The 54,158-nt window shown below is 51.0% G+C and overlaps 2 protein-coding genes across 4 annotated transcripts; one reads left to right on the top strand and one right to left on the bottom strand.

Moving 5' to 3' along the window:
* The first annotated feature begins 22,488 nt into the window (after positions 1-22,488).
* On the top strand, positions 22,489-37,414 carry EDA2R (ectodysplasin A2 receptor). Of its 2 annotated transcripts, none has more exons than XM_059859082.1 (9): positions 22,489-22,600; positions 29,123-29,231; positions 29,844-30,022; positions 30,756-30,841; positions 31,006-31,170; positions 31,649-31,795; positions 31,940-32,409; positions 32,644-32,692; positions 33,081-37,414. In XM_059859082.1, the coding sequence occupies exons 2-9, from the start codon at positions 29,145-29,147 to the stop codon at positions 33,374-33,376; spliced, it is 1,479 nt and encodes a 492-aa protein (XP_059715065.1). In that variant the 5' UTR covers positions 22,489-22,600; positions 29,123-29,144; the 3' UTR covers positions 33,377-37,414. The 2 variants fall into 2 exon arrangements, with proteins under 2 accessions (XP_059715065.1, XP_059715063.1); XM_059859080.1 differs by lacking the exon at positions 22,489-22,600 and adding an exon at positions 24,087-24,266.
* Positions 37,415-42,102: 4,688 nt separating this feature from the next.
* Positions 42,103-53,394, bottom strand: LOC132333936 (G-protein coupled receptor 83-like). Of its 2 annotated transcripts, XR_009488302.1 has the most exons (5): positions 52,588-53,394; positions 51,657-51,782; positions 50,844-50,977; positions 46,650-47,704; positions 42,103-45,954 (listed from the first exon to the last, which is right to left on the bottom strand). XR_009488302.1 is itself a non-coding variant. In XM_059859513.1 (4 exons), exons 1-4 carry the CDS (start codon positions 52,969-52,971, stop codon positions 47,110-47,112), a joined length of 1,239 nt encoding a protein of 412 aa, XP_059715496.1. In that variant the 5' UTR covers positions 52,972-53,394; the 3' UTR covers positions 46,030-47,109. The 2 variants fall into 2 exon arrangements, 1 of the variants encoding a protein (XP_059715496.1); XM_059859513.1 differs by lacking the exon at positions 42,103-45,954 and having other exon boundaries at positions 46,030-47,704.
* Positions 53,395-54,158: the final 764 nt, after the last annotated feature.

Here is a 54,158-nt window from a genome sequence, read left to right as displayed (position 1 = left end):
GAATTGCTGCTCATGTGTGTCCTTCTTGTCCCCCATGACTGGACATGAAGAGAAGGTGTGAGTTTATAGCTGATGTACATTTACACCTAAGTAAAAGCTTTTTACTCTAAGGATGATCAAACAGTGGAACAACTTGACATAAGAGGCTGTGGAGGCTCCATCCTTGGAGATAATATGGCCTTTATAATATAAAGAGAATCAGCAAGACTGAATATTCTCTCTGCTGCAAAGCAAGAGACAGCGCTGGCATCAAAACCATCTCAGTGCTGGAGAGAAAGAGGAGCTGATGTCTCAGCAGCAACAGGAGATAACAACAGCCATCTATCTCCAAGATTTTTGCCAGCTTGGAAAACTGGAGGCTGGAAACATGGCCAGAATCATCTAGGATAATCTCAGGCAAAGTACAGAACAAATTAATTAATAACCTGTTTCTGGAAGCTCTGGAATGATGATCTGTGGCTGATTAATTGTGGTGGTGTGTTCCTCAGGACTGGTCATGTCAGCTGTACTGCTTTCCATGGAGGGAGTTCAATCACTGACTTGGGAAAGTGTTGGTAGAGAAGTTCTATGATGAAAGGAAATCTGACCTTTTAAAGATATTTGGATCATTAAGAGTTGTTATGTGTAGCATTGATTCATCAACTTGTGCTTTTAAGTTAATGAGCTCTGTTTGGCAATTGCAATCTCTCCTTTTTCTGGACTGCAAGCAGTAATCAATCAAAACCCAGCCCTGAATTGACTGGAGAGGTACCAACAGCAAACTGTGCCCTTGGCAAGGGTCTGGATATTCACTGGAACCTGCAAAGAGCTCTGGCTATCTAAAGAAACTTCCCATCTTACACACTGCTGAATCACCAGCCTGGGGTCATTCTGGAATAGGCAAGAAGAGTGGAGAGAACATTACCTGTCAGAGAGCTGTCAAGAACTGAAGAGAAAGGAATTCCTTTGCTGGGACTTTTCTGGCAAAAAGCTCAAGGTGCTAACCAGTTATTGGACAAGTCTTCACATGAATTGCAAACCCAAAAGCCAGAGAACTGCAAGGTCCCAGTGTATACTCTGATTATTTTCCAAGCACTCACCAGAGTTAAAACTTTTCCAGTTTCTCCACAGTCTCCTTGGTCAAGCTGTAAATCAGGGATAAAATTTACTCAATGACTCTTAGACAAATGAATGGAAGCATCACAGCTATTCCTCATGATTGCAGTTCTCCAGGTCCTGAAGCTGAGTTCCTGTGGTCTGTTCCTACCTGGCAGAATATTTCCATGAGCACTCAAAGCTGCACTCAGACATAATTTATGTATCAAGTCAGAAAATATTTTAACTTTTGAAAGAAAAATACCAGAACTAGCCCCACCCCAAGGTCTCATAGGAGAACTTGCTGGAATTCCTTATGGATGGAAAGAAGCCTCAATAACTAACATTTGTTGATTTCTGCTTGAGGCTGGGAAAAGAGAACATTAAATGGAGGAAAATGTTAGTTTGACTGAAAACAAAAGCAAAACTTGTTCTAAAGCCAGGACTGAGCAGGAATTTCTTTCTAGTGTTTGCAAAGGATAATAAAATAAAGCACCAGGAAAATATCACATCTCACAATGATGAATGTTATTACATCAGACTTTCTAAATACAGCTTGATGAATCTGTGCAATAAATACAGAAATAAACACAGGGAAAAAAAAATCAGAAGTTATTTGACTTTAAAAACCATTTGTGCTGTGCATCAACTCTTCTGCAGGGTTTTTCCACCCAGAATTACAAAGTACTTCACAAACTTGGATCAGCTCCTCATGCTTTGAATGATTTGGGGAAATATTTCCTTTTGAATGTGGGAGATAATTGAGCCATGGAAATGAGCAGAGGTGAAGGAGTGATCCAGTGGCACAGGTAGGGAAAGCCTCCTCTCCTTCCCTCCCAGTACAAAGGTGCTTTGGCACCAGACAGCAGCACAGCAGCTGTGAGCCAGTGCTTGGATCTGCTGCAGGCACCAGCAGCCCCTGGCCAACCTGATAAATCAATTTTTCCTTAGTAAAAAGGCAAAGCTTTAGTAATATGCTAATAAAATAGCATAAGTAAAATGCTTTTTTCAGGTCAGCACCATTGCTCAGGAAAGATACACAGCACAGGTGTGAGAACCTGTGAATGTGAATCTCAGATGGTTCACTGGCATGTTTTAGGGTGCTGTGAACACTCTGCCTCCACTGGAAGGGATGCTGGGTTTTTCCCCCCAAAGCAGTAAGGGCCGAAATCCTCAGTTCAGAAAGGAATTCCTGGGAGCATCCCCAGTTTGACTCCCCTGGACTCCTGCAAACATTCCTCATTCTCAGGGAAGGACACAGAAATCATGTACCCATTTAGAGCTCGTGCTGAATTCACTCTGTCTTAACCCCTGTCATGGCTGGGGAAGTGCTTTCTAACACATTTTCCAGAGGATAATGTTGTTAGCATTATTTCACTTGATTTTACTCTGCTAATAAGCCACAGAACAACATCAGAGACCCTCCTGACACTACTCATAGCTGACCTTCTTTCTGTGGGATGTGCAAATATCCATCCACATCACCACAAAACAGCATGGCCTGCTGCTCTTGACTGCAATACCTGTCCCAGCCTACCTGGCTTCTGCTGCTTTTGGCTCTGTCTTCCTCTCCCTGTGGATCCCTGCAGCTGCTCTGGAGCAATTTTAGTTATCAAGAGACAGCTCAAGTTCCAAGAACACAAAGTAAATAAACCATTAATGGTGCCTGTACCAAATTAAAACCTCTCTAATCTTTGTACTTCTATCTTTATTTATTCTACTAATTTCATGGCTGGAACAAGTCTAAATATAAACAAAACGTTCTCCACTATCCATCCACACAGCCCAGAGTCTTGGCTCCAAGGAAATGTGCTGACACAGTTAAAGGAAACCCACAGTAGCAAAATCCAGCAGTTTTCAACCTTTCCTAAATGACCACTCAAATGCTGTGAACTGGGATGAACTCAGGAATCATCAGCCCATTAAATGACATAGAAAATGGAGCATATTCATCACTCTCTGATGAGTCTTCTCACCTCTGAGGACTCTCTGAGGGCTTCTCCAGAGCTTCTCTCAGGGCAAGAGCACAGGCAATCAGATCTGGTTCCTGGCCACTGTGCACTGAAATTACCCAGTGGATGGAAGATGAATTTCTTCTCTTCTAGACAAGACTGTCAAGATGGAATATCTAGAAACTCATCATTGTTTTTTTAAGACAGTGGAGCTATCTCTTATTGAAAGTGGTTGGAAAATCCATCCAGCAACCTTTCAGAAGTGAACATTACAATGTTATGTGTGCACAGGCAGATGGAGGAATGGATGATTTCACGGGTTCCTTTTATTTCCAAATGCTGTAACTCTGCTGCTTTCCCTTCCCCTGTCCAACATCAGCCAGCCCACACTCTGAACACAACCACAGAGGAAATGCATCAAGGCAGGAGTTCTTAATAGTCACTAAAAAATGAGTTCTAAAAATGGATAAATGTTAGCAGTGATCTAGACAGTAAAACACTGCAAAATACTTTTTTTCTGCTGGTACCAAACAGTTTTTGAGAATGACTAATACACTATTTCCACTGGCTTCAAAACATAGGTACAAATTATTGCTTGAGAGAAGGGAAACATCTGTTCTTCCCCAGCCTATTGCCTTAAGACTGTGAGGTTTGAAATCCTCCATTTCTAAATGTTAATGACCCATGTGTGGGGTTGGTTGACCAACCATGCATGGCCACAGAGAGGAGAGTTTCTGCTGAGGAGTTTCTGTTGAGAAGTTTCTTTCTTCTAACACAGCATGAAGAAATTTAAGTCACCTGGGTCATCATGGTCCTCTGAGGCTCCTCTGAGAGTCATCAAATCCAGTCTCCTTAGCAAACAGTAAAACACAAGGTAAATGTCATTAAAATGATGGGGCTTGTGCAAAAAGCATTGTGGGAAGGAATATTTCAATATCCTGCCATTATCATTTTCTGTGTCTATGACACTGTAAGCTGCTTCCACACTGCCTAATTAACACAGTCATTAATATCCTGGTGCAGGAACCAGAATGTGTTGGGAGTGTTCCATGGGGTTTTGTTGACTGGCTTTATTTATTCACACAGCTATGGTGAATTCATTATCACATTCCCTGAATATGCCCCATCATGGTGGTGAAAATCTGTCTGTGGTAAGAGGATGGTCCCTGACTAAACAAGCAGCTTTTTGTATCTTGCCTCTCTCACACCCCTCCTGTATCCTTCAAGGCTAAGGGAGGCCACTGCCAGGTTCTAGTTTGATCCCTGAAACACAGTCCATGGCAATTTTGCCCAGGAACACCTGCACTGAATGATATTAGCATGCAGTCTGCCTTGCTGTGCAAATAAACTCTCTTCAAGTCTGACAACTGCTCATGGAAGTAGAAACCTTTCATAAAATCTTCCAGACCTAATTAACTTATCTGAAGTGCTGTAAAATTTACAGCCTTTCTCTGGAGAGCCCATTGCACTGGCTGCCCACCCCACCTTTAAAATCCTGTGTTTTGTTCCTTGACTGCAGTTTTGGGACTCGAGGCTTCAGCCCTGGCATTTCATTATGCCTCCACTGGGCTTCAGGGGTGGAACAGGCTGTTCTCCCAGGATTCTCTCCATCAATGAAGCTCTGAGAGAGGAGTTTTGGTTGCTTCAAGCCAAGCTGCAGCTTGGTATCAGTCCCCCTTTGACTGATATGGCCACCTGGCCAGAAGAATTCAGTAGTCCCTCATTGTCACCTCCTTGTGCCATTGCAAAAATTTTTATCTTGTACAGCTGCAAAAACTAGGAGGAGTTGTGTGGGGGAAGGGAATATCTGGGTGAATGTGGCAGGAAAATGATGGTTCTTGCTCTCAGACAGCCTTGTGACCCTCTGAGCATGTCAGGAGACAGAGCCCTCTGACATTCTGGCTTTAGTCTCTGAGTGTAATGCAAGAGATATCACAAGTCATTAGGAACAGTTCTTTGCAATTTCCATACACCATCTCATACAAGCCCAGAAAACCATCCCAGAAAAGGACTGGGTTGTTTTCTCCCCTCCTTTCTATTCCTGCTGGAAGAGGCACAGGGCACATTTCTGAACAAAAGGGTTTCTTTCTTTCAGCCCTCCAGCCACTGAGTTTAAAGCTAACTCAGGCCCATGTGGCACCCTGTACTTTGGGTATAGCTCTGTTGTCTGACCTCCCTGACATCCCAAGATTCTTTCTCAACACCTGTTCCAGTTTGAATTTTAATTCCTAAATCTACTTTGAAGATAAAAATGTTGAATCCATGGCCTGAGACAGAGCTCTGTTACCATTTAATGCCATTTCTAACCTTGCTTCTTATACAAGTCAGTATTCCTTAACACCCACTAAGAAGTTTTCATATGGGACATACAAAAGTCAAACTTCCCAATTACAAGAAAGAGCCACTGTGGGGAAAATCCCCCAAAGCAGAACCCAGATAAGCCATCTACCTTTTCCTCCTTGGCTTCTAGAGCTGCAAAGTTATCAGTTCCCATCAGACCTCACCAAACAAACCCATCCAGTCTGAGGCTGTAACATTGCTTTCTGCTGAGACCACAGGGGCAAGCAAAACCTTTGATCAACTAACCACTGCAAACTTTTATTTATTTTTAATTTCCTTTTTACGTAGCAGACATGGTTTGCAACAAAAGGTCATTTGAAAAAGCGATTTGGCCAGTGCACAGAGCAGCAATGTTTTCCACAGCACACTCAGCTCAGCTGTGCCAGGGCTAGGAGGGCCTGTCCTAGGGCTGCCAGGGGGTTATGGTCATTACTGTCATCCAGGTTTCTGGCTACTCTGATTTTTTATTCAGCTTTTGGAATGGGATGGGTTGACACAGAATAAACCTCTGCCTGGGCAGTCTGGTAGATGCCTCTGAGATGTTTTCTTGGTGCCTCTTTCACTGGCCACAGAACTACAGAGTTAATTCTGTCCCATTTCTTACATAACTGGTAAATTTTCAATTTCAAATCCATGAGTAACCAAGTGATACAAATTCCTAGGGACAGTGGAAGGCAACAGACCCAGTGGTGCACCTGTGATTGGAGGCAGGTCTGGCACAGGTTTCTATCCAAGCCAGTACCATAGCACCTGGATTAACCCCATGGCCTGACAGAAGAACAGAGTTTCTTTTCCTCATCTCTTTTTTTTCTGTTCTTCCACCTTTCAACAGGGCTCTGTTATGCACCTCCATTATTGTGTTACTGATCTGCCTCACTGGCTTCTTTGAAGGGAAATAAGGACATGACTTTCCTCTGTCCTGGTCAGCAAACCCAAGGGATCAGAGATTAAGGTGAGCTGTCCCTGGGTGTGCACATCACTCAGTGCTGCAACCAAGTGACTGAGGCAAAACCAGCTGCTTATTTCCCCAAAAGCAGCTCTCATCTGTTGAGAATGAATATTGTATCATCATCATCATCAGGAAGAAACCTGTACAGGTCCAGCCAGTCTGCACTGACTGCATCACACAAGAGCCCCTGACAAAGTTTATTAGGGTGATCCTAAGAAATGATTAACAACCAGGAAGATCACAGGAAATGCTCTGCCAGCACTGCTGCACAGAGGGAGTGGGATTTAGGATGCATCAGGATTTCAAAGGAGATGAAAACCCTGGCAAGACCATTCAAGAAAATGAATAATGACATTTGCCAGCAATTGCAGATAAAGGACCCCCCCCCCCCCCGCTACGATTTTGGAGTTTCATAGAAATATTGATGGAATCCTATTTCTGTTGGGTCTGGAACATCTTACACATGAGATCCTTGATGACTTCATTGGAAATTCCTCAGGCTCCATTCTCATGGAGTTTGTAAACAATGAAAACTCACCCTTGGCAGCATTTGCTACACCACAGTGGTTTGAAGAGTGAGTTCACACTCTTTGCTGAGCCTCCTGCAGCTCACCAAGAGCACAGGGCACAGGACTGCAGTCCTGGAAGGTAAACAACAGCTTCACAGAAACCAGAGGGACCTCAGAGAACTGGTAATCCATCTTTTTACCACGAACCATGTCTAATCAAAACCAAGCACTCCTGACCTGCTCTTAAAGACCTTCAGGAACAGACCTCCCCACGTCCCCAGACAATCTATTCCAAGGCTTTCATTGTCCTTTGCCAATACTCCTTTTTGTTTTATGTCTCCCTTTAATCATTCTCACTGCAGTTTACACCCATTATTTCTTGTCTTACCCAGTATGAGCTCACAGAATAGATTATTCCCTTCTGTGCAACAGCATGGCCTGGATTTGTCACAGTTCTCTGTCTTTGTAGGTTATGGAGGCAAGTTAAAGGATCTCTGATGATTCCTGTTACTCTGCCTGCAGGCTCTCCAGCCAGTTTGTGTTTCCCTTGAAGAGCTGCTCCTCTAAGCAATGGGATTTGAGGCTTTACCCAAACTTAGTTGAGCTGTAAGGACATCACTCTGACAAGACTCTCCATCCTGGGTTACAGAGGCAAACAAATTACATTGATGTATGCAAGATGAAAATGATCAGCAAATGGCTCAAGCCACTCAGTGACTCATTGGTAGACTGAAATGTGATGGAGCTCTCATTGATCTCATCCAGGCATGTGCTAGGACCAAACTGTTCAGATCTTTTGAATGTGAAATGGAATCCACAGCCTAATTCCTTTTGGCAAGAAAAAAAGACCTGAAACTCTCTAGGAATCAGCAAATGAACTCCTGAATTTAATTGCATGACTGCTCCATGCCATCTTTCCCATGATGAAACAAATGTATCACGACTGCATTGTCCTAAACCAAGATAATGTTCTTTTTCTCTAATGTCTTTTTTTTTTTAATCTGAATTGATACTTGGCTTGGGATGAAATGTTACTCATATTGAACAGACAAAATTGTCAGAAAGTTCAAAGACTTATTTGGAATTCCTGTTACTGAACTATCCAAAGTGTGTTGGGAAAACTTTTCCCATAGGGTGTTATTGGGATCTCAGTTTCCAAGAAGACTTCCAGACTTATTTAGTTTCAGCCAAGCTAATAATCTCCCTCTGTGGCATTTTGTTCTTTCCCTTCTATTCCTTATCAGGAATTTTAAGATACATGTGAGAATGGAGAAAGCAGAAAGTGACTAAATATAGTCAGCAGCGGGCTGGACATCTCCAAAATCTTCAGCAAAGAGCTAATTTTGACTGGAGGATAATGTTCTGGTTGGGGACTTGTCTTTGGTCACTGACTGACTCAGGAAATCTGCAGGAAAAAAAAAACCCCAAAAGATCTGTTCTTTCATTTGGGATTTAACTCAAAGATTGGATGAACCTGCCATGTCCAAACTGGTCAGGGAGGATCAGTGCCACTGAATCTGATGCTGCTGTGGCTGAGCTGTCACTGTGCCTCTCACTGAGCTGTGCTCTCCACCTAGCTTACAAATCCTGTACATTAAAAGTTCTTGAATCACTGACTCTGCCTGGGAAACGGGGGCATGCTCCTTCTAGCCCAACAAACTGGTGAATTTTCTTTGGGGAAGGTTAAAAGCAAAATAATAAGGAATAGGAAAAAAAAAAAAAAAAAACAAAGTCACAGAATGCAGCCAGTTCCACCCCAGAGCACTGCCCTCTCACTTACTGAACTTCAAGGGACACCTTTGAGCATCTGCTTAAAAAAGAGATGGAAAAATAAATTTCAAAAAACCACAACAATTTCCACTGTTAGGGATGCTTTTAGCAACTCTCCAGTGGTCCTAACTTTAGACCATTTTTCAGTTAAACTTAGCAATTTCTAAAGTTTAATTACAGAGTTATTTCGTTCAGACTAACAGCAAGTTATTTCTTTGAGATTTCATTTTGGGTGTACACTAGAGAATCTTTCTTGAAATGCTGCCCTTGATTTGAACATCCTTCCAAGGGAGATGTGCACAAAAAAAAACAATCCACATCCAGCAGTCACATAAGTAGTGTGTGCCTAATTAGTATGGCTAAAGCTAAAGATCAGAAATGTTACAGATGAACATTATGGCTACACACTGTCTCATTTTTTCCTTTTGGGAGCAATGAAGGAAGCATTTAGCTAAAGAACTTGCATAGGTAATGTTGCTATCTTGCTTTCCTTCTGAGCTGGCAACTGTCTGCAATTTATGCATGAAATATGGAGCATAAATACTGCTCCACCGAGGGGAAATATGGTGATGTAGAATTCAAAAAAGAAGTGGGGACTAAAGGGCCATTAAGTTTTTTATTAGCACTACCTCACAAATATTCCAGCATGCTGATGGACTTCTCTCACCACAAACTCTCAGTGAAGACTCAAGGGCTGCCCAAGGGGGATAGAGCAGGATGCCAATATTTGGAAAGACTAGAGAAGATTAGACAGAAATGAAATAAAAAAGAGTTAAACCTTAGGACTGTTTGTTCCACTCTCAAAAACTGAGGTATCTCAGAGGAGGGCACAGACCTAACTTCAAACTGTCATGAAGGATTTGAGAATTAGTGAAGATCTGGCATATGAGAAGTTCTGGTCACTTTGCTCACTGCTTCCTCTTGTTTCCAGGACTATTCCACACAGATCACACAGGATTACCACAAAGCATTGGGTGATCACCTTAACTTGGCTCATCTTCCATCCTCCCAGTCTCTCACCCTGCTATTCCCACAGCTCTCACATCCCCACACCTGTGTGCAGGACAGCAAACTCTTCCAGTGATTAAAGGAGTTCCAGTGGGCCTGAGCTGGGCTGAAGGGGGAGGCTGGGATGAACCTGTGGATCTGAGAACAGTTCAGCACTTCTCATCTCAAAATACCTTGCAAAAGTGCTTAAAATGTCTTCAACTCTCCTTGAATTAAATCCTTCTTCACTTTTTTCTTTTATTGTTGTTTTTCCTACCTTTGCCATTTCTGCAACAAAGCAAAGAGTAGCAGAACCCTCCAGATTTCTTTGCTTCTGCTTTTTGAGAACCTTCTCACAAAGCCACATCACTGATCCCATTTCCTGCATTCCCTCCCCTGTGGAAGTGCTGTGCTTTCATTATTGAGCCATCATATTCCCTGCTTTAAATCCTCTGCAACTCTGTGAAATTTGAAGTGACAATCAAAGCTGGACACTACTTGAGGAAATGATGTGGTGCTATCAGAAGGTCATGGCTTTGGGGACTCAAAGTTCCACAGGATTTCATAACCCACACAGCATCTTTGTCACCAGTGTCTCCCTGCCCAGCCTGTGCTGGAACAATTCCTTACCTTCTGTTCAATTCACACACCCTCATCCTTTTACATTTCCCATCATTTTTCACTGCACAGATGCCTTTCTAGAACAAAAAGATGCCTTTTCCCAAAGAGGCCAGGATGCCTTTTCCATGGCACGAGCATCTGTCTGTCACTTTGCACATTCACCCCCCCACTCTTCCCAGCTCTCCTCAGGGGTGATCAGGAATTCACACCACCCTCTGGGTTTGCTTTAGTTTCCTCTCTCTGGTGTCCTTCCCAAAGGCTGAGGGTTCCTTCAGGCTCCATCCTGCCCCTGTGATGATGCCTGAGCACAGAGGGTGCTGCAGGCTCCCCTGGTGCCTCCCTGACATGCCTGGCCCTGCACATGTCCTGAGCAGAGCAGCCCAGGGTTGGTTTGGCTCACCTGAGCACCCCTCTGGGGAGCCTCAGCAGGAATCTGCCTGTGCTCCAAAACCTCCTCTCTTGCCTTGGGCAGGATTTAATTGACCACTTGGAGGGTTCAGCACAGAAGGCAGGAATTAGGGAGGATTGGCACAGAGCTGCTCACCTCTGCTCCCTGCAGAACTCCCTCTGCCAGGTGGAGCTGAGCCACGTCCAGAGGAGTCAGGGGGTCGGTGCAGCACATCCAGCAACCCCTGCCCCACAGCAGCTCCAGGAGCTTCAGGCTTTTCCCATCCCTGCTGCAAAGCTCTGAAGGGAAGCAGCCAGCCCCAGGCAGAAATCCACAGTGATTTATGTGCCACTGGCAGGCTGTTGGTTTAATCTGTACAGGTTCAGGTGTATGACATCCATATGAAGTTTTAGCTACAAAAAAATGCAGTTTTATGTTCCATGTCCCTGATTGCCTTGGCATGTGCTGGACTTTGCTTAGAACTTTGAGAAGAAATCAGTAGCAAGTCCTGCTGCTTCTTGTTTTTATCTTTCCCCACATCCATAACACAACCCTCTGCTACCCTCTGTTACCTTCTGCTCTTCTGCCACTGACAGATGCCTGTCCTCTTTGGGTTTTAATCTCCACTGGGTTTACAGCTAAGCATTATTTTGTCCTGAATTCTGCTCTAAAGTCAGGATATCTATTATTTATGTTTTGTTCATGTGCATGTTCCAACAAGTAATTCAGCTACAGGGCAAGGTGAAGATCTTTTTTTGGGAAATAAAGTCTTTTCTCGCTGCATGTTTCTCCAGGTGTGTAACTGTGATGAGTGTCTCTCTCTGAACAATGAACCTCTTTCATGCAGCTCCTTAGGAATGGTGGAAATCACAATATAAGTCTGGAAAAGGAGGCATGTGACCAAACAATAGTAATGAAGGTTAATGAACACCCATGAGGTGCTGGGAACCAAAGATCCTGCTCAGGCTAACGGGAGGTGCTGCCTGACCAACCAAAGGCACCTCTGAGCTCTCCTGTGACAACAGTAGGAACAGAAGAGACTGTTGCCCGAGGTGAAAAGTTGCTTTACAAGAACTAAACAAGAAATAACTGTGCCAAACCCAGACATTTTCCTAAGAAACTGGCTGCCAGCATTCGTGAGGCATTGAGGTTTTATCTGAGTTCATGGAAGAAAGCAGCTGGAAAACCTCGAAACTCACTGGAAGAGAGAACAAAAAGGGCTTCAGGGCACAGAACTGGCTAGGAAAGTGTCTTTGAAAGCTGCCAGCATGGAAACTGCTAGCTATTGCTGACCTTTCCCATGTTTACAGAAGCAAAACTTTCAACACCTGTAACTGGGAGGGAATGAACCGAAGAAAGATCTGACTCACATCGTCATTTTCACCTCCTAAGAGAAACAATTCTGTAAGGCTTCAAGCACTCACCATGCAAGCCACAAGGCAGTGTCTCTGGAGAACAAGCTGTCTCTGAGCTCTGCCACCCAGTTTCATTACTGGTGTTCATTCCACATCCTTCTCCAGCATCCTGACACCACACTCTGTCTGTTCACTGCTGCTGCTCCATGCCCTTGGCTCCCTCCCGTGCTCCTGCCTGCCAGCCTGGCAGCAGCCAGGACAGATCCTGCCTGACCTCACCCTGCAGCTTCTTGTCAAACTTTCATCCTTCCCAGCAGGGATGTTCTTGCAGGGAGAATAAAGAGTGAAGCTGTTGCCCAGCCTGTCAGAGTCCTCAGGGAGACACTGAAATGCTGGGAGACAGGGCTTGAGTATTGCTCATTATTGGGATTTCTGAAAAAATCTCAGTGGAGAAAAAGCAATTCACTGGTATTGAGCTTTTGGATCATTTTTTGGTTACCCTGTGCAACCTGAGGAGATTGAAATTTCTGCTTTCCCAAAAACTAACCAATGAGACTGAGGCTGGGATGTGGTCATCTGGCACCCATGGCTGACACTCAAATCTGCACATTGCATAATTAGTGATGAAATTCCATGTGTTGGCAGTGACAGTGACAATCCAGCTGCAGCACAAGGCTCATGCACTTGTCTCCACGTGCTTCTCCCGTTTCTTGAAGGAACTCAGTAGTTCATCTTCCTGCAAAACATTTTACCAATTCCTTTCTCTGTACAAGGCAATTTGTGACACAGGAACAAGGAGAAAGTTCATTGGAAATAACCTTGGGGGATTTTTATTAATATCTCACTGCTACCAGAATGTGGGTTTGGGTTCTTTCCCCATCTTTAAAGTTTGTTTTATACCAAGTTTATAACTGCAACTGCATTATTTGTCTTGCCTATAAAACACCAAGAAAATTGAACTAAAATCTGTGGAATGGCAACCATGTACTTTTTGTTTTCAATCTGCGGTAGATTTATTTATCTCTATTAATGCTAGACAGGCATATTTTAGAGATTCATGGCTGGATCCATGTAAACCAGGCACAACAGGGAAAAATATAGGCATGGTATTTTTTTGTTAGTGCAGTTTTAATGAGCAAATGAAAAAGAGCAATTCTTTTCATGCTCTACTCCTGCAAGAGCAATTCCATGATTATTGATTGTTACTAGAAATAACTGTCTAATATTGAAATAGCTGTTTGAGGTACAGGATGCACAATGTTCATGCTGCTTGAGCTTTTTATTTCAAAATGTTATCAGTACTCATAAATCAGAGTTACATCTGATTTCCTTCCATAAGATGAGATTTAATTACAAGATTCAATTATTTCTGTACTCAAGACTGATTTCTGGAGAAAGAAGTGATAGAGAAGAGGGACACAGAAGGGTGATGCATGAACCAATCACAGTTACACATGTACCCCAGACCTACAAGCCAAGACATTTCCATTTCATCATTCACAGAAATAAATTATCTCAGCAGTGTGAACATTGGTGATTTTTTTCCTGGGTGCTTAAATAATGTTAACAAATTTTAGCTCATTATCCAGTTCTGTGGTGTTCTCATATAGGGCTTAAATCTGACTTGCCCCAGCTGTTGGGGTCATTGTCCCAGTTCCCCAAAATACAGATGGGGAGGGAATGGGACAGACCTGAGAACTGCAGCAGTGCCAAAGCTGCAAGAGCAATGTCTCATTTTCCCTCACAGCTTCACAGCATGCCCAGACAGGCTCTTTTGAATTAAATGCACATAGATAGGTGTGGGAAATCTCTCCACAGTTATTTTTAAGGGTTTTTTTAATTCATCATGCAGTGCCTAGGTTAACCCTTATGGTACATAGCAACTGCCCTTAAGAAAAATGATTTTCTCAGCAAGGCTTTCTAGACAAGACCTTCTCTGCCCCAGTGCTGTCTTGTGGGACAGCACTGTGTTCTGAGGCTGAGGGAGCCCTGCTGAAGGTGGAGGAGAGGCAGAGGCAGGGACACGCAGCCCTGCAGATGTGCCAGTGCCATGGATGATGCCAGTTTCCCTCTCCTTGGGAACATGGCCTCTCCCTCTCACTGTCTGCTCAGCACGACTTCCAGCCCGAGTTAGTTGTGCCTCTATGACCCCTGGAAGCTCTGAGTGCTCAGTGCCTTGGGCTGGGCAGGGCTGGGATCCCAGCTCCAGGGGAGTCATGGGGGCAGAGGTACAACCTCAGTCCCTTTGATCAGTCTGGCTGGCAGGAGCCCTGGCACAGGCTGTGCAATGGCATCCTGTGCTCAGTCTGCTGTCAGCTCTGAGTGTGACATTCCCTGAACACCTACGAGTTACCCTCCAGCTTTGATCATCTCAGTTTATTGGGAAACAGAGATTATGTGATACCACTGTGCTGAGCTACTTGGAATCACAGGTATCCAGCAGTTAAATCTGCAAGCAAAGTTAATGCACAAGGTTTGGCCAACTGAATGTATTTTTTGTAGGATAATAATCACCAAATTCTTTCACTGCTCTCAGGAAAACACACACTTGGTTTGGTGTGCACCTTGAACAAAACAAGGAGAACCTTCTCACACTGCCCCTTTGCCCTCCTCTGCTCTGGGAGACACTCACTGCTGTGCCTGCAGCTCTGGGGAAGCTGGAGTGTGCAGTGCTGCCCTTTAAGAACGTTCCCTATTCCACTGGGACAGAGGAGCACCACAAAAAGCACAGAAATTATTTTGTAATGGACCTAAATTACTGCACCTGTGTTTCCCTGGGTCAGCTGCCAGGATTCAGGTCTAGTGCACGAGTTTTGGCAGCGTTTGGTAACAAAGGATGGCAGTGCCATGCCCAGCCTGCTCCAGGAATGCCAGTGATCCTGGAAGCACGGTCACAGTAATTAACACATTTGCACCTGCTGCTGACTGTGACAGGCTCAGAGCTGAGGGGACCTTCTGTTCACCACAGGCAGCTCTGCAGCATCTCCACATCCTCAGTGAATCATTCCTTCAGTGAAACAGTTATTTGCATGTTGTCTGACTCTTAGCACAGGGAAAAAAATGCCACAGAAGTATAGAAGGGTTTGGGTTGGAAGGAGCCTGAAGGATCCCTCCTTCCACCCCTCTGGCACAGGCAGGGGCAGCTTCCACCAGACCTGGCTGCTCCAAGCCCCATCCAGCCTGGCCCTGGACACGTGGAGCCCAATCCTCTCAGAGCACTGGCACAGTTCTCTCCCAAACACTCATCCTGACTCTAGGCTGGTGAGAGCACATGTCCCAGGGGGTGTGGGCTGGGAGGGTCTGTGATTTGCTTTACTCTATCTGTGCACACACACAAACACAGATGAAGTTTCAGGGGGAGCCACTTCTGGGGTTTTACTGGCACCAGGTGTCTCCTCTGTTGAGGTGTTTGCTTTGCAGATTTGTACCATCCCCATGGCACTGCCTTGGTCAGCGACTGCCACAGGAACTGCCAGTGCAGGTGTGAATTCATCCTGTGATGGGATGAGTGAAAATCCCTGCTACTTGTGCCTGCCCTGGGCGTGTCCCTTCACAGGCCCTGTCGGGCTGTTTGGATGCACCCCTTTCTAAAGGAACCTCCAGGAGCCCCTTCCCAGAGGAGGGGAGGGGGGGACTCTGTGAGCACAATCTGCTCCCAGCTGGCTCACAGATACATGCAGCCAGGATTCCTTGCAATGGTTTGGAACTTGTATTTCTCATTGGGCCAGAAATACTAAGAAAAAAAAATGTATTACAATTTGTTGAAGTTCCAGTTAAGCTTGAAGTTAGGCAAAAAGGAAAACAGAGCTAGGGAATACAATCATTTATCATCAGTGACTGGAGATAAAAGATTCAGTGAGAGGCACCCTCTGAAGTGCTAAACTGATTATGAGTTCTGAAGACATATATCTCTGTTCTGACAGGACCTAATACTACGTAAAAGATATTTTTCAAGAAGCAGTGCTTTAAATATTTACTGGTCAGAGAAGGGACTCTTAATGAGTACATTTATGCAAGATATAAACCACCATATTAACCTTTATTGAGAGCAGATAAACATGCTGTGCATTGCTTGGAAGGCAAAGAAATGCCATTTCAAGCAACCTGATTTTATTCTGCCTCTTCTTTTTTATCATACAGTGGGAACAGTGTGCAAGATCATTGCAGGTTGTGCAAGACTGCAGCTTGCACATGCTGCCTGTGGTACAGAGGCACTCAGCTCCCATGGCTTGGCAAGGAGAGCCACAGCTCTGAACAAGCTCAGGACACTCCAGAATTCTGCTGCTCTCATTATCCACGCAGCACATGCAGCAATGAGGGCAGCAGGGTGCTGTTCCCAAGCTGCTGGAGCCTGGGCAGTGGGCTCACACTTCTCCTTGTGCTATGGCTCAGGAGCAGCCCCACTCCATCCTGCAGCATTCTCCTGCAGCCACCTGCCTGCACCAGCCTGCCCTCCTGCTCCAAGCTAGGCTGGCATCTGTACCAGGGGAGAACAGGAATTGGCAACTCAGTGCTGTTCTGAGGAAGCTGAAGGCATTTTCTGGAAGCCAAGGGGTTTATCAATTGCTTTAGTTACTGAGTAGGACACACCCAGTCCAGTGAGCACCCAAGTTCCACATCCTCTCCTAGAAAGGGCCAGCAGCATGCCTCAGTGCCCTGGCCCACAGGAATCAGCCTTTGCTTTTCCCAGACAATGAGAGCCTTTGTTCCACGGGAAGAAGGCACCTGTCTGAAGCAGGTGACACCCATTTGATTCTGAGACTTGGGGAGGTTAAACCTCCCTGACACTTTGTGATCCAGTGCCTGCAGAGGAATGGTCCCCCCCAAGACACCGTGCTCCGGCTGGCTGGGCTGTTTGCTGATGTTGTTACCACTCTGCTATCAGTGGTGCTATCAACCCCTCTCCATGCTTGGTGAGTTTCCCTTTGTTGTCATCCAGGCCACAAGGTGATCCCTCAGCTGTGGTCCCCATGATGAGCTCCACTGAAGCCCAACTTTGTTTGCTTCCCTGGGATTTCACAGGTGCAGCCAGTCATGGAGTTCAGGCACGTGTTCCTCTGAAGGGATAAAAACAAAATTCCTGATGAACCCAGAAATGTTGCTGTGAAACATTTTCTGTGAAAAACCAGCCAAGTCAGTGAGGGAACAGGGAGGAAGAGCACAGGTCTGCTGGGGAGTGGCTGAGGGGGCTGGGGGTGCTCAGCCTGGAGAAAAGGAGGCTCAGGAGCTCCCTGGCAGGAGGCTGTGGCCAGGTGGGGGTCAGTCTCTTTTCCCAGGTAACAGGACAAGGGAAAACAGCCTCAAATTGCACCAGGGGAAGTTTAGGTTGGATATTGGGAACATTTCTTTCCAGAAAGGACTGTCCAGCTCTGGCACAGCTGCTCAGGGCAGTGGTGGAGCCCCCATCCCTGGAGGGATTTAACAGGCTCGTGGATGTGGCACCTGGGGACATGGGACAGCGGTGGCCTTGGCAGTGCTGGGGGAGCAGCTGGCCTCTGTGATCTCAGAGTGCTGTTCCAGCCTCAATGCTGTTGTGATTCTGGGTCTAAGGAGGAAGTGGAGAAGAAGAAAAAGGGATAGAAACTCGTGTGGAAGTTTGCTGGCTCAGTCCACCAGGAGTGCATTCTGTGCCAGTCATTCACATGAACATGCTGAGATATGATTAGCTTTGACTTCTCTGATACTTATCTGCATAATTTGTTCTATGTTTTCACTTATCTCTTCTTCAATAAGGAAACATGCCAATAACAGAATGCGTGGATCAAGTTCTATTTATCAATTTAATTTGTTTGGGCTACAAGGTGGAGATTAGAACATGCAAGTGAGAGGGAAATAGGCTGAATATGAAAGCAGGTGATCTGAATGCACAGCCAGAAACCTGGGCTTAGACCATCCCCTGCAAACCCCCTACTTGGGTCAGTAACACTTCCTGTGAAAGGGAACTGATGTAGTCAGGTTCAAACTTGCCTCTGGTGAGCCAAAAGAATCTGCTCATTAAATATCAAGCACAAGAGTCTCAGACCTCCCATTCTGGATTATCCTAAACAAGACTGATTTTTTTTTTTAATTGGTTAGTGAATGCAGCTGAAAATCACTTTTCTTTTGGTGACAGCTGCTGGTATGGTACAGCTGTCACATGGCCAGAGCGTTTTGGGAAGAGGATTTAAGGGAAGGTGCTTTCTGCTCAGCTGAAGAACAGAAATTCAAAAGAGAGGCAGACCTTCCCTGGCATTCACAACATCTTTCCCCTGAGTGGAAAGGGCAGTGGGTGCTGGACACCTCCACGGGTGTCAGAGTAAGGGACTTTTACAGAGAGAGCAGTTCATCCTGCAGGCAATCCAGGTGCACCTCCTGAGCAAAGAGAGTTTTCCTACAAGAAAATCAGTACTGGAAAGGGAATGTAAGAAAGAGTGATATTTAATGTGATGTGAGAGAGATAATAATTCATGGCAGATGATGGTGACAGCTGGGGAGTCACAGTGTCAAACTCAACAGAGTGATGGAGAGGAGTTACTGGCTGTACACACAAGGAATTGCTCCTTTTCCCTGAATAAATCATCCTTTGCTTTCACACACACTCACTGCTGTGGCAGGCAGGACAGGGCAAGGCATAAAGGATACTTTCATTTAAGACCTTCTAGGAACAAAATCTTGTTTTATTGGGCTTCTTATTTTGCAGAAGAACCTTATTTTTAAATCCAAGCCTCCCTGCTCTCAGCAGGAGGCAGCTGGAACTGAACCCTCACACAATCTAGGGTAATATTGTGTGTGTGAGCACTGGGGTGATGGTTAGACCTGATGACCTTAAGGGTCTTTTCCAGCTTAAAGAGTTCTGTGATTCAGTGGAAATCATAACTAGCTAGGGTAACAGCTGGGACAGACCTGAAAGGACTGTCTGCTTTTCCTTGACTCAAAAGACAGATTATGATTCCTGGGAATTCTTCTCCTTGGACAGGAGCCTGATCAGAGCTGGCTCCTCTTGCAGTGGGGTTTTATAGAGAGGGCTGAGGAGTGTCCATTGCCAGAGCAGGCACCACACAGTGATTCCCTGCTGGAACTCGCTTGGTGCCCAGGCTCAAACCAAGCTGGGAAATCTTGAGTTGAAGCTGAGGCAGACTCAAGGGACATTCACCAGCTGCTTGAAGGACCCTGCTGGGTCCTGGCAGCCCAGCCCACCTCACCCCTCTGCTGCCAGCAGTGGCAGCATGAGGGATCTCTTCCCAGACCAGAGGGGGTCACCCATCAGGAGAGCAATCCTGTGTTTATTACCTTCTACCTTCTCCCTGGAGCCAGGAATGTTGCAAGTGAGCGAGCAGCTACAAAAGAACCATCGAATTTTTGTGACCTGAAGTCATAAATCTGTGATAGTTTGTTTTCGCTATGGCTTTATTTTCTACATGCCTCAAAAAAGATCGAGAGAGCCAAGGGCAGAGCAGGCTGTGAGGAATGAAGTGATGGCTTTGTCCTCCGTCTCCTCCTGCACCAGCAGGGCCCAGTGTAGCACAAGCAGATGTGGACAGCCTTCCCCTCCAGCCTGAGGAAACATGCCAGGCACCAGAGGCTCTGTGGGCTCATCAGACACACCTCACACTCCTCACTGCTCTGCTGAGCTGGGCCTCACAAGGCTCCCTGTTCTGGGGAGTTTTGGGGCTTGTGCTTGCCCATGGACATACCTCACCCTCTGGAGAAAACAGGGGATTTGGAAAAGGAAAGCAAGAACACTTCTGTCCAAAGTGTTCAGATCAAAGTCAGACAAGGAAGATGCTGGAGGCAGGAGGAAAAAAGTAATCTGGTTTGCTTTTGTCTTCCAAAAGAAAATGAGCCTAGGAAGAAACATTCCAAAGAGTGACATTGCCTGGATTTCTGAGCAACTTTCCTGGGCTATCCAGGAGCTTGGGCCAAGAAATACTTGAAGCTGTGAGTGCACTGGGTCCTTCAGAGCAGACTGACACAATGACAGCTTCCTCCATGGTGTGCACCAAGAGAAATGATGGCCTGGGCCCCTCTTTAAGCAGTTTCTACCTTTGCAGCCCCACATCCCAAGCCTGCAGTGCTGGAGCTGCCTGTCCTGTGGCCGTGATCACCGTGCTGTGAAAATGACCTGGAACAGCTCATGGACATGGCTGCTCATTTATAACACAGCAAAAAAAGTCATTGTCACTGCCAAGGAAAGACAAAAGGCCACCAAACAATAACCCAGCTGTAAATGAAGGCTATAAATATGGAGATAGGTAGGAGGTAACTACAGGCTTCCTCTCACACCAGGTTGGAAAGTGTCCTTCAGGTCAAGATGCTGTGTGTGCCATGAGCAGCCTTTTCTGATCAGAAATTTTTCAGTGGTGGGGGGGGGGGGGAAATCTGCTTTTCTTACTTTCCAGGGGTCAACATTAGGATGCAAGGTCAGAGCTCAACTTTGGGGGGAAAACAGGGATAAGTGATGGCTGTGGCCCCTGGACACCCCGTGTCTCATACAGAAGGAACTCCTGCAAGGATTTGAAAGTAAGTTTGAAAAATCAATTCAAAAATATGATTGCAAAGAATGAAGCTGTGGGAACAAGTGAGAGCAAAAGATTGCACAAAGATCATGGTACATTGAAAAATCACACTGATTGCAGCTGCCTTCATGCTGTGACTGCCCTCCTGAAACAGTTCTCTGCAAGACTCATTGGGCAAAGGCTGAAATGTTATTTATGCAACAAATGTTATTTGTGCAATAATGCCATAAATGTGCCAACACCATAGTTGTTGCCAGGTGTGTGAGAACACTTGATTTGCATTAAATCCTGAGGACATACTTCAGGCAGCAGTTTTCTCCTGCCACTGCTGGGTTTCAGCCCAATTCCTGATCCCAGATGAAGGTCTGGCAGAGGATGTACACACACATTTAGGGCTGGATTCATTTCGGATGGACTGTGTGCTGGCCATATCACAGGAGCTGCATCTGTCCTAAGAGTCAGAGTCAGATGGACTCAGTGGCAGGAAGTGAGACCGGAGAGGGAGAGGGAGAGGAAGAGTGAAACTGGGTGCAACAGCAGAAGGAGAGAAAAGGAAAAGGCATAACTGGATCTGTGACCTTCGTACACGGAGCTTGGGAAGCTGCTGATGTTTCTCGGCAGGCTCCCGGCGATCACCCAGTGCCCTCTGCTGACACCAGACCGGAGCAGCCTCTGCAGAAGCCCGAGCGGTATTAACCGAGTTGCTCAACTGAGATCCCGAGCTCTTAATTCCTCTGGCAGCACAAAACCACAACAATTCCCCTCTGGGAAAACGCTGGAACGGCGCTGGCCCGTCCCTCCCCGCAGCTCCTGCGGGGATGCCCCGTGTCCTGCCCGTGCCTGCCTGCCCACGGAAACACCCGGGATTCACCCTTGCAGGATGCTGTGGAAAAACACTCCGAGGAGACCGACTTCGTGTGTTAAGGGGATGATTCTGTGCCAGTGGAGAGTTTTTCTATGTCCGTGTGTCCACGTGTCCGTGTGCGGGGGTGCTCACGATCTGCTTCGCCTTCCCAGTTGATTCCTGCCTGGTCTCGGTGCCCTCTAGTGTTGTGAATGCTCCAGTATGTAAAAAAAAAAAACCAACTAAAAAACTGATCTCTGCTTCAGAATTCCTAGTTTTGCTAACTCTCAATACACCAGTTCTGGTAATTATGCAGCACAGTTACAACTGAACGGAGACAATGTGACCCTGAGCATATCGGATGATCACAACACCAGACACCTGAGAACACAGTTCTGTAAGCTGAAGATAACATCTCCAGGGCCTCGGCCTGCAAACCACACCCAAATCTGCTGGCTGTGCAGCACTCTACCTGACACAGCCATCCCTGCATCTGGGATCATCAGCTCTCCCAGATGTTCTCCTGGCTGTGGCTGCCAGCTGCTGACTGAGTTCAGAAATAATCCACCTCAGTACATCAGGCCAAACAGACAGGAACTGGGTTTAGGCAGGACTGCCTGGTTTGGTCTCAGACCCAGAGCTGGAGGGCTCAGGCTGATCAGAGCAGTGTGGCTGCACAGGACCTCAGTGAGGACTACCACTAACCAACCACTAACCACCACTAACCAACAACAAACCAATCACAAACCACCACTAACCAATCACAAACCACCACTAACTAACCACAAACCACCACTAACTACTACTAACTAGCCACAAACCACCACAAACTATCACTAACCAACCACAAACCACCACTAACTAACCACAAACCACCACAAACTATCACTAACCAACCATTCACCACTAACTAGCCGCAAAGCACCCTCCCGCCCCGCAAACACGCTCCAGCACCCGCTCCGGGCAGCTCTGCCAGCGCCCACCCGGAGCTGGGCGCTCTGCCGGGGGATCCTTCCCTGATGCAACCGGCTTCGAGCAGAAACCATCCTGCCGGTGACCTCTGCCGACGGGACTGTGCTCGGTGACAGCACCGCTCCGTGACAGCTCCCGCAGGGCAGCCGCGGGTGTTTCTGTGCCCCCGTCCCCCCACGGACCCCCCCGTGCCGCGGCCGTGGGTGATGCAATGAGATTGCATCAGGCGCGGCCCCGCTGAGCCGCCCGCCCGTGCGAGCGCTGAAATCATCCCCGCCGCCCAGAGCGGCTCCTCCGAGCTCCCCTCGCTGCGAGCTGGCGTCAGCGACCGGCTGAGGCACTGGGTGAGAAATCCCACCGGTTAGGGAGGAACAGGGAGAGGGAGAGCAGGCTCCGTGGGGAGCGGCTGCGGGGGCTCAGCCTGGAGAAAAGGAGGCTCGGGGGGACCTTGTGGCTCTGCACAGCTCCTGACAGGAGGGCACAGCCGGGGGGGTCGGGCTGTGTTCCCAGGGAACAGCAACAGGAGGAGAGGAAACGGCCCCAGGTTGCACCAGGGGAGGTTCAGGTTGGATATGAGGGAAAACTTCCCTGAAAAGTGGCCAGGCACAGGTTGTCCAAGGCACTGATGGAATCACCTTCCCTGGAGGCGATCAAAAGGAGTGTGGGGTAGCACCTGGGGGCATTGTTTAGCGGTGAACAGGGTGCATGCTGGGTTAACTTTTGGACTCGACATTCTTAAAGGCCTTTTCCAACCATGATAATTTTGTGAAGTTGACTGCTCAACAGAATTTCATTAAATCCTTTCAGTTATTTCAGCTTGACAGTCTGGCTTCTGCTGAAGCTGCTCCACAGTGACAGTGGGCAGCTGAGGAGAGTTCTCAAAATGCATTGGCTGGAATGAGAGCACTTGAAGTTTGAAAGGAAAGAGAGAGAAATGGGGACCATTCCCCAAAATAACAGGTTTAAACCCAAACACAGTTCAGGTACTCATCCTGGCACAGCAACCAGTACGGCCCAGGGCACAGAAATGAGCAGCACTGACTGCCCATCCTGCCCCTCCCAGAGGCTGGGAAGGCAGCAGGGTCCTGTCGTGGGCCTGGGTCAGGACTGAGGGGCAGCAGTTGGGGGACAGCACACTGAAGGGGGGGGCACCAAGGGCTGTCACTGGGAGATTTAACTGCCCCTGCACAAGGAGGTTCAGTTCCACACACCAGTTTGGTTCACACTCTGGTCGAGTCAGTCATTGCACGGCACTCCTGGGATAACTCTGCGGCTCCCCAGAACTGCCCAGAGACCGCGGGTGAGTAACGGCAAGTGCTGGGAGACGTGAATGCTGATCTGGGAGAAGCCCTCTGCTCTGGGGCCGGCCGTGCCTGGTGTGCGCTGCCCACACAAACCATACACACACTGCACACCCTACACAGCGTACACACACCGTGCGTGGCGCTCGGAACCCGGGGTTTATTCCTTCCTGGTGTTCCCCCACGGCCGGGCTGGGAGGTCCTTCAGCCTCCAGCCCGCACCTGAAGCGCCGGACAACCAGTTTTATAGTTTTGGTTTGTTGTGGGTTTTTTTGCGGGTCTTCGGGAACAAGATCCCGCAAACCCGGGGGTTCTCTAGTCTCACACCCCGGCCGGTGACAGCGGGCCGCCCCGACGTTGTTGTCCCCAGACTCCCCTCGGCGAGGAACTCCGGCTCCGCCGCCCCCCGGCGCGGTGCCGCTGCCGGTGCCGCTCCCCGCCGCCCCCGCCGGCGCCGCTCCCCGGCATCGCCCCGCCCCGGCGGCGCCGCCGCCAATGGAGCTGCGGGGCGGGGCGCGGGGGCACTCCCGGTGCCCGGGACGGGACGGGCTTCGACCCGCTCCGCTCCACGCGGGGCCGCCGAGTCACTGGCGGTGCGGTGCCGGTCCGGTCCGGGTCGGGTCGGCGTCCGCGTCTGCGCCGTTTTTCCTGGTCCTGCCGCCCTGCCGGTTCCGGTCCGTGCCGTGCCGTGCTGCTAGCACCGAGACAGGTAACCCGCGGGGGTCGCGCACCTGCCCGCCCGCTCGCGGCGGTCCCGACCCTCCCCGGTGCCGGTGTCACCGCCGGGCGGAGGCGGTTGAGGGGTTGGGAGAACCGGTGGGACCTGCGGCAGGTTCCGCCCCCGGCAGCGCAGCGGCAGCGATACACGTGGGCTGTAGCCGGTTCCGTGATCACCCCTGAACGCCGGCGGTTCCGGGCCGGGCGGCACCGGCCCGATGGGTGCGGGGAGAGGGAGATGCGGAGACCGGCGCCGGGATCCCGGGGGATGCGGGGCGGGCGATGCGGGGCGGCCGTGCCGCGGCGGAGCCCCTGGCCGGGACGTGCCCGGGCATATCCCGGCGCGCTGCCGCCATCCGCGAGCGGGCGGCGGGGGGCGCCGGCGGGACCGCGGGGTCTGGCCGGGCTGCGGGGGCGGTGGGCGAGCCGAGCCGAGCCGGGCCGGGCCGGGCCGGCGCTCGCCGGGGCGCGCCCACGGCCGGCACCCGCGTGGGCGCCGCGCAGCTCGCTGCCCCCGCAGCCGTCCCGCCGCCGGCCTCGTCTCGGCTGCTTTTCCAGAAAGGAGCAGCTGCCAGATGCGGGCGTCGGGAGGTTTAGGTTGTATATTAGGAACAAGTTTCTCCCCAAAAAATTTCATGCCCCGCCACAGATAGTGGTTAAGTCACCGCGCGTGGACGCGGGGATGTGGCACTTGGGGACGTGAGTTAGTGGTGGCCCGGGCAGTGCTGGGGGAGCAGCTGGACTCCATGGTCTCGGAGAGCTTGACGGCTACAGTGGTTCTCTGATTATTACCGGAAGATAGTGAAAGTTACTAAGAATTAGATGTGGGGCAAAAAACCAGATGAAAATCCAAAGTTTTATGCAAATTGGTAGGAGCTTTGGAGGTGTTACTTGAGATACTTGGTAAGGCAGAGTGTAGGTTTCCAAGGTGGGCAGCCCTAACTTGGCAAAAATCACTGGAAAGTGGGCATTGTGCCCTGGGGACTCCTGCTGTGCGCTAAAGAGGGGTGAGAGCAGCCCGGAGCACTTCCTCTCCCACCCCAGCCACGGTGCTTTCACTTAAAGCAAACACGAGTCCCCAGCCACTCCTGATAAAACAGTTAGTGGGCAGTTGTGTGTGTAGAATCTCCAGTCTGAGAAACCTGCTGATTTCCCAGCCACGTGGAAATTCCACCTTTTTTGCTTCTGTGAGAAGCCCCTTGCCCAGAGGAGTCCCACTGCTGCAAAGGTTCTCCCAGCATTGTTTGTAGCACCAGGAGATGAGGAGACACTGCCTGGACCAGAGTGAGGGAATGGCTGAGCAGGAGACTGGAGCTGACTGTGGCCAACCATGAGGCATGCACTCATATTTTCCAGATAGCATTTTTTTCCCTCTGCTTTTCACTTGCAGCTCTTATTTAGGATTTCATCTCTTTGTTCTTAGGTTCCAATGTATACAAGTGTCTCCTCTTGAGGCATGGTGCTGCCTGACTGTGCCAGTCAGTCCTGCAGCAGAGTAGAATTCTCCTGTAATGTGTGTTCTGGCTCACGTGGTGATATGGAAGAGCCACTGCTGGGTGGGTGTCTGAGCCCCTGAGGGTGGGTCTGGGCACCTCCTGTCCCAGGCAAGCAGAGCCCCACAGCTGGAGGGGACAGGGTCCATGGCTGAGATGGGAAACAGCCCCCACCCCATCTGCTCCTGACCTGCCTGCATCCCTGCCAGCCTCCCCTGCCCCAGTCCCTGCTGGGCAGATGGGGAGAATCAGCAGCACTGAAGGTTTCACTGATTGCTTTCATTTTGTACCTTTTCACTTATTATTTTCCTCACCCTTGTTTTCCTCCCAGAATCCTTTAGCTGCACACAAAAGAAGTAGATTGGATTCCAATTTTTTTGAAAATTACACTTTTACAGAGAAAAGACAATGGCTGAGCTGTAGTGCTGTCACAGGGTGGATGAACTGCAGCTCATGCTGTGGCTCTGCTGGAACCATTTCAACTCACACAGTGAAACTCATTCAGCAGCTCATGGCTTTGGTATCTTAAGGGCTGATGCAGTGGGGAGCCCATTCTGCTCTCCTGCTCAGGCAGGATGTCTCTTTAAGGCAATAAAAGAGTTCTTTACCAAGTTAGAGTTGTTTTCAAGTTAGATCTCATATATCTGGGACTGATGTCAGGTTCTTCTTCCCCTCCACCTCCAAGTACCTTGATATTGTGCCCCATGTATACTCATTGTTACTGTGTCACCTTTGTATTCAATCCCCTGTGGCAGATAAAATGTGCAGCCCTGGAAGTGTCAGGGGGACTCCATGTGGTTCCCAAAGAGGTGGGAGTTGTTGGCTTTGGCTTTTCCTTTAGCCTCAGTAAGACCAGTTGTTTCAGTCAAACATTAGGTGATCCGAGGTTGCTGCCATACCAGAGCAGCACCAGTTGGTTTAGATGTATCCTCCATGTACAAATCAAATGTCTTGGGTCTGGTGGTGGGTAAATAAGAATTACAAAGATCCCCCAGCTTTGAAATTCATGCCTGATACTCAACTAAGTGTTGGTTCCCTGTATTGTTCCACTTGAGCAGCAGCAGACCTGCCCTGTGCCCAGTATCCTGCTGGCACGTTGGGTATGGCTGGCTGCTCCATCTTGAGTGATTCCATCATCCTGGCAGAGGTCCTTGTGCTTGGAGCAGCCCTGACACAGGATTCCTTTGGCCTGTGTAACTTTCTGTATTTGGCAAACTGCTTTAAACTGGGTTCTTGTGCGATGGGGGCTTTGAGGGCATTGTCTCAGCTGCAGGCCCTTTGAAAGGCTGGGAAATTCTGTAAATATATGACAAAAAGCAAAATTGTGTTCACAGGACAGTTTAACCAAAAACCCTGCTGGTTTGGGGTTTTTTGTTTTGTTGAGACTTTTTTACACCAGTGCTTTTTTCCTTGCATCACAGCACTTAGGAGAGCAGGTAAAAATCAGCCCCTTGCTTTCCATACTCTGGTGTCTGGGTTCCTTTCCTGTTGCCTGCAATTCTGTTTCATTCATCTTGTCCTATTATTAGGAGCAAAAGCCTGAACCAAACTCCAGGCCCCTGGCATGCTGGCCTCCTGGATCAGTTGGGTGACACCTGCCCAGTGTGCCAGCCCCCCAGAGGAGTTGTTTGTCCTGCATCTGGGACCTGGCTCCTCACTTTTTATTTTCCCTCCTGCACTCAACCTGTAGCTGAACCCTGACACCCAACCCTGTGCATCTCCTGGGGCAGAGACACTGGGATCACCACCTTCTGAGATGGTGACAAATCTTCTTTTATTCAGTGGTGTCAGGAGCCTTTATGCTCATTACAAGCTGTGCCCATGCCCCTCCCGAGGTGCTTGCAAGACAGATTTAGTCCCTTCAGCTCCTGCTGGCCTGTCCCCATGGACTTGGCTGCTGATCCTGTATCAGCCCATGTGCTGTGAGCAGGAGCTACGTGAGGGAGGGTGACTCATGCTCTGTGCTCGTCTGGGCAGACCTCATCTCCCATGAATCTCGGCCCTCCAGAGCCGGGGGAGCCCAGCCAAGTGTCCTCTTCCAAAAGGCACCGGCAAGGGAGTGGTGGGATTAGGCAGAAAAAGCCTGCAGAGGAATGCTGCTGTGGGAGGGGAAGGAGATGTGGCAGGAGGTGCTGGGGGCCCTGTAGATTATCCCCCACCCCCTGCTGCAAGAGCCTTGCAGGGGCCAGACATCTGGCCAAGCTTCCCTCCCAGAGGACAGCTCTGGTTCTCTAGGCAGTTCAGGCTGGTGTCCTCCAAAAGGTGTTCACTATTCCTGATGGGTGTTGAGAACTTGGTCCCAAGGCAGGTTGAACTGTTTCTCTCCTGATTTTCTGCAGGTAATAGGAAAAACAAAGTGGAGATTGGTCTAGTGAAAGTGGGTTTTATTCCCTGTCTGTTTTCAGGGGAAGAACCCGTCTAGAATCTGCAGAAATAATCAGGCAGCCCCAAAACTCTAAATAAATTGCTCAGTTTTGCAGCTTCAGTCTGAACTGCTTGGCCTGATTGAGATGCTGATCCTGTGCTGCCCCTTGAGCCACCCTTACTGGCAGTGTGGCCCTGTGGCTCCTGGGCTGGTTCTGTTGTACCTTCAGCTGAGCCGTTAATGCACCTCAGGAAGGCTCTGGAGGGTGTTTCAGAGGGAGGTGGGAGCTTGTTCTGCTGCTGCTCTGAGTTTGCTGTGAGTGACACCATGCAGAGATGAAACCTGCGTGGAGCAAGAGCCTGAGCGACTGCACAGCTCCAGGGTGGAGCAGCAGGGCCACAGGGGTGTGTGTGTCCTCCTTTCTGCTGGGGACACAGCAGGGCCACAGCTCTGTGTGTGTGTGTCCCTTTCTGTTGGGGGTGCAGGGTGTGTGTGGGGCAGTGTGTTCTGTTCAGCCAGGAACACATCAGCCACCAGCATTTGGTGCTGTCACACCAATGCAGCTTCACTGGCCAGAGCTGGGCTGCTGGATCCTGAAGCTGGGGCTTTGCTGAGCCTTTGCTGGGGCCAAGCTCTCTACTGATTGTCTCTGGTACCCAGAGCCACAGCTGGGGCTGGCAGAATCCACCTGAGCAGTTAGTGGTCAGTACTTCCATACTGTGAAATTTCATTTGCTGCATTGTGAGGCTGTGAGATGGCAAGAGAATGGGGCAGCTCATCACCAGCCTTGCTGGGAAGCCTGGGACTGATGGAGCCATGTGGAAGGAGCCAGGAGTTACCTCCTGCCCGAGTCCCACCCACAGTGTTCAGCAGTGTTGGCTGCTCTCCTGGCCAGGTGGAGATGTCTGCCCAGAGATGGGCACACTGCTTATCCCAAATGTGTTAGGGCTGGCTTTGATCCCTCTGCCTTCTCTTCCTCTCGTCCCCAAGCTCCCCTCTCCTCTTCAGCACAATGGCCTGCCAAGAGAGTGAGTACCTGGATGACCAGAAGAAATGTGTCCCCTGCAGAAAGTGCATGCCTGGGCAGGAGCTTTCCAAGGTAAATTGACTTCTCTGTAAGAAACAGATATCATCATGGGTGGCACAGCTGGGTTAATCCTCTGCCAGCCTCCCTTCAGAAGGATGATCTTAGGTCCCAGTATGTTGGGAAGAGCTGAGACTTGGTAGGATGGGATGGTGGATTGTTTCACTTACCTTGGAAGAAGGGTGAGACAATGGAAGCAGGAAGTGATGAGGGGTTTAAGGCAGCACAAGGAGCAACCTGATTTCCTTTTTTGCTGGTGGAAGTCTTAATTTCCTCTGGTCTGTTGTCCTGAGCAAGGTCACACTGCATGGCTGGGCTGCACATGGGTGGGTGCCAGCAGGACACTGTTGCAGGGGGTCCCAGGGGGTCTCAGTGGTGGGAGGCAGCAGGGTTCACCTGGTGGTGCTGCTGGTGCTTTCCAACAGCCAGAGCACACCAGTGGGCCCCAGCTGGGCAGCAGACGGGGTCCCCGAGTGTCTCCTGGGAGCTGCACAGGTGGCAGCTGTCTCAGCTGGGTTCTGAGGACCCCACGTGAACAGTGGCCCTTTGCCCCCAAAGGAGGGACACTGTTTCCCTCAGCAGCATTTGCAGCCCCTCACCACATGTCCCCACCCTGGTGCCTTGCAGGACTGCGGCGATGGCAGCGGTGGGGACGCGCAGTGCGTGGCCTGCCCTCCCAGGAAGTTCAAGGACCGCTGGGGACACCACGGCTGCAAGCCCTGCCTGTCCTGTGCCCTCATCAACCGCCTGCAGAAGTCCAACTGCACAGCCACGGCCGACGCTGTCTGCGGGGAGTGCCTGCCAGGGTGAGCAGGGCCGGCCCAGCACAGCCACACCTGGGGCAGCCAGGGAGGGGCTGGGCACAGGGGGCCACCCATGGTCCCACATGGCACCTGAGAGGAGCCTGGTGACCCAGTGATGTCTCTGTGAGGACACTGCTAATGGCATGGAAGTCAGACCCATCTGGTGGGTCCTGTTGTAGCTCCAGAGAAGGAAACCTCAAGGCTCACGTAAATGAGCTGTGACAGAAAACTTCCAGACTCTCATTGTTCTGTAGACACCAGGGTGGCTGAGCGCTGGAAGATGAAGTGTTGTAGACCACTGTGGTTAGTAGTGCCCAAAGAGGGGGTTTAAGGGGTTACTGAAATGGAATGGCTGCATACAGACAGCCTGTGCTGCAGACACTGCCAGCCAGCAGTGGGCTCCAGTGTAGGAGTCTCTCCTCAGACAGAGCCATAGCTGGGGTGTTCCCAGCCCTGTAGGGAACTATTAACCATTAAATTCCACTTCAGCAGACATGATGGAGGTGGGGAGGGGGGGCTGTTGGAAAGCTGTTGCTTCTTGACAAAAGGCTAGACATGAGGTGTGGTGTGGCTCCAGCCAGCAATGAGAGCCCTGTTGTTCCTGTTGCCAGCCAGGCAGGAGTGCAGGATCGCTGCCCCCCTCTGCTGTGGGGTGGGTGGCACAGCTGGCTGCACAGCAGGGTGGTGGCAGCCCGGAGGGGCCAGGCTGAGCTGAGCCTGTGTGCTCTGTTGGCAGGTTCTACCGGAAGGCGCGGATCAGCGGGCAGCTGGAGTGGGAGTGCATTCCCTGCACCAAGCAGACGCCGTCCTCCGAGCCACAGTGTAGGTGTCCCACACTGCTGGGGTCAGGGCAGGTGACGTGGGCACAGGGGAGCCACAGCCCTGCTGGAGGAGGCACGGCCATGGCATGTGATGAGGGATGGGCAGGAAAGGGGTGGTCCAAGCCTCGGAGTTTGACTCCAGTGCTTTGTGGATGATGTTTGCAGGTCGGTCCAGAACAAACCTGGTGAAAGTCGCTGTCCCTACTGTACCACCACAGGACACAGCCCTTCTTGCACTGACCAGCAGTGCCCTGGTCATCATCGTCCTGGTGCTTCTGGCACTTTCCATCATCTACTGCAAGCGATTCTGGAAAAGTCAGTGCCAGAGAGGTGAGTTGGTGCTCTCCTCCCTGCTGTGCCATTCACCTGTGCCCGTGGCCCCTGCTTGCTGTGTAGAGCATTGCTGAATTCACAGCACAGTGACCCAACTGTTCCTCAGTTCATACAGAATAGACACCTCATCCTGCTTCTCACGCCTGCAGGGCCTCTCTCTGTGTGTGCTTTACCTGCTCAGTGACACAGAGGAGCCTCCCTCCTTCTTAGGGCCATCAGGAGGAGGAGGAGGCCATTTCACTGTCAGAACTGGCAATCCTCCCTTCTGAGGTTTTTCTGCTTGGGTGGCTCTTTGCTGCAGAATGAAGCAGGCTGTAGGTGTGGTGGCCAGGGTTGGGGCAGGATGGCATCCAGCAGCGTGCCGGGGAGCTGCTGGGCTCCCAGCTCCTTGCTGGCAGACATACCACAGGGCTGAGGACATGCTAGGGAAGCGAGCCAAACCTTTGCTCAGGCTGTTTCTCCTCTATCCTCCAAGTCTTCCTGAGGACTCAGAACTTCTCGGGCCAGCGAGCAACGTTCCCAACTGCAGCAGCACCTGGCAGGTTCCTGTGTGAGGAGCAGATGTCTGGACCCTGCTGCCTGGGTGTGAAGAATTTGAGCCCTTGCTACAGGCAGGCAGAAGGTACCCTGCTCTTGCTGCTTTCCCTGGGGAAGGGAGGGTGGTGCTGGGCTCCAGCTCACATGGTCCCAGGATGAGATGCCCTGAGGCAGGAAGGATGGAGCTGGATGCTGAGCTTCACTGATGAGTGCTGGTTTCTGGTTCCAGGCCCCGTGGAAGCAGTGCAGTTCATTTCCGATGGGGAAGCCGTGGGTCTCCAGCTCCCCTCTCTCCAGCCAGACATGGACTTACCACCAGCCATTGCAGCCAGCACTGCCTCCAAGGCCCAGCTGGGCAGGAGCCTCCTGGAAAGCCAGCCCCTGATCCGGGCCTCGGGCCATGGCGACTGCCTGGATGGGGTCCTGCCGCCCCCCACCCCCAGGCAGGGCACGGTGGAGGCCCTGGCCCCCCTCTCCTCCTGTGCCTCCGAGATGCAGCACAAGTGGCCCCATGCACCCGTGGAGTGCACTGAGCTGGACCTCCAGAAGTTCTCCAGCCAGGCAGAGTTCGTGGGTGGTGAGCGGCTGGAGGACGCAGCCGGGCGGGCTGTGAAGAGGATCCCAGCAGAGAGCAGTGGTGGGGTGCAGGAGAGGGCTCATCACTTCCCCACAGCTGAAATCCCACCTGGGCAGCAGCCGGTGAGTTCCTCCTGCCTTATCACTCCTCAGAACTGCTGCCAGTTGCCCAAGGCTCAGGCACAGAGGCTGGGCTCTACATAGGGGTAGGAATATGGACTGAGTTGTGTTAATATGGGGTGGTAAGGCTGCAGAAGGAGCACCATTCCCTGAGCCCCTGTGCAAGCCCTGGGAGCAGAGCCAGGCTTTGCTGTTCTCAGCAGACTGCCACCAACCTTGGGGTCCTTGTCTTGCCAGGTGGATGATGCCCAGAGCCTGGTGACTCAGATCAGCAGCACGGCCAATGGTAAGTGGCCTTCCAGTCTCACTTTTTTGCTCCAAGTATGGGCATATCAGAGCCAGGTTCTTGGAAGGGAGCTCCTCCGGAAGCCCACCAGGGACTCACCTGACTTGCAGCCTTTGGAGCTGGTCCACAGGGTATATGTTCTGTGATGCTGCCTCGAGTGGCCTGTGGGCAGGTGGTCCAGCTGTCACCAGTTACCTGCTTCCCCAGGACTGAGCCAGCTCCATGTTGCTGAGCTCTCAAAGTGATGTTGGAGGAGATCCCTGCCCTGGCAGGGTGGCCTTTCACCTGCTCAGCAGGGGCTGAGGCTGGAGGTTGGCTGTTCTCTTTGCCCTTTTCCTGTTTGGCTAGGCTGTGTCCTAACCCAGCTTCGCTGTGTTGCTGTCCCCAGGTCTCCCAATAGCAGAGCTGCCCCATTCCTTGGTGCAGTCTCTCGCCTTCTTGTTGGACCCTTCCTTGAACGGCGTGAAGAACTTCAGCCACGTGGCTCTGGAGCTGGGGCTGATGCCGCAGCTGCTGGGGCGGATTTCGGGCTTTGAGCAGCTGGTGGCACACTTCACCTGCGCGGGCGCCGCCGTCACCGTCCCGCTGCTGGCGCAGGCGCTGCAGCGGCTCCAGCGCTTCGACGCCCTGCTGCTGCTCTGCGACCACTTCACGCTCAGCCCCGCGCCCGACCGCCAGCGCTAGGGCACACCGAGGGACACTCCATGCACTGCTGCTCCTGTGAGGGAGGATCCAGTGGCCTGCAGTCACAGAACCTCCCTGCTGTGCATGGCCGGAGAACACAGAGATGGTCTTTGCGCCGTGGAATGGACATAAAGGGGCGTCTCTGCACAGGGGTTCAGGAAGCACAGCTGTGCCTTTTCCCTGCTCCGTGGGGGAGGGCTTGCTCAGGCCCTTCCAGAGGCTTTTTCTCTAGCTGTGACACCCTTCCCTGTTGGTTGCTGTGCTACCTGTGCTGTGGTGCTCTGGCTCTGCAGTGAGCCCTGTCCTGCCCCACTGTTGCCATGGGGTTTCTCAGCCACGGGGCTTGGTGTCCATGGGCAGTACCCTCCTATGAGCCCAGCCATCTCCTCCCTTCCATTCCAGCTTTCCCATCCTTCCTCTGGCCCATGCTCTGCTTTCCTGGCTGCCAGTTGCCACTTTCTCAGTTTACTTTTCAGTTGCTTCTCTCCCTTTGTGCTGCGATTTCCTTGGCAGAGGACCTGACCATGGCTGATGTGCCAGGCTCCAGCCTTTGTCCCTCTGTGCCACCCTGGCACCTTCCTCTCCTGTCCATTTGTGGTGCAGTGTAGCATCCTGGCATGAATTTCAGACTCATTCCCGGGATGAGCTGATGTAAGCCCTCGTTGGGCTGTGGCTGTTGGCCATGGGCAGGTGCTGGCTCACCCCAGCCCCGTGGCTGTTCACTGCCCATTGCCTCCAAGGCTTTGCAAACTGCCTCTGGTGGTACAGAGTGTCAGGGGCAGGGACACTGCGCCGGGGTGGCAGCTGAGGGCTGAGGTTGTGGCTGTGGTCACAGGCAGCAGTGACATTCCCATGCCAGCCACAGCAGGAGCTCCTTCAGAAGCTCCTCCTCTTTTAAAATAACATTTTTCTTTTTTTTTTTCCTGCCTAAAAATGGCCTGATTTCTCATTCCTGGGAGTTGCTACTGGGAAGGGGGAGCACCCTTCTGCTTGGTATTTCATCCTGGGGGATTTGTCATAACTTGCCATGGTCTTGCTGTCACCAGTCGCCCTGATTTCAGTGTTGTGCCTGAGCCTGGGGGCTCCAGGCAGCTGGGCTGTTCTGGTGTGCCCTGGCCAGCGGGGCTGTGCTGGTGGCCCTCGGGAGCGGGGGCTGCAGGACACGTTCCTGAGCGGGGCAGAGCAGTGTGGGGGCGGCCGGGCATGCCGGGGGTCACGGGCAGGGCAGCTGCCGACGGGGCTGTGGCTGTGGCTCAGCTCCCAGCAGAGCCTGCTGCTGTTAACACCAGGGCTGAGGGCTCAATCCCTCTGTGAACCATTCACTTAAGAGTTAAACTCCGTGATCTTTATGGTCCCTTCCAACTCAGAGTGTTCTGTGATGTGGTGTCACCCTGGCTGTCCCATCTCTGGGGCTGAGCTGGTGGCGCTTGCTTTGTCCCTCGCTGCCCTGGCTGGGTCTGCCGAGTGCTCTCTGCTGTCCTGCCTGTCACCGGGGTCTCAGCACGAGCCGGTGGTGTGGTGGTCACCAGCAAGTGGCACTGTTACCCCACTGCCTGCTGCCCCCTCCCAGACCCCTCGGCTGAGCCCACAGAATTCTCCTTTTTATCTGACCACGGTACCTCAAAGAAGCAGATGCCCCTCTAGGAAGACAGACTTCCCCCACACCCCAGGCAGCAATAGCTGCTGGTGTTTTCTTCCCCTGTTTAAAGATGTTGGGGCTTGAACACACCCAGGATGTGCTCAGATAAACAAAGGCATGGGCAGTTGGAGCTGGACCTGGCACTTTCCCTCACTGCTTGTTTCTTCCACAGTCAAGGTCTTTTTACTGCTCTTTGCTCCCCAAAGACCTACAGCGTTGAACTTTGAGCCATGTGGGGCCAGGATTAGTCAGACTCTTGCTGCACTCTTGGACTGTTGGGGAGTGTTGCTATAGCACACACAGCCTGGGGCCAGGGATTTCCTGTTTGAGGCTTTTCTGTGGCAGGGAGAGTGCTGGGTTTAATCACCTCGCAAAATCCAATAAATATTTAATCCCTCTGTGGACATAGTCACTTCCAGTGGGAAGGAAAATAACTTCACCCACTGCCTCTGAGTAAGAGCCTCCCTGCAGCTCAGCTTGCTGGCCCTGGCTTTGAAGTTGGAACTGGACGGGGCAGCTTGTCCTGTGCGTTCTGTGTCACCAGTGCCACCAGTGTGTGGTCACTTGGAGTGCACAGAGCAGTGGCAGCCAGGCAGGATGGCAGAGCCAGCCTGCTCCTGGCACGGAGCAGGAGATGGGCAGGAAGGGCTGTTATATTAGAGCTGGGGATGACAGGGACATGTCACAGGTGTGTGCTGCAGATCTCTTCACATGCTGGGCAGCTCCATTGATGTGCCAGGGTGGGGCTCTGGGCCAAACAAATGAAGTGAGAATTTAGTTCGTTTGTTTATGGGTTTTTCTCACTTTTATAAAGAAATCAACCTCATTTTCTTTATAGCTTTTAAGGTAAACTTATTTTTCAATTGTTTGCTGTCTGAGCAATATTACTTATCCTCAAAACTCACCCCCTGCCTTGAGGGTGCAGCACAGAGGGTGTGTGCTGTGCTGGGTGTGGGAATGGGCCATGCCACACAGGGTGTGTGCCATGCCACAGCTCCTGCCCCACTGGGGCTGCCCCTCAGGCCCTGGCTGTGCCACAGGGTGTGCTGCCTCAGCACAGGCTGGCAGGGACTGGTTTTATGTGTGTTGAACTGTTCTGGGTTCCCCCTCAGAGCCTCACCTGTGGTGTCAGTGCAAGTCACACTGGCTGGTGCTCCAGCAGGGCTGGACACTGCACAGGAGCCTTGCAGGATGTGGCTTTTCAGCAGTGAGGCTCCCCCAGCTCCCAGCCAAAGGCTGCTCCCCACTCTCACTGTGCTCGTGGCAGGCACCTTCCTTCAGCTCTGGTGACAAAACCAGCTGTGTTTACAAGGGCCAAAAGTTCAACAGGTAGCCTTTAGCCCACCCTAAGACCCCTTGGCCAGGCTGCCTCGAGCCCAGGCAGAGCCCTCAGGGAACCACAAGAGCCTTGAAAACAGGGACAATGCTGTGACTCAGTCATCAGAACAGCAGTGATCCCTGAGCAGGGAACTGCTTCACTGGGGAACCAATGGACTTGATACTTGACTTTTGCTTTTTAATAGTATTTTCAACATAGTACATAGAATGTAAGGTAGGGAAATTCCTGTAGTGCTGGATCTCATGTCACAGCCTCAGGATGCCATTTGTGCCAAGCTGGCATGGCTCACAGAGAGGTGAAAGAAATCAAATAACTCTGAAATCTGTGCAAACTTGAGCTAGGACTGAAGAGTGGAAACACTCCAGTGCAGTGGGGTTATTTTTTTACAAGTGATTGGTTTCCACACCAGTCTTGCCTGGAAGTCTGATTTGCAGAGGAATTTGTATGATAAGTTTAAATCCAGCCCTGTTCTGGGAAGCTCTTAAGCATAGACTTAAAATAGGCACATACTTCACTGTTGTTAAAGTGTTTATTCTGGTGAACAATTGGTGAACATCCCTCGGGTGCTGTTCCTGAACAGGGGGCTCACGAGAGCTGTCCCTCCAATGTTCTTTTACAGAAATAGGCAATACTGAAGAACACTTGATGTTACTGATCTGGGCACGCTTCTTGGAAGAGTCTGCAAGTGCTGGGGGGAGATACCCCCTCTGTGTTGGATTATTTAATACTTCAGACTCCGGTGCTTTTCAGAAAAACAAATCACTACATTTCTGTAGCCATGGTTTACCCAAGGGAATACATGTTGTTTTTTATGGTAGATGTTATTTTTCTTTAAGGTTACGAATAGGTTATTTATATTTTTGTAAATTTTGTGCCATTACCGTTGTAATTCTGCTGTAGCATTATTTCTGTTGGGTTTGGGGTGTTGTCTGTGTTCAAATCAAGCAGAAGCTGAAGCTCCTGCCCCCTGTTAATGGAAGGGGGTTGGTCCCTCACATTCCTCCAGACCTGGTGCTCTTGAGTGATGTGTGTTTGTAGTTCAATAAATTTTGGAGCCAGACACGGTGACGCTTGGTGAGTTTTGATTCCTCTCGGCATTGCTGTGGGCCCCCTGCCCACCTGCTGGGGGGTGATGCTGCAGGGGCCAGAGGGGGCTGGAAGGGGGCTGGCCCTGTCTGGCAGGGCAGGCAGGGCTGCTCAGAGATGCTGCAGCAGCTGAGGGCATCAGCCTCAGCCCCAGTGTGGGAAGGGGCAGGAGGGGCTGCAGCGGATGGTGCTGGGTTGGGGTGGCTGTGGTTCTGTGCCTGCCCCCACCACGGGCATCAGCTTCAGTTTTTCCATGGGTTTCACGTTCCCCAGAGTGGCCAAGTCTCAGGTGTGGTTCACTGCATGGCCTGGGGACAGGGGGAGGCAGAGACCCCTCAACAATGCCCAAGGAACTCTCATTCCTGAAGCTTCACTGAGGAGCAGCTGCTGTTTAACCTTGGAAATTACAGGGCTCGTTAAGCCTATTCATGCCCTTCTACTGGTATGTTTAAAATAATTATTAGCACCAAGGGTGTTTTCTGTTCTAATTAAAGCTGTGATACTTGTCCAAACTCTGGCAGGCTCCCTGAGTGCTTGCAGTGCTGCAGCTCATCCTGCCCGTGAGGATCCCCATGCAGTGCTGTGTCTGCAGCCCTGGCTGCCTCTGTCAAACCACAGCTATGGACAGCACAGCCTCTGCACTCAGGGCCCACAAGAACACTCATCTGCCATCAAACACAAAGCCATGGCAGAGGTACTCAGCATCCACAGTTTCCCAACAAGCCTTTTCTGTGGAGGGTGTGGGTGCCTGGAGCCTGCTGTCACAGGGGCTGTTCACGGGGCAGCCCAGGTGTTCCCAGAGCACCCAATCTCACCACAGTCTGCAAGGGGTGGTGATCCCAGTGTCCCTGCCTGCACCAGCCCATGGCAGAAGGTGTGGGCAGGGTGCTGTGGCCCTCCCCTGGGTGAGCTGAGCCCAAAGCTCTGCCTGTTCCTGAGGCCACTGTCATGGCAGGAGGAGAGGGCCAGAAGTGTCCATTGGGAGAGCAGCTCCCTGCACACTTTTGGGATGGCAATTCAACTCAAAGGTATGCCAGGCCTTACCTTTGAGTGACTCCTGGCCCTGGGGTTGTACCCATCCACACTGCAGTGGCCAAAAGGGGGGTGGGTTTGGCCACACCTCCAGTCTGTTCTGGAAGAGCAGGGCTGCCCCTCCCATGCAGAGCAGATGCTCCCACCCAAGGCAGGAACTCCCAGTGATCAAGAGCTTCACGCCCCCTCTGCTCCTCACCTCAGACTGCTTCTGTTGTCTGGTCTTGCCTTGTTTTTGGCTGGAGCCCAAGGAGCGATGATAAATCAATCATGCTCCCCTCCGAGTACTTGGGATTCTCCATGCCGGGATAAGAGGCAGCTCCTGGCAGGGAAACACACGTGCTCCATGTGAGCAGACAAGTGTGTGGCTGAGGACCCTCTCCTTGGTGGTCAGAACAAGGCTGGCTCCCACCCCCAGTCCTGGTGCCACCTCAGCCACTCTTCACAAGGCTGGCAGCAGGTCAGGGTGCTGAGGTACCCGGTCCTTACCTCAGCTGCCTCCAGCAGGAACACCTCCAGCTGGGATGCAAAGTGTGCACAGGCACTGACAGCTTGGAGAGCCTCCAGCTGCACAGGGAATGCCAGTGAATGCTGTTTGGCCCCACCAGGCACACACTGGGCCCTCTCCTGAGCTGTCTTTGGACAGACAGATGTCTGTCCTGCTGCTCCCAGCAGTCACACACCACAGCCAGCAGTCCTGCTGAGACCCGTGTTCCTGACCTATGGGTTTTGCTCTGAAAAACCCAAGTGAAATGTGTGGGGTGTGGACACCTCACCTGTGTGCCCTGAAATTACCTGCAGAGGTGGGGACCATGGTCCTGTCCTTGTGTGGACAGGGACCCCTGAGCAGAGCTTATCCTGTCACAGGAGGACTTTGCATCCTTCTCCCAGGAGATCCCTCTCTTGGGCATGTCCTTCTCCCCATGAGCAAAGGGGAGCTGCTGGAGGGGTCTGGCCAGGGTGAGGAGGTGTTCCCACTAATTAAGTGTTCCAGGTGGGATCCTGCTTGAAACCAGATTAATTAACGAGCCCTGTGTTAACAAGGACTGCATGGTCTATGGCTGTGAAGTCAGAGGAGCTTTCTAGGATCCCCCTCGTGTGCAGGTTCTGGAGGCACAGAGCAAGAGCTTTCACAGTTGCACTTTTTACTAAAGCTCTGTGTTTGCTTTGGGCTGAGATGACCTGGATTAAGAACTGTGTTTTGTTAAAACACTGTTTGAAATTCTGTAGTTACAGGGAGAAGATGGCTGCCCTTTTCTGTGCAGGAGAGGGTAAGCACACAGTCCTCAGGGAAGTCTGAGCTGCAGCATTCAGTGAGAAAAGGGCAGGAATGAGACTGACAGCTCTGAAGTGCTCTGGTAAACAGCTTCCCTGCTTTCACCCTTCATTTCCTTGCCTAACCCTAACTAGGAGGCTCACTACTAAAGAAACTTAAACACCTGCCCTCCATGTGCCCCTGGCCCCTGCACAGGGGCTGGGGGGCAGGCAGATAAATTTCCATTGCTAAAATTGAAGACTGAAATCCATTAGAGAGACATGAATTTCCATATCCAAGTTCCTTTCCTTCTCCACTTTCCTTCCCCACAGGTGGTGTTTTCACTGTTTCTTCTCTGATTTTCTCATTCTGTATTTCCCCCAGGCTTCCCCTGCACACTCAGTTCTTACCTCATTGTGGCTCTGCAGGACACGAGGGCAATCACAAGCAAAGGAAAACACACATTTTGCAGCACATTATTGATGTGGATGTGTTTGCCAGGAGGCAGAAATCTGTTCTTCTTCTTCCTTCCATCCTCACCTTCCCAACCTGTCAGTTCACTCACAGGGACTTTCAGAAAGAGCTGAAAAGCTGCTCAGTGCACATTTGGGGCACAGACTCCAAGGCTGCAGGGTGCCTGTGCAGAGAGTGCCACCATCACCCCTGGGGGGCAAAAGAGCCACCAGACTCTGAGGAACTGGGCAGAATGCTTGGCAGAGCATTAATGAGAGCAAATCATCTCATCTAGGACCAAACTGTGAGCAACATCCACCACAAAAAAAAAAAAAAAAAAAAAAAAAAAAAAAAAAAAAAAAAAAAAGAAAGAAAAAAAGGTCCTTATTCTTTTTATTGGCAGCAGATGTTCATTTCTAAGGGGAAACAAATCCAGCTCTAATGCCAGAGCTGTGCTGGAGGCAAAAAACAATCTTTGGGGACAACCTGATGCCAATAATTATTATTATCCTTCAAAAATACATTATCATCCCAAATGAAATTGCTATATTCCTGCCCTGAGCCCTGGTGGTAAATGAGGGTTTTGAGCCTGGCCGGGCTGTTTCTCCATGACAATTAATGGGAGCTCATAGCCTGGGCACTGGGCTGGTTTGCCTTCCAATGCAGCAGCAAGAGGGATGGAATTTTAGCAAAAGAATAAAGTGTTTTTACAACCCTTTAAATACCTCTTCACACTCCCCCTCATTCTCGTCCGAGCTGGCCTGAAGGAATTACAGGATTACAAATAAATACCCCAATCAAGCACAATAACAACAGAGCCAATGTTCATCATTTCTTACCTCCTCCAGTTCATATTCACATGTCAGAGCAAGGAGTGTGCAGTGCCCCAGGTCTGTGCCCTGGTCACCTCCAAAGCCAGACAAGGCAGACATGACCCCAGGCTGGGCTCCCATCCTGCCCCAGCCCCAGGACATCTCCAGCAAGAGTAGGTGGGCTGTGAGCTGCTCTGCTCCATGGTCTTATCCTGGTCCTGTCCAGAGGGTCTTCCCAAAGATGTGCCCCACACCCTCTGCCCTGGGCACCAACAGGGCTGTGCTCCTGCCCTGCACCACCTGTGCCATAGAAAGGCATTAGAAATGGCAGCTTGGCATGCAGAGTGTGTGTGTGCGCACAAACACATCAATACAGACAGAAATGGAATGGGGGAAGGGCTCCTGTCCTCACTTTCTATGGGGAGGGGGAGCAGAGAATGGGTTAGCAGTGCTCAACACTGCAGATAGGAAAATAGGACCCTTGTCCTACCCCCCCTCAATCCCTCCTTCCTTCACAGTGACCAGGACAAACAAAGGCAAAACAAACAATTTGTCAACTTGGTTTCACAAAGAAGCTGAGAATTAGTCAAGTGGTGAAGATGTTCCCATTTATAGCTGAAATGCCTGAACATATTGCTAAATATTCATGGTCTTTATTAGCTCTGCTAATCATAACAGTTCTCCTGGAGAATGAATGTCCCTACATCCTGCCCTGCAAGCTGTGCAAGACAGCCAAATACTCATATTCTCCTGAATGGAAGGCAAAGGAAGGCAAGTTAGTGCAAATCTGTTAAATAGAACACAGCGTGTGTCAAATTTAATAATGGGGAAAAATTCATATCGTGCCATAGAAACATGAACATAAAGTGGAAAGGGACACTGCAATAAAGACTTTATTTGGCGTGCAGCCATTGCCATCTCCATGAGGGAACAGTCGGCATCAGTCACTGTTCCTCAGCACGAGCAACTGGTGGGTTTAATTCCACAACAGGGTGGGAAATGGAGACAAACTCTTAAATAACTGAACTGTGAAGAGGAGTTCAGGAATGACAATGTACTGTGAAAGTAAAACTGTAATGCTAAAAACTAAAACTCAATTCCTTTCCAGCCTTTAGGAGAGACTTGGTTTATTAACCTGAATGTGAAAGGTCTGAGCAGTGTATCACAGCTCAGAAGCAAATTAAACTGTCCAAAACAGCCCAGAGCCACACAGCCTACTGCAACTCCCCACTGATGGAACAGTGGTAAATCCATCATGGAAGTGATCCAGGCACTCCTTGTGTTCTGAATTCTGCCATGTTTGACATGTATCACCAGTAAAAGGTCAAAATAAGCTGTGGAAGGAGCAGGAAGCTGCAAAATGTTAAGGACATTGATTAATTGATTGCTTAATTCCTGTGGAAAACTGCCTGAGGCAGGATGTGGCTGCAAAAAAACACTGTCTCAAAAATAGGAACAAAATCTGCTGCTCTGAATCTTGCTGCCATCATTTTTGTTAGGTGTCATAATTATCTCCTAACAGTACACACAGTCTGGGCACCTGGAATCACACTGATGGTGGTGTTCAGCTTGGCTCCAAGTGTGGGCTTGAAATGGAAATGACTTCTGCAGTGCTGTAGGAACAGCAAGAAATGGTCAAAATGAGGCTTTGAAAATCCCTGTTGTTGCTATCAGCTACACCAACTGCAGGTCCCTGTAGAGTGGAAATTTTGGAAACAGGAGATCACCAAAGTCCCACAGCCTGCAGAACACAGCATGGATGGGATGCAGATGTATGAAATGAAAGCATGTGGGAATGATATAGAGGATATAAACCTTTATGCTCTGAAGCCCCATTAATTGTGAAGCAATAAGCAGGAATTCCATTAATGGGGACACTCCCTGTACTTGCCCCTTACAGTGTCCCATAAAGCAGTTGGGTTTGTCTCCAGCAGATGCATTAGATGGTCCATTCATCTGATTTTATAAAGCAATTAGTCTGGTCTCATCTGCCAAGGAGACTTTTATGGGCCTGTCATGGAGAAGTCTCTTCAAGTGACAGACTATTGTGTTGTACAACCAGACCTGGTTCCTGCAGAGCTCAGCCTGTGGCTTTTGGAGTGTTTATTACTATTTTTGCCCTCTCACGTCTGGTTAAGTGAGAGCTGATCTCCACTTCTACAATTTGGCACTGCTGAACTGAGCAGCATCAGCCAGTGTGGGCTGCTGGGGGAGTGAAACATCAATCAAGGACCAAGTGCATTAATTCAGCCCTTATTAGCAGGGCAAATAACAAAACATCAGGGATGGGGAGCAGGGCAAGAGGCGCTTTTGATCTGCTGCCTGTGGAGGCTCCATGTGAGCTCCTAAGGGAGGGCTGGCTCCAGCACAGCCCCAGGCACAGCGCCCACACCTCTGCCTGCTCTGGCTGGTCCCTCCCAGCACTGCTCAGAGCAGCCTTTGGTACCTGCTGCCAGCCCCCTGCCCCATCCCATCAGGGACCCCAAAGAACATCAGTCCTGCTGCAGTGCAGAAACCCAATATCTGCAGCACATCAGGGCAAGGAGACGCCTCCAATGTACCTGCTCAGCTCAGACTGGGATGAGCCAAGCTCTGGGGAGCTCTGGTATCACCTCAGGGGAGCAGTTTGGGAGCAGACCCTGGAACTGGGGTGGGGATCACTGCTGAGCACTGGTGGGACAGGGCAGCTCATGAAATGCCATTAGTCTGCAAACCAAGCGCTGACTGCAGCCCGTGCCCTGTGCTAAACCTGTCCTCACTTGCCACTATTCCTGCCTGGGCTCCCTGCACAGCCTGGGAGATCAGACGCGTTCCTTTGCAGGGGTGGTGCAGGAGGAGGCAGACGGGGAGAGCCGGCGGGCTCTGTGGGGACAGGGGAGTTCTTTGGGGGGCAGGTGGGCTCTGTGGGGGCAGGTGGTGTCTTTGTGGGGCAGGCAGGTTGTCTCCACAGTCAGTGAGAGAGCAGAGCCGTGTGCCCCGGCTCAAGGGAGAGCCTTTGCTGCTGCCTGGGGCACAGGGCGGCTGCACATCACCTCCCACGCGGGAATTCGGGGTGTGCCTTCACATCCAGTCTCCCAGGTAAGGACCAGGCTCCTTCCTCCCTCTTCCTTCCCTGCTCTGTGATTGACCTAAGATGCTGAGTTACTTCTCAGTGCAAGATGATGATGGTTTGACACTGGGCCACCTACACCCCAACATCCAGGGCTTAAGCTGGATTTAACTGAGGACATTCCCCCCTGCAGCATGCTTTGGCCAGCCCCTCCATACTGTTTTCCACTTGAAGAGCTAAGTGATGATAATTGTATTCTGTCTCTCCTTCCTGAGCTAATTTTCTGACTCATTGTGGGGGTTTTTCTGCTAGCTTTTTGTTAATCTAGTTGGCATGTTGTGGTTTCTTTGTTCATTATGTGGTGGGGCTATATAAGAGGATTTGTCTCTGGAATTCAGGTATCCCCTGCACTGCGTTCCCTGTTATCGTCTTCATCAGCAACTCTGCTGAAGGCACTCTGCTGCATTTGGCATGAGCTAACCTTAATAAATTCGGGCTGTTAATCACTCAGACATGTCTCGCTGGATCTTTGCACGCTGATTTGTGTGTGCTCAAATAGTTTCCCTGGAGCAGCCTTGTGGTGACTCAGTGTTTCAATAATTTGCCCTCCAAACTCTCCCTCGCGGTTCTGCCTCCCGGGGGGCTTTGCCTGCCGGTCCACAGATAGGGAGGGGTCTCCTGATGGCAGAGGCTTCCCGGCGGGTTCTCCTGGCACCCCACACTCCTGTCGGGTCCCGGGCTGGTGTCTGCAGGGAGCAAAGTGCACTGCTGCTGCTGCTGCTGCCCCAGCAGCCCTGTCCGGCCGGAGCCGAGCACAGCCTCGCTCCTGGCTCTGGGAGCTCTCCCTGGGATCCCAGCGCCGCTCGGCAAGACAATTCCACAGGTGCCCGCCGGGATGGAGACAGATTAAGGAATGTTTAAGCATCTATTTATGTGCTGAGTTGACTCAGACCCAGCAGAAGCCGAGTTTCACAGATTCCCTTTTCCAGAGCCTGGCTCGGAGTCCAGCAGAGATGCAGCCTCCTGCCCTCCAGGCACTGTCCATGCCCTGGTCAAACGACGCTCAGGTTATACTTTTATTTTATATATTGTTCATTCTATGTTTGCCTGAGAGCTGCTGGGAGTCAGGGCATCCTTAAGTGATTCAGGAGCCTCGAAGCATGGGGTGAAGCTTGCAAAGTTCTGAATCTCACTCAGGCATTGATAATTATCAGTCCAGATAGCTGAGCCATTACGGAGATTCGATACAGTCAGCTCGTACATCCTGCCCATTTAGGGGAGAAAAATTCAGCAAGGAGGAGATGCTGCGATTGACAGATCCAAGGAAAACCAGCCAGGTTATTTCTGACAGCAAGAGATAGATAACTGCAGGGATTAGCAAAAGATCAAGGGAGTGTGAAGAGACCCCTTCTTTGGAGTAAGGGCTTGGACTCCTCCAGAAAAAGGTTATTCAGCCATTTAAAGAAAGAAAGGAAGGAAAACAAACCTAATAAATATTAAAGACAATACATGGCAGTTTGAGAGCTGTTCACCAAAACAGTGAGGAGCGAGGAACAATAAAAAAACAAATTATAGCTTCTTTAACTAATTAAATGAGGCGATGCTTATTAATTAGAGATTATCTTAACATTTTGAGAAACTCACAGTGATGTTTTTTGACTGAAAACAATCCCTTCTGTACACTGAGGGAGCACAGTGCTGGCAACCAGCACAGACAGCTTTGAATTCCCATGTTCAATAATTGTGAGCTCCAAGCAAAGTGCCTCAGGGATGAAGTATTCACCCATTCCTGCTGCCACTCCTCTTGTTCTGCTGTTTTCTTCTGGTGCAGTCACTGCAGTGCATACCCAAGGTGCCCAGCTGGGGTCAAGTGAAGCCTGAAGCTAGGATCCCCCTCCTTTCTGTCCTTCTCACTGCATAAATGGAAAATAACAAAAAACAAACAAACAAACAAACAAAAACAAAAAACCAAACAAACAACAAAAAAAACCCATAAAAATCAGTCCTTAGTTTCCCTTCTTTGGTCTGGCTTATTCTCCCCTGGGAAGGTAGTGGGAGTATGTTCTTATTCCCTCAAGCCAGCCAGGCCCCCCACAGCTTCTCTGGGCTGAAGATCTGTCTGGGCTATCACCAGGGCAGACCAGAAGCCCCCCAGAAGACATGGCTGCCCTTGGGCTACTGAAATCCATCACCTGGTTTGCACCAACTAGACAGCCCCAGAGCCCTTGGTGGCTCCTCACAGGTCATCCCTCCTGGCCTTTTCTTGCCCTCCTGTTGTTTAAATGAGACTTTTACAGCAACTAGTAACAATGCAGAATGATTCCATTCTTCAGAGAGTGAATGCTACAGCCCTGATGAAATATTTTGTGGCCTTTTATAAAGTGCCAGTGTAGCTCTCTTTACTGAATTAATATATTTGGAATAAAAAGAACTTCTCAGTGGACTACATTAATCTGTCATCGTGCCATCTGAGCCTAAGGCCATGGCTCCTGGGGTGCATCCCTGCTCTCCTTGTCTGGGGCTGGCTTCCAGCTGCTGTGGGTGGGACAGAGACAGGGCAGGAAGAGCAGCAGAATCTGAGAGCAAAATCACTGTCAACAATCCTTACCTCTGTAGGAGGCTTTGCTATACACTAACTGGTGAGGCTCCCTGTGGATGGAGTCCATCTGCATGTCCAACTCCTTCCTTCAAACACCTGTCATCACGGATTGTTTCTGCTGCTGTGCAGAGCCCCATGTTATGGCACGTGTTACAGCCAGTGACAGAAACCTGGGCCCACTCCCTCTGATAGCAATAAATGGGAAAACCTGAAAGCAGATCACAATGTCTGAGCAGCTCCATGTCCCCTGTACATATCCCTGCCCCCTGGGCCAGCTGCAGCGTGGGTTTTACTGGTAGAGTGCTGGAGAGGCTGTGTGCCCACCATGCCAAGCAGAGGAGGGGCTATAGTAAGACAAGCCAAAAATCAGCAGTAAAACAACAGAGCAGCAATACTGGCTCCTGAGGAGAGCCTGGGAGATGCCCCTTGGTGCCTCCCACGGCCAGGTAACTCCCCTCAGCGCCGCGGCTCACAGGTCCGTGTTGGCCGTCGGGAGGTTCCTGGTGGAGCAGCTGGCCTGGGAGGCCGGTCCCTTCCTGCACCTGGCCTGCTCCAGCCACGCCTCGCGGCAGGACACGGCCCTGGGGGGCAGAGCCTGCTGCCGAGGCCGGGGCACCTTCTGGCAGATGCAGAGCAGGGAGCGGAGCCCCGCGCGGAAGCTCTCGTTCAGCCAGCAGTAGATGAAGGGGTTGTAGCAGGTGCTGCTCATGGCGAACCAGTGCAGCGCGAAATAGAGCCAGTTCTTCGTCTTGATGCCCAGACTGGAGATCAGCACCACGTAACAGTTCAGGGGGAACCAGCAGACGGCAAAGACCACCACCACCAGCATCAGCATCTTGATGCTCTTCTTCTTGTTCCTGTGGTGGGTGACATACTGCTGCGTGGTGACGTCCCCGATGGCATTGCGCAGCCACAGCTTCTTGGCCAGGCGCATGTAGGTGACGGTGATGATCAGCAGAGGCAGGAGGTAAAGAAGGAGAAAGGTAGACAGGTCCAGATACTTCCAGACCAACTCTGAAGGCTCGGGGAAGTCAGGGAGGCACAGACTCCGGACAGTGGCTTCCCTTGAAAACAGGAAATACAGATATGGCATGTGGCCATTGCCGTCCCATGGGTGCTGCTGGCTCGGCAAACCACAGTGGGGGTCTCACACTGCCCACAGCCACCTGCTCAGAGGTGTAGTGTGGACAGAGGGAGGACACAGAGCCACAGCTCCAGCATGTTTCTCTCAGGCTGGTCCTGCAGCCCCTGCCCTCCATGGGAGCATCCACCCTGCTGAGTCCCCCAGCAGCCAGGACCCCTTGCCCTGCCATAGCCCCCAGCACAGGATCCCTCAGCCAGAGTGACTGCAGCAGCTCTAAGTCAAAGCTGTTCTGGAGGGGAGGGAAGGGCTGGAGGCTGTGAGAATGTCTCAAAGGCATGACAAACCCACCTCACTTCCCTTCCCTACCCACCATTCCCTTGCCATCAGCTCCTACAACCTTCCTGCTACCTCTTAAAACTGGTGTGATGATTATTCACTTGGCTCCAGTTGAACCACTGACAGTGAACTAACAAAAGAAAGTGTAACCTTACACAACAGCTCATTTTAACAACCCCTTACACCTGTCCCATCCCATCCAGCCCCAGGATCTGGGTGTGTTCCCACTGCCTGGCCAGCAGTGGCTCACATCCCATCACCCTTCACTGCACTGTGTGTCCCCTCCACACCCTGCAGCTGGTGTAATGGAATTTATTTCCAGTGGATGTTTTCTCCTTTTCTTTCTTTTCCCCTCTCTTTTTCTTTCTTGTATTCCATTTTACTCTTCTCTCTTCATCCCTCGTCTTTAGTTCTCCTCTATTCAGCACAGATTTTAGCTCCCATCAAGCTACTCCCACTGCAGTATTGATTAATATCTTTAATATCCTGTTTTCAACTGCTGGAGCTGCCTTTTGTGTCACAAATAGGAGACTGCTGAGAACAGGCAGCTGGAGCAGGGGATGAGGTCAGAGCAGTGACAATGGGTCCACCGAGTACGGAGGACCTGGAGACACCACTCGAGACGGGAACTGATGCAGAAGGGAGAATCATCTTTTTTGAACTGCAGCCTTAACTTTTCCTCCCCTGGGTCTGGGGGACCTCACCACTGGCACAGGGGACCTGCCAAAGGGGATCTGACAGAACAGTGTTTTGGTGAATTCTGATATGACCAGGGACTCAGATGGCTGCTGTGCAGTGCAGCCAGAGATGGATGTTGGTGGAGCCCCTGTTTCCCACCCCAGAACCCTAACCACTCCCTGGTAGCAATCCCAGGAACCCTGACCCTGCAGGAGCTATTACAAGCAATATTACAACTGTGATTTTTTTTCAATGGAAAGCAGGGACAGGAATAGCATGTCCTGGAAGTCCTTATATTGCTGAGCTGCCTCGTGCCAGCACAGGGCTCGGTTTCCTCTGGCCATGCCAAAGGATGAGCAGAGACAGGTGCCCCGAAACAGATCGTAGGGTTCCTTCATTCATGAGCAATTTGTTCCCTAATCCCCAAGCACAGCTGCGGAGCAACGCAAGCACAGAGTAACCCTGCCCTGTGTTTACAGTCTGCACAGTTAGAGGTATGATATCCCCTGGCTATGTCAGCCACATCAGGCACAAGCACAGGCAGGGCAGGGCTGTGAAGCCCCCATCCCACTTGCAGCCCCTCAGACTCCAAAAGCAGTGACAGCCTAGGCAGGCACTCACTCTCCTGTCTCATCAACAGGAGGGATCTGGCTGGGCTGCAGGAAATTAGATTTGACCTTTATACAGAAGGTCAATGTCTACAATAGAAATCTCATTCCTGCTGCCTGTCAGTGTCTCCTTGCCCCACTCCCTGGGATGCTGATCTCAGCCTGAAAGTACAGGTCATGGTAAGATTATCCCCTTGGCCTCAAGGCTGGCATTCCTGCGAAGGGCAGCACCAGCAGCATGACACCTGCCACAAAAATCCCACTTGGGTACTGTTACAGACTGTTTTCTAGACAAGAGAGGTCACAGCAATGCCACAGGCTGGTGGGGACAAGAGGGATAGAACAGGTTGGGTACCACAGAGGAAAGGACTGCAAGGGAAAAGAACCCCAGAATTTGGGTTTTGTATTTCTCCCAGAGGAGAGGCAGAGGGTGACAGCAGAGACAAGTGCTATTGCTGGGCCTTTTGTGGGGAGATAAGCTTCTGCTTGTATTTTTTTTTCTTTTTCTTTCTTTCCCTCTACATAAGAACCTTCTTTTTTTTGTGGTATTTCAGTCCTTATGTTGATGTGAAATTTCACATCATCTGCTGTCATTGTGCTGAGCCAAGCAAAGAGTTCCCTTTTCTGAGGAGAGGCACCATGACACACCAGGACAGCTCCAGTTCCTGCCAAAGCACTGGTCCCTCACCTGCCCCACACTGGTCCCCCACAGCCCTGCTTCATGAAGGATGTGTGTTCTCTATGTTTTTCTCGTTAGTGTAACACTGGACAGAAGAACCTCAAGCTTCAGAGAAGGTTGGTCCTACTTTGTAAATTCACATGGATGAAATACAGGGAAGTCACAACCTGAGACTCAGTGTAGGAAATCCTGGGGAATAGAGATCAGTAGCCCTGGTGACAAACCAGGGTGGTTCCCTGCTCCTGCTCCCTGCAGAGCCTTGATGATGGCAGCACAGGTATTCCCAACAGGAAATTTATTTTCTTTCTTTTTGAAACTGCAGTTTGACTCCCTCTCTCCTCCCTGCCTGGGCGAGTTGGATGGGCTTGGTCTTGCTGGGGACCTGAGCTGAGGCAGGCAAAAGGAGGGAAGAGGAAAGTCCCTCAGGAGAAAGTTACCTTCTCAGAACAGAGCCTCTCCTGGCAAGGCCATGGCACTGGAGGAGGTGTGTGTTGCCAACAGCTGTGCCCCAGCCAGGCTGTGCCTGGGACTGCCCCAGCACATGGCAGGGAGTGGGACCCAGAGCCTCATCTGGGCACACAGGAGGTGGTGAGAGCAAACCCTGGACAGCAGGCCAGGCACAGTGCAGGCCAGGCAGCTCATCCACAGCCCCAGCCTCTGCTGGGGGACGTGGGATGTCACCCTTACACCAACTCCCTCTCATCCCACATCACCCATCCCGTGCCTGGGACGCTCAGATGCCCTCCCTGCTGAGCGAGTGGCACTGCACAAGGGCTGCCAGACCTCCACACATTCACTGGGAGGGGGAGATCACTCACCTGTAGTTATACTGGAAAAGCTTTTGGTAGACAGCATGGGGCAGGGAGAAACAGGTTGCCATCAGCCAGATAACAGAGATGCTCAGAGCTCCCTTTGTCAGGGACATCCTCTGCTTCAGCGGGTTCAGGATGACCTGCAACAGAGACTCTGTCATGACTCTTCTCCCACAGGAAGCAAAAGACCTCACAGCCCACAAAAGGAGTGGGCAGTTTGTGACATAACCTAACACAGCTAATGATAGGAAAATGACAGCCATGATTAGGAAAATGTCCTGTTCATTAGAGTGACCTGGAAAATGGGAAATGTTGAACTTCTCAGTCTGCTCAGAAGAGCTTTCAAACTTTATTCTCAATCTTGTTATGTGAGAACTGTTTTCCTTAATCTGGAGGTTACACTAGTCAAAAAAAAAAGACATCTTCTGATAGAAGATATTTTCTGATATCTACCCAAGTGTCCTCTCTCAAGGGTATGTTCTTTATTCTATATGAACTACATAAGAAATGTCTCTTGTTCCAGCTGGGCCTGTGAAGCTGAGCTTTCCTCCCCTCTGCTGAGGCAGAAATTCACCTTCCATGAAATTGTCTTTGGTAGATCTTGAAGCTGATAAAATCTGATAGTCTGGAACTTACTATTTGACAATAGCACATGAAAGGGGAGTGATTGCTGGGGACAGGCACATGGCCTGGGCTGTCCTTGCTGCCCTGCACTGGACACAGAGCCAGCGTTTGTCATGGCCACGCACAGAAAAACTTATCATAGCTCAAGTCTCCTCCCAGAGCCTTGGAAGAAGAGGGAGGGGCAGGCAGTGTCACCTGGTGCCTGTCCAGAGCGATGGCCGTCAGGGTCAGTGTGGACACGTGGAGGGAGCAGTACTGCACAAAGCGGCTGATGTGGCACATGGCCTTCCCAAAAATCCACGTGCTGTTCACAAAGCGGACCTGAGGGGAAACAACAGCTCATCAGCCAGAAAATGTGCTGAAAACAAATCCATCGGGGTTTGGTTTGTTTTCCATCAAGTCCCGTAGCTGGAACCTGAGCTGGCTCAGGGGGTCTGGCTGCTTGGGCAGCTTCACCTGAAATGCATAGAAAGACCAGCTCAATGTATAGAAAGATGAGCTATCCTGGTCTCTGAAACACCTTTACAGAAGAGTTTATAGAGTCAAGCCCCAGTGATTATGAAGTGGTGATGCCACAGCCCTCCTGGCCTGTTCTACAGACATTGTGAACAGTGGTAAAAACTTTTTATTACGCTAACAACTATACTTGGAAAAAGTGGACCACGGTTTGATATCAACCTCACTGTCAGATTTGGAGAGCTTTCATTGAAGCCTTTATCCAGCTGGCATCTCTGAAAAGTTTTGCTATTTTCTTCCAGTCACCCAGTATGACTGGCATTCAGACTGTTCTGACCCACTAAGGGACTCTAGTTCTCTCCTGCATGACCATTAAAAACACAGGAACTTGTTCTCTTTTCCCAAGAAGCTCTTGCTGGGGTTTGGTAGCACACATTGTGATAGACTTTGGAGTTTCTAGGAGTTGGAGTCTAAAAAAGCAACAGAGAGCCCACAGGTTGCTGAACAGTGTTTTACTTGCCTGGCAGAGTTATCAGTTAGGCTTGGTGGTGTTGGGTTCCCACCTCAGCCCTAGGAGAGAGTGCATGGAAAGCCTATGACCACCAGGCAGAGCTCTGGTGGGTGGGAGACTCCTGTCCTGCTTGAAGGGACAGCAAGACCAGCTACTTACCAAGGTGAAAGGTGTGTTGAGCAGCGTGATCATGATGTCTGACACTGCCAGGTTGACGATGAAGAGGCTGGTGGCTGAATGCATCCTCTTGTTCTTCAGCACCACGTGGCACACCAGCATGTTCCCAAAGAGAGACATGATGATAATGACCGAGTAGGCCACAATTAGCAGCGCTTTCACTGTTGGTTTCTGGGATTCTGGCTCATATTTAGCCAGCTCAGCAAATTTCTCCCACTCAACAATGCGGCTCTCTGTCCAGTTGAAGATGCTCCTGTTCGTTGTGTGGTAGATGGACATGAGTTTGGCCAGGGAAGAGTATCGGTCAAACTCCTCAAGAAACCCTGTCACCTGTGACCTGGATGGCTGAAGCAGTGAGAGAGGCATGGTAGGTCAGCCCCAGTCTTCCCTGCTGGGGAGCAGTACCAGTGGTGTGTCAGAAAGGGGCTGGTGTGGGACCACACACTCTCTCACACAGCAGGAAGAGCAAGAACTTCCCAGGTGAGCTCTGGGCTCAAGCAGGCTGCCTGACCATCCCGTGCTGCTGTCACAGGAACTTCTTCCCAATGCAGAAACGTTCACCTTCTGCTCTAAACAAATCCAAAGACATCTTTCCAGCAATGATCTGAATTCTGAATAGAAACCAACACTTCATTTCCTGGATCACATAGGTCTGTATGTGACTCTGCATACATTCCAGCATGATTACATCGCAATTCCCTGCACACCCCAACTTCAAGGAGAAACCAAACTCCCCACTCTTACCCCCCTCCCTAACTCCTACCCTCACCCCCTTTCACTTACCTCGCACTGCCCCGCCGTTTTTCTCCCCGACCGTGCCCGGTCCCAAGGGGCAGCAGCGGCTCCTCCGGCACCTGCGCTGGACACCCCGCACCGCACACCCCGCACCGCACACCCGGCACTCTCAACACACCTTCCGCACCGCACACTGCCCGCACCGCACACTCTGCACTCACCGCCGCACACCTTCCGCACCGCTGCACCGCGCACCCCGCGCACTCTCCGCGCTGCACCGCGCACCGCACACACCCCGCGCACCGCACACACCCCGCACCCGTCTCACCGCGCACCGCACACACCCCGCGCACCGCACACACCCCGCGCACCGCACACACCCCGCACCCGTCTCACCGCGCACCGCACACACCCCGCGCACCGCACACACCCCGCGCACCGCACACACCCCGCACCCGGCTCACCGCGCACCCCGGCCCGCCCGCACGTGCGGCCGGCGGGGCCGGAGCCGCCGCTCGGGGCGGGGCTCGGGGGCGGGGCTGCTCCATTCATAAATCGGCGCGGGCGGGGCCCCGAGAGTCGTTACCGTGGATCAATCGGTGCCGCGGGTCCCGGCGCGCACACGCACCCGCCGGTGCCGGTGCCGGTGCCGGTGCCGGTGCCGGTGCCGGTGCCGGTGCCGGTGCCGGTGCCGGTGCCGGTGCCGGTGCCGGTGCCGGTGCCCAGAGGGGCTGCTGCGGACTCGGGCTGAGCCGCGCTGCGGGGCTCGGGCGGAGGGCAGCGCCCACCACAGAGGCGAGCCGGCACGGAGCATCCGT

The sequence above is a fragment of the Haemorhous mexicanus genome, chromosome 14 (genome assembly GCF_027477595.1).
Source record: "Haemorhous mexicanus isolate bHaeMex1 chromosome 14, bHaeMex1.pri, whole genome shotgun sequence".
Classification (NCBI taxonomy): Eukaryota; Metazoa; Chordata; class Aves; order Passeriformes; family Fringillidae; genus Haemorhous; species Haemorhous mexicanus.
Note: the sequence above shows the minus strand (reverse complement) of the source record. Positions and strands in the feature narration are given on the sequence as shown.

Bases quoted from the DNA above. Each gene is read 5' to 3' on its own strand.
- LOC132333936 (XM_059859513.1), bottom strand. From the start codon at position 52,971: ATGCCTCTCTCACTGCTTCAGCCATCCAGGTCACAGGTGACAGGGTTT. The intron at 51,783-52,587 runs GTAAGTAGCTGG...GTTTCCCCTCAG, and splicing joins TCAACACACCTTTCACCTTG to GTCCGCTTTGTGAACAGCAC. The intron at 50,978-51,656 runs GTGACACTGCCT...TCTCTGTTGCAG, and splicing joins TCGCTCTGGACAGGCACCAG to GTCATCCTGAACCCGCTGAA.
- EDA2R (XM_059859082.1), top strand. From the start codon at position 29,145: ATGGCCTGCCAAGAGAGTGAGTACCTGGATGACCAGAAGAAATGTGTC. The intron at 32,410-32,643 runs GTGAGTTCCTCC...TTGTCTTGCCAG, and splicing joins TCCCACCTGGGCAGCAGCCG to GTGGATGATGCCCAGAGCCT. The intron at 32,693-33,080 runs GTAAGTGGCCTT...TGCTGTCCCCAG, and splicing joins GATCAGCAGCACGGCCAATG to GTCTCCCAATAGCAGAGCTG.